The sequence below is a fragment of the Budorcas taxicolor genome, chromosome 18 (genome assembly GCF_023091745.1).
Source record: "Budorcas taxicolor isolate Tak-1 chromosome 18, Takin1.1, whole genome shotgun sequence".
In the NCBI taxonomy this organism is placed as follows: domain Eukaryota; kingdom Metazoa; phylum Chordata; class Mammalia; order Artiodactyla; family Bovidae; genus Budorcas; species Budorcas taxicolor.
In genome coordinates, this window is record NC_068927.1 from 50638829 (window position 1) to 50710112 (window position 71284).

General features: G+C 49.3%; 1 protein-coding gene across 1 annotated transcript; it reads right to left on the bottom strand.

Annotated features, from left to right (window-relative positions):
- Window positions 1-1969: 1969 nt before the first annotated feature.
- On the bottom strand, window positions 1970-46753 carry FCGBP (Fc gamma binding protein). The gene is made up of 21 exons (XM_052656784.1): window positions 46699-46753; window positions 44026-45273; window positions 41570-41916; window positions 38390-38960; window positions 35836-36440; window positions 31640-32207; window positions 30334-30926; window positions 28510-29098; window positions 28206-28405; window positions 26176-26340; window positions 22831-23259; window positions 21155-21728; window positions 20225-20841; window positions 19078-19621; window positions 16710-17281; window positions 15800-16373; window positions 14582-14781; window positions 10536-10919; window positions 6765-7033; window positions 2526-2539; window positions 1970-2193 (listed from the first exon to the last, which is right to left on the bottom strand). Exons 1-21 carry the CDS (start codon window positions 46751-46753, stop codon window positions 1970-1972), a joined length of 9342 nt encoding a protein of 3113 aa, XP_052512744.1.
- Window positions 46754-71284: the final 24531 nt, after the last annotated feature.

Genomic DNA, 71284 nt, shown 5'->3' on the forward strand with positions numbered 1-71284 from the left:
GTACCAGGCACTCTGTTCTAGGCACGGGAATGCAGCAGGGAACAAGACATATGAATTCTGGAGCTCATCTTCCGATGAGGGGAACAGACACCGAACAAGTTACTAAAAACATGCTGAATGGTAGAAGGCCATAGTGCTTTGGAGAATAAGTGCTTTGGAGACTGGTGTTGGGAAGAGAGGTGAAATTTCTTACAGGGTGGTCAAGGAATGTATCCAGTGAGTTTTGAGCAAAGAGCTAAAGGAAGTGAGTGAGGCATGCTCCTGTCTGGGGGAAGAGAGTCCCAAGCAGGTAGGGTCGCATGTGCAAAGGCCCTGAGGCAGGAAGGGTAAGGAGAGTTGCAGAAACACTGAAGAATGTGTTTCATGCAGAGTGAGTAGGGGAGAGTGGGAAGAGATGAGGGCAGGGAGGTTAACAGGTAAATTGTATGGGGCCTTGGGGTGAGAACTTTAACTTTTATCGAGTGAGATGGAGGGTTCTGAACAGAGAAGGGATGTGATCTGACCTGGGTCACTCTGGCTGATTGTGGGAAAGGAGTGAGAGATAGAGGTGGGAGCAGGAAAACCAAGGCGGGGCCTGCTGCAGCGGGTCAGGGAGGAGACAGGAAGGACCAGATCAGGATGCAGGCGGAGGAAGGATTCTGTATTAACACTGAGAATTTTGCACTTTGTAATTTTATAATTTGAATATCCATCCTCATATTGATTCCACAAAACAAAACATGTGCTACTATGAGAAATTAGTAACAACCTCCAGGAGAATCCACTGGTCTGTTCTGTGCATTGTTGTATCACTTTGTATCCAGAACAGATACAGAGTGGGTACCCCCTAAATGTTTGTTGAAGGAATGAATGAACCTGTGCTGTCTTGAGTTCTCTGTGCAGGGTGTTCCAGAAACACTCCTGAAAATTTGTTTACATATTAAGATGGAAATTCTGTGGAGTCTAGGCTGCATTTCCAGGAACTGTGTAATATTTCAAATGGTTCCAATTCAGGGTAGTGTTACCTACTACTCATGGATCTTACTTTGCCTTCTTTGCCTTACTTTGCCTTTTAATTGGAATTTGCCTTCCAATTAAAAATAATTATTTTTTCTAAAGGGTGAAAATCCAGGACATCCCTGGTGGTCCAGTGGTTAAGATTCCATGCTTCCAATGCACGGGGTGTGGGCTCCATCCCAGGTTGGGGAAATAAGATCCCACAGGCCTCGAAGCACAGCCACAAAGGGGAAAGGAGATGACAATCCTCAGAGCACAGTGCAGGCTGTATTCTGGAATCCTGGTACCATCTCCTGGCTCTGAGATACTGCACCTGCCAACTTGCTCTGCAGACCTGAAATGGGTACTACCAGTGAGTAACTGGGCTTCCCTGCTGGCTCAGATGGTTAAAGAATCTGTCTGCAGTGGGTTGGGAAGCCATAGAGAAAGGAATAGCTATCCACTGCAGTATTCTTGCCTGGAGAATCCCATGGACAGAGGAGACTGGTGGGCTACAGTCCATAGGGCCACAAAGAGTTGCACATGACTGAGTGACTGAACACACAGTGAATAATTAGGGGGGGTACCTGCTAGTTTGTGCTGGGGGCACAGTGGTAACTGAAAGAGTCCAGCCTTCCTGGAGCTGCCAGTCCCTGGTCCTCTGACAGTGGCAGTCCAGAGGGGTCAGGGCCAGAATGGGGGGGTGTGGCGCAGTACAGGTCCCCCACATCCCCTGAACCTTCCTTTTACCTTCCTGCTCTGACCAGAACCTAGTTCTCCCATGAAGACACGCCTTTCTGTGCAGCCCTTCTAAGCAGAGGCTATTTCTCTTCCTCAGCCTTCATGCTCACTGGGCCTGTATATGCAATAAGCTCCTCGTGGCTACTTTGAAACCATCCTCTCCCTCCTCTCTAAGACCCTCACTCTGAAGCTTCTGCACAGAACCTGCTCCCATTCTTGTTACCAGCTTTATCGACTCCCAAGTCACTGCAGCTCACTTCATCTTTTTGGCTCTAGGCTCATGGCCACCCAAGCTGCTCCTCTCATAATTCTTGCTGACGTCCAAATTCAGGTGGATGATCCTGTGACTGTTCTGGCCTCTGGATCTCTTGACTTCCTCTCCTCTATCGATCTCATCCTCCACCCAACCCTTTCTTCCCACACCCAGACTTTGTGCAGGGGACACAATGGTGACTGTGGCAGTGCCGAGGTCCCAGGCTGTTGGGAGAGAAAGGCCCACCCCCAGACAGTGACAACCTCAAAATTGCAGCCCCTGCAGAATCTCAGTTCCATGCATCTCACTGTCTGCCCATCACCTCCTGTCTCTCCAGTTCACTCCCTCTGAAACTGTTGCTCCAAGGACCCTTCAGCCCCCATGAAGCTGACCTCCTTCTCCCTGCCCCTCACCTCACCTCCTCATGATCACACCACTCTTACCACCCAGCCCAATCCCCCATCCACTGTTATCTCCTCTCCTTTCCTCATGCCCTCAAACTTCTAACTTTATACCTTTTGCACCCAATTGAGTCCACTCTCCACCTCCTTCACACCTGCACACTGGCAGCTGAATGTGGATGGAGAAAAACCCACACCCACTCTGACACATGACCCCAAGCAGTCCCTAATGTGGCCCAGCCATCCTACCACAGGCCCCTAATTAAATCATTCTCCCATTTCCTTTTCTTTTTTTCTTAGTAGTATCGGTAATGTGCTCATTTTTAAATGCTTAAGGCATAATTTACATATCATAAAATCCACCTCTTTGGGGACTTTCCTTGTGGTCCAGTGGTTAAGAATCCCTCCTCCAATGTAGGGGACTCAGGTTCGATCTCTGGTCAGGAAATTAAGATCCCACAGGTCGAGGGGCAACAAAGCCCGCCCACTACAACTAGAGAGAAAAGCCTGTGTACCACAACAATGAAAGACCCACGTGTGACAACTAAGACCAGACACAGAAACAAACAAATAAATAAATATATTTTTAAAAGATCAATTTGTTTAAAAAAAACCACCTATTTTATGTGTACAGGTCAACACATTATAGAACACATTTGAGTAGATTTATAGTTTATACCCTCATCACCACAATTCAGTTTTAGAACAGCTCAGTCATCCCATTTCATACAGATAAGATTATACAATAGGAAGAATTCTGTGTCTGGTTTTCGTCACTTAGCATCACGTCCCAAACGGTTGCATGTATCACTAGTTGGTTCCTTTTCATTGCTGAATTCACTGTACGGCTAGACCACACTTCGTTCGTCTGTCTACCTGTTGATGAGCTTTCCAGATGTTTCCAGTATGGAGGTTGTTATGAATAATGCTGCTATGAAATATTCACTTACAAGTACTTGTGTGGACAGATAATTTATTTTCTTTTTTTTTTTTTGAGAAGAGTTCCAGGAGTTAAATGGCTGAGTCATGTGATCAGAGTATGTTTACCTACTAACTCACTGTTTCCCAAAGCAGCTAGACCAATTTTCTCTTCTGTTTTTTCGGCTGGGGTGGGTCTTTGTTGCTGTGCATGGGCTCTCTCTAGTTGCGGTGATCAGGGGATACTCTTCATTAAGTTGTGCGGGCTTCTCATTGTGGTGGCTTCTCTTGTTGCAGAGCAGGGGCTCTAGAGTGCAGGCTCAGTAGTTGTGATGCAGGGACTTAGGCGTTCCGTGGCATGAGGAATCTTCCTGGACCAAGGATTGAACCTGTGTGGCCTGCATCAGCAGGCGGATTCTTAACCACTGGTCCACCAGGAAGTCTTGGACCCCTTTTCTTGAAGGATCATTTTACACTCTCTTCTCTCTCATCAGACCTCAAAACTTTTTCTTCCTTGTTCTTAACTGATGACTTTGTTTCCCATTTGAATGAGAACATACAAGGAATCACAAGAGAATTTCAGCATCCTCTGATCCATATCCACCAGTCAGTGGCACCTGTTAACTTCCTTTGCTATAAAAGAAATCTGTTTTTGTGTCCATACACTTCACTGCTGACACCAGATATATTTCCACAACAAGCAATTCTCCAGTTCTCTGCAGACTCCAACTGCTGTCCTACAATTTAATTTTGTTCGGACACTAACTACATGGAGTTGCAGCAGACCCCACAGGTTAAGGACAGAGAGTAACGCAGGAAATCCACTTTAAGTGAGGTGGTTGTGGAAGGGCTCTGTAAGGTAGTAACAGGTAAGTGGACATCTGAAGGATGAGAAGCATCTAGTCAGTGATGAGTGGAGGGAACAGCTCTTTCACAAAGGAATGAAGTAAAAAATTTGGCTTGTTCAATACCCTGAGAGAGAAGGTTCCCAAATCATAATGACAGTGATAGAAGATGAGTCAGAAGAGGTTGGCAGAGGACTTCCCTGGTGGTCCAGTAGCTAAGACTCCATGCCCCCAATGCAGGGGGTTCAGGTTCAACTCCCTGGCGAGGGAACTAGACCCACATGCCACAACTAAAGATCCTGCATGCCACAAGTAAGACCTGGTGCAGCCAAATAAACGTCGTTCAGTCACAAAGTTGTGTCCGACTCTTTGCGACCCCGTAGACTGCAGCACGCCAGGCTTCCCTGGCCTCCACTATCTCCTGGGGTTTGCTCAAACTCATGTCCATTGAGTCGATGATGCCATCCAACTGGCTCATCTTCTGTTGCCCTCTTCTCCTCTTGCCCTCAATCTTTTCCAGCATCAGGGTCTTGGCTTCAGAGTCAGCTCTTCGCAGCAGGTGGCCAAAATATTGGGGCTTCAACTTCAGCATCAATCCTTCCAATGAATATTCAGGGTTCACTTCCTTTAGGATTGACTGGTTTGATCTTGCAGTCCAAGGAACTCTCAAGAGTCTTCTCCACTACCACAGTTCAAATGCATCAGTTCTTTGGTGCTCAGCCTTCTTTGTGGTCCAACTCTCTTTATTTATAAATAAATAAGTACTTTTTTAAAATAAGAGGTTGGCAGGGGCCTTTTAGGTGCTCTTTATAGGTAAGGAAGAGTCCTCTAGTGGTTGTGAGCATGAATTACAGGCAGGGAGGAGCAGATGGCAGGCATGATGATGCCAGCTGAACCAGGTGGTGACAGTGGGCATGATAAGAAAGGCAGGCAGATTTCAGTTATGTTTCGATACAATCCAAAAAGCTGTTTTGTTGAACAGGGTGGAGGGCAAAGATGAGGGAAGAATCAAGAATAATTCCCCATGTTCTGACTGAGGTTTGGCATAGTCACTGAGGTCGGGGAGACCAGTATAGGCAGGGCAGGAGAGAGTTAGGACAGAAGAGAGACTTCAGTTTTTAATGCATAGATTGGATGAACACCTTAAGTCCTCACTCCAACTCTGTGAGGTAGGGACTATCCTTAGCTCTACTTTAAGTATGATGCTTTTGGCAGAACGCTTGTGTCCTTTCAAGATTCCTGTGTCGGAAGCTAACCTCCAATGTGATGGTATTTGGAGACAGAGACTTTGCGGGGGGTGATACGTCATAAGGGTAGAGCCCTCATGCATGAGATTACTGCCTTTATAAAAGAGGCCCAGAGAACTCCCTTGCCCTTCCACCAAGGGAGGACACATGAGAAGATGGTCATCTATGAACCAGAAAGCAGGCTCTCCCCAGATACCAGATCTGTTGACGCCTTGATCTTGGACTTCCCAGGCCCTACTAAAAGTGGAAGTGTTAGTTGCTCGGCTGTGTCTGACTCTTCGCCACCCCGTGGACCTTAGCTCTTCAGGCTCCTCTGTCCATGGAGTTCTCTGGGCACGACTGCAGTGGGTTGCCATTCCCTTCTCCAGGGGACCTTCCCCATCCAGGGATCGAACCCGGGTCTCCCACACTGCAGGTACATTCTTTATCATTTGAGCCACCAGGGATCTCAGGCTCTAGAACTGTGAGAAATTTAAATGTTTGTTGTTTATAAACCACCCACATTTTATCATATTTTGTTATAGCAACCTGAGTGGACTAAAACATATGAAGAAACTGAGTGGCAGAGAAATTACCGTGCCTGGATTATAAATGACAAAGTTAGAAGCTGTTGATATTTTCCTTTTCTACTTCTTCCCTCCGTCCAACTTCATTTTCTCATCCATCCATTCTTCTAATCGTCCAGCTGCCCATTTCCCCATTTCCCCACCTACATCTTTCCCAATCTATCAATCTGTCTCCATCCATCCGTCCCCTCACCTGCCAGGAAATATTCATCATATGCCAGGTTCCCCAGGCATCTGACACCTGTGGGGCAGGAAGAAGGGGCTTCCCAGGTGGCTCCATGGTAAAGAACCCACCTGCTAATGCAGGAGATGTAACAGACTCGGGTCTGATCCCTGAGTCGGGAAGATCCCCTGGAGGAGGGAATGGCAACCCACTCCAGTATTCTTGCCTGGAGAATCCCATGGACAGAGGAGACTGGCAGGCTACAGTCCACAGGGTCGCAAAGAGTAGGACATGACTGAAGCTACTTAGCAAGCACGCATGTTCAGGAAGGAAGGTCATGGATAAGAAGACATGAGACAGACACACTGGTGTGCAACTTAATAGATATTTATTGAATGCTTTTCCGGTTGGCCTCAGTGGCTCAACAAAGCGGTAGAGCGGAGGGGCACAGACAATGACAGAGTGCGCCTCTCAGCCTCCAGAGGCTTCAGGTCCTGCAGCCTTCCTTCCTGGTGGATGACTGATCAGTCCTGGCTGTGAGACACAGACTCTTAGCACACTTTGTAGATGGAGCACCCACCCTGACTTCCCCCTCCCCGTGAGGATGCAGGTGCCTCGGCTCCGAGAAGCCTGGCCTCTGAGCTGTATCCCTTACCATGGGGAGAAGTCCGGTGCTTTCCAATTCTCCAACGTTGTCTCCTGGGAGTTAGGCCAATCGTTGCTCCAGTCCGCATCAAAGTTGCCACAGGCCCCACACAGCTTCCCAGCATGGTCATTGCTGACCACCACAGCCAGCTGCCCATTGGTGCCAAGCTGCACCTGAACCCCCTCCTTCTGCTGGACTAGCACAGAGCCGTCAGGATTCTGACTCACGGACACAGATGTTAACACCTCAGCTGGGAGGTCCACTTGGAGACCATTCACCTGGTGGTTTTGGTGGGGGGAAAGGTGGGTGAAACACAGAGGTGAGGCTGGAACTACAGAGAAGCTGGGGTGTTACTACAAAGGCGACCCCAAGGAAGACAATGAGTCCAAGGAGCAAAAGCAGAGAGGCAGATGCTGAAAGAGATGAAGGCCCGGATGGATGCGCCAAATGGAGAGATGGACACCTAAGGTAATCAGAGATGTGGATGGATGGATAGAAGCACGGAGAGTGGATGGATGAAGAGATGGATCGATGCGTAAGTAGGTGGGCACACAACATCCCAAAGGCACCTGGGGTTGGGGGGAGGCACTGGCACTAGAGAGATAAACGAGTCAAACCCCAGCATCATCCTGTCTAATTCTAGTTTTCAAAATAAAAAGAACCCTTGAGCATGTCCTGTTAAGTTACTGGTTCCCTAACAAGGCAACTTCATCCCTTATTTTTGCCACGCTGATGTCTGAAGACAAGTCATGACCTAGCCAGTGTAATAATCATGTGAGAAAATGACCGTTTGTCCATCACAGGCTGTGGACTCAGTGACCTTGGTAACCTGAGTTTTTTCTTTTAAATAACTGTTGTCTGTCTTCTCTGGTGAGTTAACCCTTGTAAAGTTAGATTCCTTTTTTCAAAATGCTGTTGTATGTGACGCTTTCTCTGTCAGATGACTGGAGAGTCAGGTAGATAAGAAAGATAGGTAGACAGATCTGAAGAGGTGGATGGATGGACGGATGGGTGAATCAATGGAAGGAAGGAATGGAGGGGGAAGGAAGGGAGGCCAAAAGGAAGGACAGGTGGAAGGAGGAGAGGAGGCGGAGGGATGGGGGCAGTAAAGGACAGCTGGAGAGGCGGGCGGGGAGTCTCAGCAGGCTGCAAGCTTCGATGGCGTAAGAAGTGGGACTGAGTTATCTGTGTTCCCCAGCACATGGCCTGGCGCAGAGGGAACGGGGATGAGTGTAGTCACAAAACCAGACTCTTCCTGGGGCCAGGCCCTGATCTGGGTACTGGTGACGAAGTGACAACCAAGGGGAACAGGATCCCTGCCCACCTGAGGATCATATGCCAGTGAGGGAGCATGTCAACAAACACGAAGAAATAATGGATGACTTCAGAGAGTGACTAGCACCGGAAGGGGATAAAACAGAGTAACCGCACAGAGGCTGGGCTGAAGAGGGAGAGCTTCTGTAGGGAGTTGGGAAAGGTCTCTCTGTAGAAGTGGAGAGACTGGAACTGAGATCTGAAGGATGAGAAGGAGCCGAGGCTTAGGAAATCTGGAAGGACAACACTGCGGCAGAAGGGGCAGCAAATGCAGAGGCCTGGCGGTGGGAACAAGCGTGCTCCACTGTGTGAACAGCGTAAAGGCCAGCCTGGCCTATTAGCAGCACAGCCCCTGAGCTCAGGAGGGAATTGGAGGACATGAGGTTGGTGAGGCCAGTGGAGTCTGATTGCATAAAGTCTTGCAGGCCATGGAAGGGAGGTGGCTTGAGTTTGAAATGTTGCTCTGAGACATCGCTGCAGAGTTTTAAGCAGCAGAATGGCCCGATCTGATTCACATTTCTAGAGCATCTGTCTGCTGTGTAGAGAATCGTTTCTGGACAGATGAGCAAAGGAAGGTCATGAGTAGGGGTCTGCAGTAATCTCACTCCTGGGCATATATCCAGAGAAAAAACACAGGTCAAAAAGACACCTGTACCCCAATGTTCATTCACTGAAGCACCACTTACAATAGCCAGGACATGGAAGCAACCTAAATTCCATCAACAGACGAACGGATAAAGAAGATGTGGTGCATATGCACGATGGAATATTACTCAGCCATGAAAAGGAATGACATTGGGTCATTTGTAGAGACATGGATGGACCCAGAGTCTGTCGCACAGAGAGAAGTCAGTCAGAAAAAGAAATACATTAACGCATGGATTTGGAATCTAGAAAAATGGTACAAACGAACCTATTTGCAGGGCAGGAATAGAGACACAGACACAGGGAATGGACATGAAGACATGCAGGAGGGCGGTGGGATGAGCTGGAGGTCGGGATTGACCATATATGCACTGCCACGTGTAAAACCGACAGCTATCGGGAGCTTGCTGTCTAGTGGGTGGAGCTCAGCTAGGTGCCCTGTGATGACCTAGATGGGTGGGAGGGAGGTGAGGGGACACATGTATTATATGCCTGATTCCCTTCGTTGTACAATAGAAACTAACACAACATTATAAAGCAACTACACCCCAATAAAAAAAACATATTCAACATAATAAAAGAGTAGGGGCCTGTTCACCTGAATTATGGATCCAGCAGAGAGTCAAAGAGTGACGGTCTAGACTATGCTCAAGAGAGAACACAAGCTCCCCTGCTGAAAGCAGGGCTGAGTCTTGGACCATCTCCCTGCACTGGGGGAGGGATGCAGACCATCCCCTGGGGGAAGGGTGTGTGGAGCATGGACCTAGAAGACACCAGTGCCTGGCTCTGCAATCCAAGAACAGGCCATGGAAACAGGACACGGGAGCTTTAGAGCAGCCTGACGTCTGTGTTTGGTCATGAGGCTCTATGACACAGGTCATGGCGGAGCAGACTATGAGTCGACATCAGCCCTCAGTTCGGCCAAAGAGACTCTCTCTAGACATTTGGAATCAGGGTGGTGAGAACTGTGGAGTTTGGCAAATGCAAGGCAGTGATAAGTCAATGGAAGTCAAGGGACAGAAGGAGGACCCATCTGGGCTGGAATGGAATCAGGAGACAAACAGTGACAGGCCTGAGGGGACCCTGAGAGCAAGCTGAAAGACAGCTGAGGGCAGAGGCAAGTGGCCTGGAATTGACGGAGTTCAAAGAATGGTCCCGCTGAGCAAGCACTGTGCCTGGAGTCCATCTCGGGGCCCTGTGTCCACACCGTCACCACCAGCACTCCATTGCCAGCAAAGTGGTTCAGGGCATGGGTAGTGCTGGTGGGTTCAAGGCCTGGATCTCCCAGGTACTCTCTGAGTGACCTGAGTAAATGACTTCACCTTTTTGGGCCCTGGTTTCCCCTCTGAATAAACGGAGATAATGATAATCCCTGTTTCATGAGTATGTTGGAGGGAATCACAGAGAATGAAGCTGACTGGTGATCAGCAAGTCTTAAACACAGAGGTACAAATCCAGGGCACCTAGATCCAGCCACTCCTGAGGCTGTGTCCCTGGATCTTCTAGTTACATGGGCTGATAAATTCAGTTTTGCTCAAGGCACTCTGAAATTGGTTTTCTCTCACTTGCAACCATAGAGTCTTGATTAACACTAACATCTAAATGGGTAAGTTACTTGACGGTGCTTTTGCTCCTCAAGAACTCAGCCAGAAGAAAGGGACTAAGTTTGAAGCACTGACACAAATACAAACCCAGAGAAACAAACTGCAGAGATCTGTGAAGAAAACAGACGTTAGGGCAGACAGGCCACAAGGAACGTAGGCACGCTGCAACAGGAAGAACAAAGCCCAGGGGAGACACAGCCCCCGTGTTCTGGCTTACCCATACGCCCTTGTTTTGGGTCACAGTCACCAGCCCATCCTGGAAGAAGATATGAACCAGGGCCACGGCTTCCACTTTGCCTTTGCAGGGCTGGACATCGGCAACCACACGGTACCAAGGGATGCTCTCCTGTGATCCTGGGCAGCGGAAAGAGATCTCGTAGACACCAGGGGAGCTGACGGCGCTGTGGGCCCCATCGAAGGTGGTGAGGTTGGCACCCACAGAGAGGGAACAGAGGCCATGGGGGGCCCAGCAGTCCCGGACCCCAGCCTGGACGTCACATACACGGCCCGGTGGGCAGCTGGCTGCCTGGCACGTCAGGCCAGTGCTTGAGGAACAGGAGCAGCGCTGGCTGCAGTCCGAGGTGAGCAGGGAGGAGTTCACCTGTGCACAGAAAGGGGCAGGTGACAGGGTGCGGTGGACTGCAAACACGGCCACCACCTTCCACCCTCTGCATCCATCCGGGTGACTGCAGTAACTTCCTCTAAGAAATGCAATTTAGGACTTCCCTGGTGGTGCAGTGGGTGAGTCTGCCAACCGATGCAGGGGACACAGGTTTGACCCCTGGTCCGGGAAGATCCCACATGCTGAGGGGCAACTAAGCCCGTGGGTCGCATCTACTGAGCCTGTACTCTAGAATGAGAAGCTGCCGCAGTGAGAAGCTCAGGTACTACGACGAAGAGTAACCCCTGCTCACTGCAACTGGAGAAAGCTCACGTGCAGCAGTGAAGACTCAACCCCAGCACAGCCAAAAATAAATAAAATTTTTAAAAAAGAAAAAGTGCTTTTTTAAAAAAAGAAAGAAATGGAGTTTATTTCCCCTTTCCCATTAATCTGAGCTGGACTTAAGACTATGCCTTGGTTATTGCAATGCAGCAGAAGCACTGCTGTGCCAGGTTCAAGCCTGGACCTCAAGCGACCTGACAGCTTTACTAGTTTCTCGGAACCCTGTCCAGACACCACAGGCTAGCCCACCCGAGGAGGGACCTCATGGAAGAGGGACGGCCAGCCCTCAGCTGACCCACTGGGGGACTACAGAAGTATGAGTGAGCCCAGAGGATGGCAGAAGAACTGCCCTGCTGAGCCCAGGCCAAACAGCAGAGCTGCAGAATTGTGAACAAACAGTTTTTTGTTTTTTTGTTTGGCATCTTCTTTCCAAGAAGTCCTGCACTTCTAGACCCTCCAGCCTACCATTCTGCTATTAATAAAACTAGGATGAGGGACTTCCCTGGTAGTCCAGTGGTTAAGACTCTGCCTTGCAATGCATGGGACACGAGTTCAACCCCTGGTCCAGGAACAAAGATCCCACACATTGTGGGGCAACTGAGTCTGCATGCTGCAACTACAGAACCTGTGTGCCACAACTAGAGAGAAGCCTGCGTGCTGCACTAAAGACCCCATGCAGCAAAAAAGCAAAAAACAAAAAACTGGGATGAGTGGGGAAGGAATGTGGTAATCTAGCTTTCCTTTATTTGACAAACATGCTTCTGAAGAAGCAGGACAGCCTCATGGTTCAGAGGTGAGTGCAGGCTGCTGGGGTATGAACCCCAGACTCCTCCCTTGCTAATGGGTAGCCTTGGGCTGACTTCTCTTTGTCATCTGTAAAATGGGGAACATAACAATAGTCCGTGTCTCGTAGAATTGCTGTGATTATCAAATGACTTAATATCTATAACCAACTTAGTGCATAGTGAGAGCTCCAAAAACATCAATCATGGGCTTCCCTAGGGGTTTAGTGGTAAAGAATCCGTCTGCCAATACAGGAGACACAAACCCGTGTCGAACCCCATCCCAAGTCCAGAAAGATTCCATGTGCCTTGGAGCAACTAAGCGCATGTGCCACAGCTACTGAGCCTGTGCTCTAAAGCCCGGGAGCCACAACTACTGAGCCACATGTTACAGCTACTGAAGCCGTGTGCTCTAGAGCCTGTGCTCTGCGAGAAGAGAAGCCACCAAATGAGAAACCCGTGCAGCACAACTAGAGAGCAGCCCCCACTCGCCACAACTAGAGAAAAGCCCAAGCAGCGACAGACCCAGCACCGCCAAAAAAAAATAATTTTTTAAAAAATCCATCACAAAAATAAATCAACTCTTAACTTTCAATTCCCATCATTAAATGGCCATAGCCGTGCTACCTACTGCTGCTGCTGCTGCTAAGTCACTTCAGCCATGTCCGACTCTGTGCGACCCCATAGACGGCATCCGAGCAGGCTCCCCTGTCCCTGGCATTCTCCAGGCAAGAACACTGGAGTGGGTTGCCGTTTCCCTCTCCAGAGTGCTACCTACTACACTGCTGTAAATTACTGTCATTTTTTCTGGGTGTGATGAATGTGGAGGGTGAGGCCCAGTGCTCAGCGAGTGCCTTTCAATCACCCTTGACTCCTCAGACACCAAGGGTGCAAGGATGATGGTTAACCCCATTTTACAGATAGAGAAAATGAGGCTCACAGAGAGGACTGCAGTAGGTCCAATAACATCCTCTCTACAAAGATATCAGGTCCTAATGCCTAGAGCTACTAAATGTCAGCTTATATGGAGAAAAGGTGTTTGCAGATGTGATTAAGGATTTTGAGATGGAGAGATTAATCCTGGCGGGCTTTAAACACAGTCAAGTGTATTCTTAGAAGCAGGAAGCAGAGGGAGATTTTAGGGCACACAGCAAAGACTTGGGGAACATGCGGCATGGAAACAGAAATTGGAGTGATGTGGCCATAAGCCAAGAGCTTCCCAGGTGGCTCAGTGGTAAAGAATCCACCTGCCAATGCAGAAGATGTGGGTTCGGTCCCTGGGTCAGGAAGACCCCCTGGAGGAGGAAGTGGCAACCCACTCCAGTATTCTTGCCTGCAGAATCCCTTGGACACAGGAGCCTGGCAGCCACAGTCCATGGGGTCGCAAAGAGTCGGACCCCACTCAGCAACTAAAATAGTGAGTGTTAGTCCTTCTGTCCTGTCTGACTCTTTGCGACCCCACGGACTGTAGCCCGCCAGGCTCCTCTGTCCATGGGATTTCCCAGGCAAGAATACTGGAGTGGGCTGCCATTTCCTTCTCCAGGGGATCTTCCCGACCCAGGGACCGAACCTGCATCTCATTCATTGCAAGAAGATTCTTTACCATCTGAGCCACCAGGGTAACCAAAAACAACCAAAGACAAGGCCCTAAGCCAAGGAATGCCTGCAGCCACCAAAAGCCAGGAGAGATAAGGAACAGATTTCCCCCTAGAGCTGTCATCTTGGCCCACCTATCCTGGTTTCTGACTTCTAGCCTCTATAACTAAACAAGAGAATAAACTTCTCTTGTTTTAAGGCATCAAGCTATGGTCAATTGTCACAGCAGCCACAGGAAACTACCACGGAGACTTCACCAGCATTGAGTCACACAGCAGGGAAATGTGGCAGCCTCCCTGTCCCCATCCTCAAGGGGGTCAGCACAGAAATCCTGAGTCTCCACAGACTTAAGAGGATGAACTTATGGTTCCCGAGGGGGAGGAGAGGGGAAAGAGATAGTTAGGGTGTTTGGGATGGACATGTACACACTGCTATGTTTAAAATGGATAACCAGCAAGGACTGATTGTATGGAACTCTGCTCAATGTGATGTGGCAGCCTGGATGGGAGGGGAGTTTGGGGGAGAACGGATACATGGATAGGTATGAATGAGTCCTTTTGCTGTCCACCTGAAACCATCACAACACTGTCAACTGGCTATACCCCAATACAAAATAAAAAGCTTTTTTAAAAAAAGAAAATAAAGAAAATCTGAGTCTCCCTCAAGCTCCTCCATCCTCCTTGTCCACCTCAAGCTCCTTGTTGCTGTTTAGTCACTTCAGCCATGTCTGACTCTTTGCAACACCATGGACTGCAGCCCACCAGGCTCCTCTGTCCATGGGATTCTCCAGGCAAGAATACTGGAGTGGGTTCCCATTTCCTTTTCCAGGGGATCCTCCTGACCCAGGGATCGAACCCGCATTTCCTGCATTGGCAGGTGGGTTCTTTACCTCTGAACCTCAAGCTCCTCCACCCTCCCTGCCCACTTCAAATTCCTCCTTACCGGCAAGTATCGGCCATCGTGGGTGCAGCCGCAGTCTTGCACAGGAATACAGACACCCTGGGACAGCAGGAAGCGGTCGTCACACTCACAGCCCTCAAAGCAGCGGGTGGTGCAGCCTGTGAGGCCGGAGAGAGCCGCACAGGAGCCCTGGCAGGAGCGCGTGCAGACGGAGTAGTGGCTGTTGGCTGGGCACTGGAGCGCTGTAGAGAAAGGAGCGGGGTGGGGTCACGGCTGCTCGCTGAGCAATGAACGGGACCCACTGCACACCTGGATCTGAGCTGCTGGTGCTGGGGACACAGCTCCAGGCCCTGCCCTGTGGGGCTCAAGTCAGTGGGACAGACTGTGATGGCCCAGTGTGATCAGGGGAAACACAGACAGAAAGTCAGGTCCAGGATGGGAGCTGTGAGGACCCAGGGGAAGCATGCATAGTGAGGGCCTGGGCTCTGGCTAAGCAACAGGTGGATGGTGCAGCTGCCTTGAGATGAGGACCAAGACTGAAAAATAAGAAGATTAAGTTTGGGGTGAAATGCTGATGTCACATGGGAACACAGGAGGTGTGTGAGGGGCCCCTAAGGACACCTAGTGGAAAATGTTCAGGAAGTCACTAGACCCATGAGGCTGGCAGTCAGGAGAGAGGTCAGAGAGGGAGACAGACAGTGTCCACTGCCTGCATGTAGGTCCTCCTCTGAGAAAAATGAAGGAGACACAGCTCTGCCCTGGGGTCATGAGTGGCCACTGCTGTGTCCAGGAGAGTCAAAGGAGACACAGCCCTGTCCTGGGGGTTTGAAGGAAACAGATAGGCCCTGACTGGAGGTTAGCTAAGAGGTACAGTCTTGGGCTAGGGGTCTGAGGGGGCTGAAGTCTTGTCCTGAAGGATCTAAGGGGTGATGGTCCCATCCTGGCGGGGGTGGGGCAAGGGCTGGTGGGGGGCAGGGGCCGGGGTGAGACTCGTTTTTCTGTGTGACCTCCTGACCTGCCTGACCCATGCTCCCAGGTCACCACAGAAGATGTCCAGGAAGGGCCCTGAGAACCGTAAGAGAAGGTTTCAGGACAGCAGGCCTCTGAAAGGAGTCTGAGAAGGGCCAGTCAGCCAGGCAGAAGCGAAGCCAGGAGCAGGGTGTGCTAAGGGAGGAACTGGGGCCCTGCCCCTGAGATGCAGACAGGACAGGGGGCACCGAGCCTGAGCTGGAGTCCTCCCAGGGGTCCCCAGACACTCACGGCAGAAGCTGTCTGTCCTCCATGGCTTCACGGCCATGCCAGCCGCCTGGCAGGCCGCTGTATAGGCTGCCAGGCTGCGGCAGAGGTAAGTGACGTTGCCCTTCTGGGCACAGAGGTCATACACGCACTGGCGGAAGTACTCAGAGGGGCTCAGCGCCGCATGGCAGGCTGAGAAGGGGCCGTTGGTGTCCTTGAGCTGCCCGCAGGCCTCAAGGCTCTCGTATGGTGCCGTCTGCTCTGCTGAGCACACAGGGCAGCCTTGGGGTCCACAGCCCTCGCTGCAGCCCTGGGAGGAGCCAGGCGCCTGCCACGCGGCTCCAAAGGCATCCACGCTGGGGGCCGTGGCGCCGCTGGGCAGGACAAAGTCGTCATTCCAGTTGCCATTGAAGTTGCCACAGAGGCCACAGAGCCGGTTGCGGAAGGAGGAAGGGATGGATATGAGGATGTGGGCGTCGCCATCAAAGAGAAGCCGCAGGTCCTTGGTCGTCTGCAGAACCATGTTCCGGCCCTCGGCCGTCACCCGCACATGACCCACAGCCACGGGCAGGGCTACGGCCTCACCATCCACAGTGACCTGGATGGAAGGGCCAGGTGGGTCAGGGACTCAGAGAAGCACAGGTTAGCCTGTCTCCTTGGACTCCCAGGCCACAGACTCTCTCTCTCTCTCAGTTCCACTGGGGTGAGGCCATGTCCCCCAGAGACTTCCCAGGGCAGAGTATGTTTCCTTCAGAAACCCCAGGCTGACAATGTCACCTCAGTCCCCAAGGCTGGGGCCGTGTCTCCTTCAGGCCCCCAGGACAGATCTATGTCCTCCTTAGTCTCCTTGCACTGGGTTCATATATCTCTCAAAATCCCTAGGTTAAGCCCTCTCCTCCTCAGACCCCCCCAGGGCAAGGCCGGGTCCACTTACCTGCGGCCCCCGAGCCAGGCTCACCACCTGGCCGGCCACAGTAACCACCACACGCTGGGGATCTCCAGCTGCATTCTTCTCAAGCACAATTGTAAAGTCCTCGTCCCCAGGCTGTGGGTGGCAGACTTGGGCCAAGATATAGGAGCAGGAGCCGTGCAGGTCGTAGACGCGTCCATCCAGGGTAATGTAGTGGATGCCCCCATTGGCCAGGCAGCGGCCACAGCCGGTGGGGCGACAGGCCTGGACACCGTCTTGTACCCGGCACTCCTCGTAGGGCCTGCAGGTCTCGCCCTCCTGGCAGCTGACTTGGCCGCCGGGTCCACACTGGCAGTGCCGCCCACACTCGGGGCCCGGGTAGAAGGTGTCACCCAGCGGGTAGTAGCGGCCCTCGTGGAGGCAGCCACACTGGCCCACAGGCACGCAGGTGTCTCCACTGAGCACGAAGCCGGCGTCGCAGACGCAGCCCTCACGGCAGGTGGACTCGCAGCCCTCGGGCGCTGAGAGCCTGGGGCAGCTCACAGGGCATGAGTCACCACAGAGCTGGTAGTGGCTGTGGGCAGGGCACTGGAAGGCTGTGGGGACAAGAGGGGAAGAAGGCAGGGCGTGAGGGAGGGGGACGCCGGGGAGGCACAGGGCGAGAGAAGCTGCTGGGGTGACTGTGTTTTGCCTGGGATATCTCATGAGCGAATTTGTCCAGGGATCTGAGTGGGGTGTCTGACCCAGCACGGCCAACGGGGCATTCAGTGTGGGGATCTGGGAAGCACGTCTCTCCAGCCAGGCTGCGTGTCAACCTGCTCAAGTATTTCTAAAGATCAAGTCAGTCTGACTGGGTGACTCCAACCTCATATATCTGACCAAGATATGCAGGATTAGAACCGACCGTGCGTATCTGAGGGTATGAATCTTGCTGGGGCGTGGGGCCAGATGCATCGTGGGGTATGAATCCATCTGAGTATGCCTGCCTGTGGATGTCTGATCTGGAAGCCTCTCACAGTCTCTCTGACAGGGTCTGTCAATGTGTGACTCTAACCATGTGTATATCATTGGGCAAAGTCGACAGCATAAATGTGACCAGGAGATCTGCCTGAGGGGAACTGCCTGGGATTCTCAGACCATGAACCTGTATGTATCTTCATGGGGCTATGTCAGGGTCCTGATTCCACCCTAATTCTACCAGATAGGTATATCTGCCTATGTGTGTCTCTGTGTAAACGTGACCAAGTGTCTCTAACCAGAGGAGGCCCTGTCTGAGGTTATGAGACGAAATCTATCTGACCCTGTGCATCACCCTGTTTAAAAAAATAAAAACAACCAAAACAGTCTAGAGGCATCTGGAGCTTCCCTAGTGGCTCAGCATAAAGAATCTGCCTGCGAATGCAGGATACCTGGGATCCATCCCTGGGTTGGGAAGATCCCTTGGAGAAGGACATGCCAAACCACTCCAGTACTGCCTGGAGAATTCCATGGACAGAGGAGCCTGAAGAGCGATAATCCATGGGGTTGCAAAGAGTCAGACACAACTGAGCAGCTAAACAGCAACAACAGAGGCATCTGACCAGGTGTAGCTCTCTAGGGCTCTCTGACCAGAGATAACTGAGAGAATCTACTGGGGTGATCAGGCACCCCCGTCTATCTGAGTGCATGAATCCTGACAGTGTACTGGACTGGACATGGACATCTCTTTGCTGACAAAGGTCCATCTAGTCAAAGCTTAGGTTTTTCCAGTAGTCACGTACAGATGTGAGAGTTGGACCATAAAGAAGGCTGAGCACCAAAGAATTGATGCTTTCAAACTGTGGTGCAGGAGAAGACTCTTGAGAGTCCCTTGGACAGCAAAGAGATCAAGCCAGTCAACCCTAAAGGAAATCAACCCTGAATATCCATTTGAAGGACTGATGCTGAAGTGGAAGCTCCAAAACTTTGGCCACCTGATGTGAAGAGCCAACTCACTGGAAAAGACCCTGATGCTGGGAAAGATTGAAGGCAGGAGGAGGAGGGGATGACAGAAGACAAGATGGCTGGATGGCATCAGCGACTAAACAGACATGAGTTTGAGCAAATTCTGAGAGATAGTGAAGGACAGGGAAGCCTGGTGCGCTGTAGTCCATGGGGTCACAAAGAATCAGACACAGTTTAGGGACTGAACAACAACTGGACCCAGGGTTTCTAGCCACCTGTATGCATCTCTCCCATTGCAGTATGTCACTGGGTATATTCCAGTGTGTGAATGCCAAGGTATTTCTTTCACAGGTTAAGGGAAGGTGGGATGGTGCCTAAGCCCTAAGAAGAAGGCTCTTGTCTCAGAGCCCAGCGAAGAGGGTAGGAAGAGAGACCCCACTATCTGTCCCACGCATGGATCACTACTCACGACAGAAGTCCGGCCGCCTCCACTCGCCGAGCTGAGCCCCAGCGGCCTGGCAGGCTGCCACATAGGCGGCCACGGCGGGGCAGAGGCCTCCTGGATGGCCCTGAGCCTGGCAGGCGTCCAGCAAGCAGGCCTGGAAGTACTGCTCGGGCGGAATGAGGCTGTGGCAGGGAGCCAGCGGGCCATCGGGGGACGAGATCACGCCGCAGGCGTCGGGGCCGCCGAAGGGCTCCTGCTGCTCTGGCGTGCAGGGTGTGGGGCACGGCCCGGGCACGCACTCTCCGCAGCCCGCGGCGCCGCCCACTTGCCAGCGGTCGGGCTTCCCCTCCACCGCGTTCAGGTCGTCGTTGGGGTTCTTGTTGTAGTTCCCGCACAGGCCACAGAGGGAGCCCGCGTACGCCGCCGGCACGCGCAGGCGCACGTTGCTGTCTCCGTCGAAAGCCAGAGAGATCCCGGAGGCGGTGGTCACCACAACGTCGGCGCCACTCAAGTAGGCGTGCACGCGGGAGTCCAGCTGGAAAGGCAGGGCCACCAGCTTGCCGTCCACCTGCAGGGGCGGGGTGGGAGTGGGGGTTACTGAACGTCGGAGGCACAGGTTAGAATCTTGACTCCACTATCTACTGGGGGTGGGGGCGGAGACACCTTGTGCACGTCACCTTCCCCTCCTTGTAATAGTTAATAGTTGTAGTAGTAATAACGAGGCCTTCCCCGGTGGCTCAGTGGTAAAGAATCCACCTGCATGCAGGAGAACCGGGTTCGATTCCTGAGTGGGGAAGATCCCCTGGAGAAGGGAATGGCAACCCACTCCAGTATTCTTGCCTGGAGAATCCCATGGACAGAGGAGCCTGGTGGGCTACCGTCTGTGGAGTCCCAAAGAGATGGACATGACTGAACTAAAAAAAAATTTTTTTTTATAGACAGGATATCATTGGCTCCTCACACTACCCTCTGAAGCAGATACGTTTCTTAGCCCCGTTTCACAGAGGAGTAAACTAAGGCTTAGACGTGGGGAAGCCGCTGTTTCAAGCCCCCTACTGTGAACCCCTCCATCTGCCCCCTTAGCCTGTGAAAGGCAGTCAGGGAATTGGCAGACCCCTAACTATCCCAGGCAACCCCAGGGCTGGCATGTGCTGGTCCACAGACCACTCACCTGCAGCTGCCGGGGCCAGCCGGCACTGAGGGTGAAGCTGTGGCCGTAGATGTGCAGGGTCACAGTGCGGGTGTAACTGACCGCCTGGCTGCCCCGGTGCTCATTGGCTACCGTGACAGTGAAGTTCTCAGCCCCCTCGGGTGGGTCATGGCAGGGCGCACTCAGCAGGTACTCGCAGGCGCCTTGGAAGTCAAATCGGTGCCCATCCAGGGTGATGTAATGGGGGTCACCCCAGGCCTGACACTCGGCTGTGCTGACAGGTTGGCAGCCGTGCTGGCCTGAGGGCAGCAGGGCACACTCTTCACCTAGTCCACAGCTGGCAGGCTTGCAGACCAGCGAGCCACCTCCGGGCCCGCACTGGCACCTCTGGGAACAGGTGGCATCAGCCCAGAACTCGCTGCCGGCCTCATGGTAGGTGCCGTTGGCCCAGCAGCCGCAGCCACCTTCCAGGGGGACGCAGTGGTCGGCACTCAACACGAAGCCTGAGTCACACTGGCAGCCCTCCACACAGGGGCCCTCGCATATGGCAGGGCTGGTGGGGGGCGTGGGAGATGGGCAGCTGGCTGGGCAGGGTGGGCCACAGAGCTCGTAGTGGCTGTTCTCCGGGCAGGGGAGCTCTGTGGGTGGATGAAGAGAAAGAAAGAACGGTTTCAGGAGGTGGGGTCTGAGGATAGGGTAGGACGAGCCAGAGAGAGACCAAAAGGGACAGAATAAGAGACAACAGAAGACCCAGGGACGGGGAGAGAGAAGAGGAGAAACCGACAACCAAAGGCAGACACAGAGACAAGGGCCATGAGACCGAGAGACAAAAACAAACACAGCAAAACAAAGAGAAACAAACAGACCCCAAAGGACTGGAATGAAATCAAACCAGCTCCAAAGAGGCTGGACCCCGGGCAGCAGCTCCTGCTCTGTCCCCCCAGCGCTCACCACAGCCGGCCTCTGTCCTCCAGTCCTTAATGACGATCCCGGCGGCCTGGCAGGCAGCAGCGTAGGCAGCCAGAGCCTGGCAAAGTATGTCCTTGGCCCCACCGCCCAGGCAGACATCCAGAACGCAGCCCTTGAAGAAGCTATCGGGGGCCACGTGGTCATGGCAGGCGGCGAAGGGGCCTCCAGAGCCAGGGGCCAGGGGTCCGCAGAAGCCGGGGCCCCCGTACTCCTCCAGTCGGTCCTCAGCGCAGGTCGGGCAGGACCCCTGACATTCATCCCAGCACAGTGGGTCCCAGCCTGGAACCCGCCAGCTGCCGCCCCAGATGGGTATGGAGGGAGCCAGGGTGCCGTTGGGGAAGGCTTGGTCATTGCTCGGGTTGCGGTCCATGTTCCCACAGAGCCCACACACGGCGTCGTGGTAGCTGCTGGGCAGCGTCACCTCCACTCGCCAGTCCCAGTCATAGGTGACCTGCAGCCCGAAGTCAGTGGCCAGCACCGCTTTGGATGCACCGTGGGTCACCGAAAGCCGCCCGTCGGCCAGAGAGACAGGCAGTGCCCTCAGCACACCGTTCACCTGGGGGGAGAGGAGGGCGGGAGGCACCAGGTCACTGGAGATGTGGAGGCCCAGAGCTGGCCCCCTGCCTCCCTCGCTCGTCCCGCCGTGGCTGGGAGCTGCCAAGGCCTTCCTTATGATTGCTGCTCACAGAGTCATTTGCCAAACACTGTGCAAACACGTTTGCTCTAGTCCAGGCCCTGGAGAATGAAAGCCCACCCTTGCTTTTTCTGGGTTTCTCTTTTGATCTCCATCTCCCTCCCTTCTTCCCTCTTTCTCTTTCTTCATCTGGACCTATTGCGCTCTCTGGTCTCTCTCTCTGAGTTTCTCTCACTCTGTCTCTCTTTCTCTTTCTCTGGGTCCTCTTCCCTTCTCTGTGTCTCTCTCACTTGTGCATTCTCTCTCTCTGCATGTGTGTGTGTGTGTGTATGTGTGTGTGTGTGTGTTACTTTCTCTCTCTGGGTTCATCTCTCTGGTCTTTCTCTGGGTCTTTCTTACCTAGTCCCTCCCTCTCTCCTTATTTCCTGTGCATCTCTGTGTGTCTGGCCATCTCTGCCACTCACTCACCATCGTTTATTGCCTACTCTGTTCCATAAATCATTTTCTTCCTGTGAGCTGCCATTAATCTGCAGCTCCATTATTCTGGGCAGAAAGGGCAGCCCATCTCGCTCTCTCTGGATCTCCTTGAATTTCTCTCCATGTCTGAGGCTCGGGGCCTCTCATTTGTTTCCTCGCAAACAATCAAAGGTGCTTACCTGGGTCAGACCCTCAGCTGAGCACTTTACGTGCATCACCTCACTGTGGGGCAGTGCCTGCTATGATCCCCATTTCACAGATGAGGAAACTGAGGCCCACCAAGTCAAGTTGTTTGTCCAATATCACACATCTCATAAGGAGAGGGTGGATTCAAACCCGGATGTCTAAAAAGGCAAATTCTGAAGTCCTGCATTAAAGCCCTTAATGAAGGGCTAGACTCATTTAATTCCCAATAGTGGGATGATGTAATTATCATTTCTCTTGCTATTTTGTTTCAGGACTAAGTGAAGAGAGAGAGCCCTGAGCTTCCCATCTATGACCAGCAGGACCCTTCCCACCCTACCTGGGGACTCGGGACCAGCCTTACCCGGACTTTGCCGATCTCGCCTTTGTGGATGGAGATGTTTGTGTTGAGGGTGGTCACGGTGACCAGCCTCACATAGGACACAGAGGGGTTGCCCCGGTTCTCGTTCTTGGTGGTGACAGTGAAGGGTGTCAGGCCCTGGGCATTGCTCCCTGGGCAGTCGGTTGATGCCAGCACATAGTTACAGGTGCCCTGGAAGTCAAAGTTCCAGCCGTCGAAGGAGTGGTAGTGTGGGTCGCCCCACAGCCAGCACGTGGCCTGGTAGTTGGGCACGCACACGCCCTGGCCGTTCTTATTCTGGCACGTCTCCTGTGGCCGACATGTCACACTGTGGCACGGGTCTGGGGGCAGAGGAGAGAGGACCTTGAGGGACTGCCAGGCAGAAAGCCAGTTTCTTCCCAGAGTCAGCCGGGGCACCAGCTCTGAGGGCTTCTGGGGTGCGGGGTCGGGGGGAAGACCAGGTTCCAGGGTCCTTCCATTTGAGAGGCTGGCCCCCAGTCTGCCATTTCTGAGACCAGGCCCAGAGTGCCCCCACTCCCATGTCTGAAACTGTGTCCAAGACCCTGTCAAAGGTCCCACTTCTAAGACTCGGGCCCCAAGGTCTTTGCAGCCAAGACACAGGTTCTAGTCCCTACCTCTGTGACCCAGGCTCTGGGGTCCCCTTGCTTAAGATCTCAGCCCCAGAGGACTGAGGTCTGAGACCACAGGGGTCCCTGGTCCCTGTGCCAGCCCTGCGGGCATCCCTAAGGACACCCACAGCCAAGGGTCCTCTGTGTCCCAGGTTCCTGGCACCCAGGTTCCCTCACACCTGGACTCCCAGCCTCCTGGAGGCCACCACATCTGAGACCCAGGTCCTGGTCTCTGTGCCCAAGACCAATGTACTGCATGAACTTTCTGGTGGGAAGCTAACCTCAGAGTTCCCACCATTTGAGAGCCTGACCCCAGGGCCCCCTTTTCTAAGTCTCATAGCCTGGCGAGCACTCTGTTCCAGACTCCGTCTCCCTGGGATTGCTGTGCCTAACACCCTGGTCTTGGGAGATCTCATTTCTCAGGCCCTGCCTCCGAGGGTCTCTTTGTCCAGAACTCCCTTCCTAGGGCCACTGAATCAGTGAGCCCAGTTTTTGGAATCCCTATGCCCAAGTTGTTATTCTTGTTTAGTCGCTAAGTTGTATCCAACTCTTTTGCTACCCCATGGACTGTAGCCCACCAGGCTCGCCTGTCCATGAGGTTTCCCAGGCAAAAATACTGGAGTGGGTTGCCATTTCCTTCCCCGGGGATCTTCTCAACCCAGGGATAGAACCCACGTCTCCTGCATTGACTGATGGGTTCTTTACCACTGAGCCACTAGGGAAGCCTCTAGGCCCAAGACCCCAGCCTTAAAACCTCTCTCCCTGTGTGCTAGTTTGCAGTTGACTGCTTCTTAGCTCCAAATCCTCCAGTGGAGTTGGGCTTTGTCAGTAGAGGGAGCTAGAGGGTCACAGCAGGAGGAAGGGGTGGCTTCTGCTTCTAGTGGGCTTTGCTCTCTTGGGCTCCTAGTGGCAAGTGGCACCAGCAGCTTGTGGGACGCCTGCTCAGTGAGGCCCCTGCTGATTTCCCTGTGCACCCCAGCAGGTGGCTTCCCAGTGAGTTTGCCAGCACCCCAGTGAGGGTTTTCCAGCCTGCCAGCTCCAGCCTGCATAACCTGTCTGCCACCCTCCAGTAAGATCTGCCTCCCAGCCTTGATGTGGGGGCCGTCCTCCCAATTCCTCCCTTCCTTCAGTGCTCTGCTGTAACCTTTGGGGCAGGGGCTGCTCCCTATTATCGACTCTTCTTGTGTTCATTAGCGTTCTTTTTAATCCCTTAGTAGTCAGTCTCTATTACAAGCAAGGAATTCTGTTAAACTTTCCCTATTTAAGCTCCTGTGTGGCTTCCCAGGTGGTGCTAGTGGTAAAGAATGCCCCTGCCAATGCAGGAGACTTGCACTGGGGCACTGCAACCCACTCCAGTATTCTTGCTGGAAAATCCCATTGAGAGAGGAGCCTGGTCCATAGGGTCGCACAGAGTCGGACACGACTGAAGCAACATAGCATGTGTGGTTTCTGTCTCCTTTTGGACTCAGACTGAGATAACAGGGTCCCTGGGAGTCCCTGTTATCCTGCCCATGAGCCCCGATATCTTAGTCAGTCCTAGAGGTACATCCCTTTATCCTCAGGAATAAGGGAATTTTCTCTGCCCTTCACCCAAGACATCAGTCCTGGGGGGTGGCTTTGTATCTCAGACTTAATCCTGAGAGGTGTCACTGTCTGAGGGTGTATCTCTATAAATCCTGAACCTCCACTTGTGTATTCAAGACCCTGGCCTTCGGGAGGTCTTGGCCTGAGATCTCAGGACTCTGCTTTCTTTCTTTCTTTAAGATATTTTTGATGTGGACCATTTTTTTTTTTAAGTCTTTATTTGTCACTATTGCTTCTGTTTTCCTGTGTTTTTGGTCCAGAGGCATGTGGGATCTTAGTTCCCCTGCCAGGGATCGAGCACATACCCGCTGCCCTGGAAGGCGAAGACTTAACCACGGGACCACTAGGGAAGCACCAGGACTCTGCTTTCTGTCCCTGTGGGTCCCAGTCTCCCCTGCCCCTTGGGGATGGTGACTGAAACCCTGAGCCTAATCCCGCATACCAGTGACCAGCAAACTATGCACTGCCAGCTGCCCATTTCTGCAAATAAAATTTCACTGGAGTCACCCCCCTTCACTTACATGGTCTACAGCTGATTGCGTGCTGCAAAGGGACAGCTGAGTAGTAGGGACAGAGACCATATGGCCTGCAAGTTTAAATATTTACCTGGGGCCCTTTACAGAAGAAGTATTCTGTTCTCTGCCTTACGCAGAGAGTCTCTGCCTTGCGCAGAAAGTCTCTGCCATACGCAGAGAGTCTCTGCCTTACGCAGAGTCTCTGCCTTACGCAGAGAGTCTCTGCCTTACGCAGAGTCTCTGCCATACGCAGAGAGTCTCTGCCTTACGCAGAGTGTCTCTGCCTTACGCAGAGTGTCTCTGCCATACGCAGAGAGTCTCTGCCTTACGCAGAGTCTCTGCCTTACGCAAAGAGTCTCTGCCTTACGCAGAAAGTCTCTGCCTTACGCAGAGTCTCTGCCATCTGCCTGGGGAAACCTGTTCCTGAGGGTTCCCACTGCCTGCTTTCTACCATAAGAGTCCCTGCCTCCCAGCCTGGAGGGCCGCTGCCCCGGCCCCGGAAACCCTAGCCTACGGGTCCCCAGGTCTGAGACTCCAGTTGTTAGTCTTCTGTGCCTGCCACCATGAAGATCCGGGTGACACCACCCTCAGCTCCCTGTCCTCTGTCCCCCTCGCTGCACCCTCCCTGGCCCCAACCCAGCACCTTTGGTGACACAGCTCAGGACACCTCCCGAGGGCTGGCAAACCTGCCCAGCATCGCAGCTGTGGTTCTGGCACACCAGGCCTTTTCCGGGCTGGCACACGCACTGCTGCTGGCAGTTGTTAGTGAGTACCACCTTCTCGGGCTGTGGGGACAGAAGATATGGCTGTCAGGGCTGGGCTGACTCTGGAAACTGCAGTGCTCCAGGCATAGGCGGTCCGGAGGATGTAAAAGGGACATCTTCCGGCTGGGTGGCCCCTTATCTGTGAAACTAAAGCACAGCTTGGCCTCGGGGTCCAATTCATTCATTCATTCTCTTTCATTCATTTACTCATTCATTTATTCTGAAATATCCACTGTCTGCTGTATGAGAGAAACGGTGTAACGTGGAAATTAAGAACATAGGATCTGGAGCTGATTGCCTGGGTCTGAAGCTGGTTTCTGTTATTTCCAAGTTACATCACTCTGCACAAATTGAGCTTTGTCATGCCTGAGTTTTCTCACCTGTAAGTTGCAGATAATAGCACCAACTTATTAAAGTATGTTGTTGTTGTCGTTTAGTCGCTAAGTCATAGCTGACTCTTTTGCAACCCGATGGACTGCAGCCTGCCAGGCCCCTCTGTCTATTGAATTTTCCCCAGGCGAGAATCCTGGAGTTGGTTGGCATTTCCTCCTCCAGGGGATCTTCCCAACCCAGGAATCGAACCCACATCTCCTGCATTGGCAGGCGGGTTCTTTACCTTTGCGCCACCAGGGAAGCCCTATTAAAGCATAACTGAGTTAATAATACATATAAAGTACAGATGAAATGAAAAGGGATTTTCTTTAAATATCCATACTGGAGAGGAAACAGGGGTAGAAATGAAACAAGACTGGGAAAATATTATTTTTAAAACCACGTGATGGATACAGGGAGATTCATTGTACTGATCCCTTGACTTTTGCCTTTATGAAAATTTTCATAGTAAAAGGTTTATATATAACATTGTAATATATATATTATATATGAACAGATAAAATGCACGTAAACTGTGGGCTTCCCAGGTGGCGCTAGTGGTAAAGAACCTGCATGCCAACGCAGGCGATGTGAAAGATGCGAGGTCTGTCCCTGGGTCGGGAAGATCCCCTGGACAAGGAAACGGCAACCCACTCGAACGTTCTTGCCTAGAGAATCCCATGGACAGAGAAGCCTGGTCAGCTACAGTCCATAGGGTCGCAAAGAGTTGGACACGAATGGAGTGACTTAGCACACACGTGTATTGTTTACACAGCACTGAAAGCAGTGACTGGCACGCAGCAAGCGCCATCTACCTGTTTGCTGTAGTACTATTATTATTCGTATGAGGAGGAAAACAGAGAGGGTTCTTGCCCCGACAGAGCTCTCAGACCTTTAAGGGAGACAGACTTTACATAACACACGTTCAAAGGAAAAGCAGTAACTCTGAGCATGGGAGAGGGACACAGACGGAGTCAGCCTCTGGTATAACAAAGTCGAAATCTACACCTGGGTACAAAGCCAAAACTTGACCTGAGGAACCAGGGGAGGGTTTCAAGTTGTGGGTGTATGCATGTCTGCCAAGTCGCTTCAGTCGTGTCCAACTCTTTGTGACCCCATGGACTGTAGCCTGCCAGGCTCCTCTGTCCGTGGGGATTCTCCAGGCAAGAATACTGGAGTGGGTTGCCATGCCCTCCTCCAGGGGATCTTCCCGATCCAGAGATCAAACCTTTGTCTCTTATGTCTCCTGCATTGGCAGGTGGGTTCTTTACCACTGGCGCCAAATGGGAAGACCTCAAGTTGCGGGACCTGTGGTCGTATTTAGAAAGGTCTTACTTGCTACTGTGGGGATGGTAGACCAGAGAGAGCAAAAGTGGACAAACTGGACCACAGTGGGGCCATGGCGAGAGGAAGAGGAACGGATGGGAGAGATGTTCAGGAGGCCAAATGGACAGGCTGTGGGCGGGGGGTCCAGCATGCAGCCCCCGTTCTGCCTGGGACGGCAGGGTCCCTACCTCGTAGTAGATGCCGTTGTGGTAGCAGCCGCACTCCTGGATGGGCACGCAGCCTTGGCCGTCACTGAGGAAGCCGGAGTCACACTGGCAACCCTCGGCGCAGCTCTCTGGGCACTGCGGGGGGGCGCTGAGTGCCGAGCAGCCCAGGGAGCAGGTGTCTGCACAGAGCTCGTAGTGGCTGTTGGCGGGGCATGGCATGGCTGCAAAGAGGGGGTGCGGGTCAGGGCCGTGGGAGTGAGAGGTGGTGGGGCCCAGTGTCTGCCCTTTCTGTGTCTCTGCCTCCCCCTCCCTGCCCCTCACTCACGACAGAAAGACTCGGTCCTCCAGGGTTCCACGTGGCCTCCAGCTGCCTGGCAGGCACTCACATAGGCCTGGATATTGCTGCAGAGAATGCTCTCATTGCCGCCGCCCACGCAGAGGTCAAAGACGCAGTTTTGCAAGGGGCCCTGGGGGTCCAGGAGCTTGTGGCAAGCAGCCAGGGGCCCTGTGGTGCTGGTGAGGAGCCCGCAGAACTCCTGCTGCTCGTATTTGTTCTGCAGCTCAGGTTTACACTCCATGTCACAGCCCTCGTCGCCTGGCTGGCAGGTGGGGGGCGGCTGGCAGGGTGAGTCGGGCACCGCCTCCTCCCAGGAGTTGCCAAACTCATTGGCGCTGCCCGCCTGCGAGCCGTCTGGCTTCTGGAAGTCGTCCTTGGGGTCGCCGTTGTAGTTCCCACACAGGCCACACAGCTGCTGGTAGTAGTTGCCCGGGACAGTGACCCGCACGTTGTACATGAGGTCGTAGGCCACACGCAGGCCAAAGTCAGTCTCGATCACGACGTCTGAGCCATGTTGGAAGACGTGGATCCGGCCCTCGTCCAGCACCACGGGCAGCCTCCTGTCCACGCCGTTCACCTGGGAGGCAGGACAGGCCGGGCTTCAGAGGGTACACTTCGAGATCCTAGATCAGGCCCCTGCCTGACACTGAAGACCCATGGGATCTCACCTCTCTGGGTCTTAGTTTCCATATGTGCAAAATGGGCATAATAATAGGGTTCATAGTGGGTTGATCAGTGGCTCCCCAAAGATAAGTCCTCCAAGAACCTCAGAATACGACTGTATTTGGAGAGGTAATTAGGGTAGAGATCTTGAGATGGGATCGTCCTGGATTAGGGTGGACCCTACATCCAATGACAAATGTCCCTAAAAGAGCAGGAAGAGGAGAAGGTACAGGGAAACCCAGAGGAGAAGGCTGTGTGAAAAACGAAACGGGCTGGAGCGACGGGGGCATAAGCCAGGAACACCTGGAAGCCCCAGAAGTGGTGGGAGGAGGGGGAGCAATCTCCCCCAGAACCCCTGGAGCGGGTAGGTCTCTTGCCCATGCTTTGATTTTGAACTTCTGGCCTCCACAGCTGTGAGAGAATAAATCTCTGTTGTTTTAAGCCACCAAGGGGGTGGTGAGTTGTTATGGCAGTCTCAGGAAATGAATATAGGTCTCAATGGAGTAATGCTCTTAGGACAGCAGAGACCAGGAGGGAGGGGCAGGTGGAGGGGCAGGTGGAGGGGGTTAGGGGGGATGTCCGGAGGGGGTAATCAAGGGCCAGGGAGGGCTTCCACAGCGGTTCAGTGGTAAAGAATCCGCCTCCCAATGCATGGGACATGGGTTCAATCCCTGGTCCGAGAAGATCCCAAGCCTGTGTGCTACAGCTACTGAGCCTGTGCTCTAGAGCCTGGGAGTCACAACGACTGAAGCCCTGCTCTAGGGGGCTGTGCTCTAAAACAAGAGAAGCCACTGCAATGAGAAGCCTGAGCACCACGAGGAAGAGCGGCTCCCACTCGCCGCCACTAGAGAAAGACCGTGGACAGCGACGAAGACTCAGCACAGTTATAAATAAATTAGAAAGAGAAAAGGGCAAGGAGAGGGGACACTGAGCCACATGGGGGAAGGCCCAGGTCCCCAAGGTCTCCGCCCTCCTTGGTTCCCCACTGTAGGCTCTGACTGGCACCCCTCTCCTGGGGGACCCCAGGCCCCCCACATCTACTCAGAGCTCTGTGCCCCCCCCGCCCCTCAGCTGAGAGCTGTGCACGCCCGACCCACAGACCACCCTCTACCGAAGACCCCTCCCCTTCACGTTCTGGGCTGTTCTCACCGTGACTTTCCACTGACTCTGCTCCAGCCGCAGGGTGAAGTTGGCCACCTGGACGGTGATCGCCTTGGTCACACTGACTTTCCCGTTGCCCCAAGCCACGTTCTCCTGCAGGACGGCAAACTGGGGCAGGCCAGGCCGAGTCCCACAGGTCTGAGCCAGCACGTACACACAGGTACCCATGAAGTCGAAGCGTTGGCCGTCGAAGGTGGTGTAATGGGGGTCTCCCGATGCCTGGCAGGTGGTAGAGCCCACAGCCACGCAGCCCAGGATGCCATTGGATGGCTGGCAGGCCTCGTGAGGGCCACAGCTGGATGGCACGCAGGACACCAGCCCGCCCTCCTCGCAGTAGCAAAGGGAATCACACTCGGGGCCCGGGTAGAAGGTCTGTTCGGGCGGGTAGTAGGCGCCCTGGTACACGCAGCCGCAGGAGGCCAGCGGCACGCAGGACTCACCGCTGAGCACGAAGCCCTCGTCACACACGCAGCCCTCTTTGCATTCGAAGCCACAGCCCCCGGACACCGGGAGGTCTCCGCAGGACAGCGGGCAGCCATAGGAACACTCCTCGTAGTGACTGTGGGGTGGGCAGCTCAGCGCTGCAGGGAAAGGGGCCATCAGGACGAAGCAGCCTTGCTCCCCGGCGACACCGAAGACCCCCTGACACACACACGTGCACACACATATGCACACATACACTTACATGTATAAGCAGTCCAGCGGCAAGGAGCCCCTCGGTTCAGTGGGGCCCAGGAAACATTACATCACAGGTAATCTAATCCTGATAATTAAGATTCTATTCCAATTTAACTGTGGTCTGGGGTCATCTGTACTGTCTTGAATGACCTTATTCAAGTTGGTAACAAGTTGTGGATCTGTGATACATATTTTAAACATGCATAGGCATGTGTCCATAATCTATGCAGTGTGTTTGTAAATGCAGTATTTTTAGTAGTAGTAATTTTATAGAAAATTAAAATATTTGCCCAGGGTGGTAAAGAAAACAATGAAAAACTCGCTCCAAACTCACCACCCCAAATTATAAAACAGGGGGTTTCCACAAAAACAAAAAACCCTGAAACGGAACCCAATCAAGTCTCTCTCTGCACCGTCCAATTTGAGAGCCGCACGTGGCCCATTTAAATGTAAGTTAGTGACAATGAAGTAAAAACCTGTTTCCTCGTCTGTTAAATGGGTATAACCACACCCCTACCTCATGGAGCTGTTATAAGAATTAAGTGACTTAATGCTATCTATATATTAATGAATGTACATAAGGCCGAGCCCCCCAGCTGTCACTCTTGGTACTCACGGCAAAGTTCCTCACTCCTCCAGGGGTGCACGGTGACCCCGGCAGCCTGGCACGCATCAGCATAGGCCGCCAGTGCGTCACACAGAGGCCCGGACTGGCCTGGCAGGAGGCAGCGGTCATAGACACAGTCGCGCACAGCACCCTGTGGGTCCAGCGTCTGGTGGCACTCCTGGAAGGGACCACTGGGGTCAGCGAGGATCCCACACTCCTTCTTGCTCTGTAGCTGCTCAGCCACCAGGGAGTCCAGCTTGGGACAGTCGCCTGGCTCGGCTGCTCCGCAGCCTGGCCTCGTTTCCTCCTGCCAGCTATTGCCGAAGGCCAGTGCGTTGGCAGCTTGGCCTCCACCCTTCAGAGCCAAGTCGTCAGCTGGGTCCTCGTTGAAGTTCCCGCAGAGCCCGCACAGGGCCCCAGCGTAGCTGGTGGGCACCTTGACGGTCACATGGGCATCCCAGTTGTAGGTGACTGTCAGGCCAAAGTCCGTGCGGATGACAGCATTTTGGCCCTGGCGGAACACCTGCACCTGCCCATCTGCCGCCTGGAAGGGCAGGTACTGAAGGATATCGTCCACCTGGGGAGGGATGGGAGAGGACCAAGAGGTCAGGGTAGTCGAGGCTCTGCGGCCCTCCCTTCACTCACTCAGCTCTGGCTCTTCTGGGCTCCTTGCTATTCTCCTGATGCCCCTCAGGGCCTCTGCACTTGCTGTTCCCTCTACCTGGCACACCACCCACCTCCCTGTCCATGGGGTTCTCCAGGCAACAATACTGGAGCGGGTTGCCATGCCCTCCTCCAGGGGATCTTCCCAACCCAGGGATCGAACCAGGTCTCTTACGTCTCCTGTACTGACAGGCTGGTTCTTTACTGCTAGCACCACCTGGGAAGCCCTTCATCCTTCAGGTATTTGCTTAAATTTAAATCCCTAAGCCATGGCCTTCAAAGCCTACAGGATCTGTCTCCCTGGTTACCTCCCTGACCTAACCTTTCTCCCACTCTCCGCCTCGCTCTTTCTGCTCCTAACTCACACTGGCTTGCTTTCTTCTTCTTTTTTCTTTTTCCTACTATGTGCATGTGTGCTAAGTCGCTTCAGTCATGTCCGAGTCTTTGTGATATTATGAACTGTAGCCCTCCAGGCTCTTCTATCCATGGGGTTCTCCAGGCAAGAATACCGGAGTGTGTTGCCATTCCCTTCTCCAGGGGATCTTCCGATCCTAGGGACAGAATTCGCATCTCCTGCATTGACAGGCAGATTCTTTACCATGGTGTCACCTGGGAAGCCACCATTTTTCCACTACGTTTATGATTATTGTTTTATTATAAACAGTACAAATGATGAGCCAGATTAACAGGAATATTGGGTCCCAAGCATAAGAGCTTCTAACCCATGGGTCAGGGTGCACCTCCTTCCCATGTATCTACATTGATTGTTCACCAACCAGGAAGTGCTCATTGTTCAGAGTTTTTACGGAGGTTACATGACGTAGGCAGGGTTGATGAAGTCATCTGCCGCTTGCTTAAGCTCAGTCTCCAACTTCTCTCTCCCCACTGGAGGCCCAGGGTGGGGACTGAAAGTTCCAACCCTCAGTCACCTTGGTTTTCCTGACAGGCAACTGAGCCTTCATTCTGAAGCTACCTAGGGACCTGCCCTGATTCGCCTAATTAGCATAAACTCTGGTATGGTTGAAAGAGGCGCTTACTGACGAAGGTGCTGGCTTTTTTGACAGTCGCCCAGCTCTCCTAGTTTAGTCTAACTTTAGGGGTTTTTCACTTTGCCAAGAACACTGCCTACTACTTTTTTCCTGGCTGCTTCCCTTCCATCCTTTAGGATTTGCCTTAAATCTAAGCCCCTTCCCTAGACCATCCTGCTTAACTTTGGCTCCTGTCCCTCTTTGTGCGGGCACCACCTCCCACCTGCCTCACTCAGGCTCCCTGCTGTCTCCCAGAGTGGATCAAGTGCACCCCCACCCCTGGGCTTTTGCACTTGCTGTGACCTCTCCCTGGGATACCTGGGATACCACCCATCACTCTTTATTTAGCCACCTCTACTTCACCTTCTAGGTGTCAGCCTTGATCCAAACTCCTCACAATGCGTGGCCTAAAAGGCCATAGTGTGGTGGCATGCAGGTTCTTAGTTGCGCCATGTGAGATCCAGTTCCCTGCCCAGGGACTGAACCCAGGCGCCCTGCACTGGAAGCATGGCGCCTTAACTACTGGATCAGAAGGGAAGTCCCCATGCAAGCATTTTGACAGTCTCCTGAGTTCACCCAGCTCAGCCCAGCCTCAGGGCCTTTGCACTTACCATACACTCTGCTTGCAGCATGCCTACTCTCTCCCGCATCCTCACTCTTGGTCTGGCTCCCTCCCTGTTATCCTTCACATCTCAGTTTAAAATCAAGTCCTCTACCCACCAGGCCCTGCTCGTCCCCTCTCTTCTGACCTCGTCTTCCACCATCCTCTCTACCCTACCTCTCCAGCCTCACTCTCTCGGTGCAGCCTCTTTGGCTCCATGCTGTTCTTCAGCTCATTCCAGCCTCAGCCTTGGCACCTGTTGTTCCCTCTGCCTGGCAACCACCACTCTTCACCTGGAGGCTTCTTCCTCATCCTTCAGGTTTCAGATTAAATCACAAACCTCCATCATAACCATCCCCGACATCATCCCCTACCTCGCCGTCCCCTCCCTCTCTCCATTCCAGCCCCGCTGGCCTCCATGCTGTCCCTCTACCCTTCATGTTTGTTCCTGCCTCAGAGCCTTTGCAACTGCTGTTCCTTCTCCCTGGAACACTCTTCCATCCGCTTCCCTCCCTGCCTGTTCCATCTCTTTATTCAGGAAAAGCAACAGAATGTAGAGGTTAAGAGTATGGACTCTGGTGCCGGACAGCCGGGCTTCATATCCTGGCTCTGCCACTCATTAGCTATGTGACCTTGAATAGGTGACTTCTCTGAGCCTCAGTTTTCTCCTCTAACAACACTAGCTATTTCACAGTGTTGTTACAGAGGTTAACAAATGAGTTACTATACATCAAGCACACAACACAGAAAAGTAAATTATTCCCAAGTGGCTCCAGTGGTAAAGAATCTGCCTGCCAATGCAAGAGGCTTAAGAGATGCAGGTTAGATCCCTGGGTCGGGAAGATCCCCTGGAGAAGTAGCAACCCATTCCAGTATTCTTGCTTGGGAAATCCTATGGACAGAGGAGCCTGGTGGGCTGTAGTCTACGGGGTCGCAAAGAGTCGGACACGACTGAGTGACTGTAATGCATGTGTATCTCTATCTATCTATTTATACGTATATATAGGCTATTATTGCTCAAGACTCAGCTTAAATGTCATCTCAGATAAATGAGAATATAAATATTAATATTATGCCTTCTGTTGAGCTACAGTTTCTGTATTCCAAACACTAGGCTCTGTGGGCAGAATCTCCTTTACTCTAAGGCTGTTCTGAGGGTTACAGAGGGTTGAGGCCTGTAAAGGGTTTGGTGCAGTGTCTGGCACATGGAACACTCTCTCGGTTTTCCATTTCCAGTTCATTCTCCTCCCTAAGGCAGGGGCTACTGCCTCAAACTGCTCAATAATAATTATCAACTATCACTGTAAATCTTAAGAAATCCTACTTATCAATTTTTATCTTTTTTAAAGAGAAAAATCAATGGTTCTTGACTTCTGCTGGGTGGTTGTCTCTTTAAGAACCCTCTGTCCAGAAACCTATGACCTGTGGGCCCAGTTGTAAGCACCCCCCACACCTTGCAACCCCTCCCTGCCAACACACTTTTTGTTCCGGACCTTTCAGGTCACCTCACTATCTGAATATCAATTGTCCTCCAGAGAATGCCCAAATCTTTACCTTTGGAGGGTTCATAGCAATAAAACATTAAGTCAACATTTACTGAATACTTGTTGGGTGCCAACGCCTCCTTTAAACATTCTGCAAATAACAGCTGGCCAAATCTCCACAACCACCTTATAAAGCGACAGCCATTGGGGAGGCACCATCTTATTATCCCATTTGTCAGAGGACAAAACTGAGGCTCCAAGAGACAAAGACACCCAGCTAGGAAGAGGCAGCACTGCCCAGCTTGGAGCGGGGGGCAGGCCTAGCTACTGAGCACCAGGTCTTCTAACAGACCCCCACCCTCCACCAGACCCATCCTCTTTAAGGGGGATTCCGGCCCCTCTAGCCCGCCTCCGGTGCCCCTCGCTCACCAGCACGCGGCCAGGGTACTTCCGGCGCACTGCCACCTTCACGCCGCGGGCCTCGACCAGCACAGCGCGCGTGTAGCTCACGGTCTGGCTGCCCCGATGCTCGTTTTCCACCAGCACCCGGAAGGTTTGCAGCCCTGAGGCCTGGCCGCACGAGCCGGCCAGCAGGTACGTGCAGGTGCCCATGAAGTCGAAGCGTCGGCCATCGAAGCTCACGTAGTGCGGGTCCCCGGACCCCTCGCAGGTTCCGAAGCGGTCAGGGTAACAACCCCGGAGGCCGTTCTGGACGAGGCAGCGCTCGCCCGTTGGGCAGCCCTGCGTGTCGCTGCAGCGCACCTGGCCGGTGGTGGCGTCGCAGGTGCAGCGCCGCTGGCAAGTGTCGTCGGCCCACACCTCCTGGCCAGGCGCGAGTGGGCGGCCCTCGTAGATGCAGCCGCAGGACGAGGCCGCCACACAGGCGCCGCCGCTCTCCACGAAGCCCTCGAGGCACACGCAGCCCTCCACACACTGGCGCGCTGAGCAGTTGGACGGCGCCGCGTCGGGGTTGCAGGAGGCTTGGCAGGCCGGGGCGCAGAGCTCGTAGCGGCTGTTGGCTGGGCAGGACAGGGCTGCGGGGACAACGGAGAGTGAGTCAGGCCTGTGGGAACGTGCTAGGTCCTCCCTCCCCAAGCCACTGCGTACCCGCAGCTCCCCATCTTAGTTAATGGCACGCCCATCCTTCTGGGTGTGCAGGCCCCAAACCTGAGATGTAGTTGATTCCCTCCCCTTTATCCGCCGAACAACCAAGTTGTCCGCAAACCCTGTGAGCTCCATATTCAGGAGCTATCCGGAATCTGACCTTTCTCCATGTACCACAGTCCCCACCCTGGTGCTGTCAGCTCCAGCAGCCTCCTGCCTGGTCTCCCGGCTGCTCCCATCCTACATCTCATCCTGTTCCTCACCTGCAGCCAGAGGAATCTGTGAACACGTGAGTCCCCTGTCCTGCTCAGAGCCCTCTGGTGGCTCCCTCTTGCTCAGGTTAAAAGCCAGAGTCCTCCCCAGGTTAAACGGTCTGCCCCCCCACCCTCCTTGTCCTCATCTCCTCCTTTCAGTCTGCCTCTGGCTCTCTCCACCCCGCACGGTGGCCTCCTCTCGGGTCCCCACACTCCCCCCTCTCCTTTTCCCCTCTGCCTATACTGTATTAGCCTTTCCTCATTGAAGGCATGCAGTTAAGAGAAGGCTCCTGGAACACAGATGGCCTGGGTTCAAATCCCAGCTCTCCCCTTCTTAGCTGTGTGATTATGAGCAGATACCTTCAACCTCTGTGCCTCAGTTTTCCCATCAGTAGAATGGGATAATAATAGTCTCCTCTATGTAGAGACACCCCGTGCAGAGCATCATTGCTAACTCACTCTGTTGCCTAATCCTGGTCTCTGATCCAAAGGCACCCCCTCACAAAGGTCTTCCCTGAGAACTCTCTTCCTGAGCCTCCCATTTACTCTTATCCCATGAACTCTGTTTCTTTTGCTCTCTGAAGATATTCCACAGTTTATGGCTTACTGTCTGTCTCCCCCGCTAGGACTATAAATTCTGTGAGAGTGGGGACCTGATCTGTCTCAAACATGGTGGAATCTCCAGCACCAAGGACAGGGCCTGGCCCACAAGAGATGCCCAGGAAGTGCTGTGAAAACTAACAGGGAGATAAATGAATGCACTGGTTCCTCTTTTGCACCAGGCATTGGGAAACTCAGTGGTGGTGGTTGTGCTGGTGGTGATGGTGGTGTTTACTGGGCAGTGAGGACACAGCAGTGACCAAGACAAACCACAGTGGCCCCAGTGTCTCCCTCAGACTTACTTCTCCAGAGTCCCTGTCTCAAGTCCTGAACCTGGAAGCCTTCTCCTCCTTCCTGCCCTGGGCTTTCTGTATCCTAAACATTTCTCTGGGAGCCTCACGATGACAGAGACAAGTGTGTGTTGGTCCCCACTATGCCCATCACCAACACAGGAATGGAGCCAGATAGGGGTTTAGGGGATGCATGAATGAATGAATGGATATATAAATGAATGAATGAATCAGTGAATGGATACCTGGCTATGGAGCTTGGACTTTATCCAGAAGATGTCGGGGAGTCATGGAAGGGTAAGTGAAGTGATAGTCACATGTCTGCTTTGGGACACCTCATGCCAAGCCTTTGTACATGTCCTTCTCTCAGCTTGGAGCCCATTTCTTGCCCCTTGCTTTCCCATCTAGTTCTAATCCTTTCTACAGGCTTCAGCTTGGGCATCCCTTTCTCTAGGACAGCCTCCTTCACCCCACAGACTGAGTCAGGAAGCTTCTCTGGTCTCGCATAGCCCCTCTGAACTTCCCTCATCCCAGCCCTGACCACTCTGGACCATCACTGTCTAGTGATATATCTGTTTCAACTTTAGGCTCACTGTGGGCAGAGCCTGGCCATCTGGCCATTGCTGTGTCCCCAGCATCGTCCAGTTCCAGGCTGGACCACAGTCAATGCTCAGATGCAGGGGGCACCCCTGCCTCCTGCCACATGCTCCCAGCCCCGACTAGCGTATCACTCACGGCAGTTGGCTGACGACCTCCAGTTCCCGACAGAGATGCCAAGCTCCAGACAGGCCTGTGTGTAGGCACTGAGGCCACGGCACAGGCTGGCTCGGTCCCCGTTGACCACACACAGGTCATACACACATTCCTGCAGGAAGGGCTGGGGGTCCAGGGCCTCATGACAGACAGCGAAGGGGCCGTTGAGCTGGGTCAGCATGCCACAGAAACGACTGCCCTCATAGAGCTGGGCCTGGTCTGTGGTACAGGCAGGACAGTTTTCTTGGCAGCCATCCTCACAGAGGTAGTCCCCATCATCCAGCTTCCAGCTGCTGGCAAACTCCACAGCATCGGGAGCCTGCTCTGAGTCAGGTGTAAGGAAGTCATCAGTGGGGTCACCATTATAGTTGCCACACAGTCCACGCACCTGGCCCTGAAAGCGTGCAGGCAGGCTGAGTGCCAGCTGGGCATCCCAGTTGTAGCTGACCACCAGCCCAAAATCCAGCTCCACCACGGCCCGTGTCCCGCTCTGGTACACTCGCAGGCGTCCCTCATACAGGGAGGCAGGCAGGCGTGAGCGCTGGTTGTCGATCTGCAGAGGGAATGAGGAGGGGAGGGTCAGATCCCTGTGTGGTCTGGCCTTCAGCCCCTCATCTCCCGCCACGTGTGTCCCTCCTCTAGCCACATGGGGATTCCTCCCTCCTGTTAGTGCCACCCATCAAGCTTCAGGATCTTTGCTCCTGCCCTTTCCTTGGCCCAAAATAAATAAATTTTATAAAAGAGATCTCCATTAAAAACTATAACTTTAAAAAAAGAATATTCAGGGTAGTACTGCTCGCCATCATGAACACAGCATCCAGTCACAGGGGCCTGACCTAAAGGAACCATGATGAATTCAGCCAATGGCAGGCTGTACAGCTATAGAAAGGAAAGAGGAGGCTCCCTCCCAACTGATAAGGAAACAGCTCCAGAATGCACTGTTCAGGGGAAAAAGTCAAGTGCAGAATAGAGCCCACGTACAGTACTGTTTGCTAACAAAGGGGGGAGGTAAGAATGTATGTCTATATTTACTTGTATTGGCATTAAGAAACCCTAGATGAACACTCAAGAAATCAGTAAAAGTCATTACCTGTGGGGAGCAGGGGAAAGCAGGTGGAGATGGGGGTAAAGTAGTCTTGTTTTGAGCTGTGAATGCTTTATCTATTAAAAAATTAATTGCAGCAACAGGGAAGAACCTTGAAACTATAATGCTGAGCTTAAAGAAGCCTTCCACAAAAGGCTTCTTGCACTGGCTGATTCCGTTACTATCAAGGTCTTGAACCAGCCAAAGTAACCTCTGGTGGAGAAAAGTTAGAACTACGATTGCCTGCAAGCATGGGTTGGCCATTGTTTGAGAAGGGACATGAGGGAATTTTTCAGAAGGCTGAGAACATTCTATACCTTGACAGAACTTAGATGTGCACATTTATCAAAACTCAGTGTACCGTCCACTTAAGATGCATGGATTTCATTATGTTTAAATTTTATCTCAAAGGTAAACAAAAATGTAAAAATATTATATTCTAGTTAATGGTATACATGTTGAAATCTCTAGGGATGAAGTGTGTTGATGTCTAGAACTTACTTTCAAGTGCAAAAGAACAAACTTGAGTCAGTTGTAGTGAGAAGGATGAACATGGGCCTGTTATACAGAGTGAAGCAAGTCAAGAAAAACAAATATAATCTATTAAAGCATATATATGGAATCTGGAAAAACAGTACGGATGAACCTAATTGCAGTGAAGGAATGGAGATAACAGACATAGAGAACAGACTTGTGGGCACAGTAGGGGAAGGGAGGGTGGGATCAACTGAGAAAGTATCATTGACCTATATATACTCAGTTCAGTTCAGCCACTCAGTCGTGCCCGAGTCTTTGCGACCCCATGAATCACAGCACGCCAGGCCTCCCTGTCTATCACCAACTCCCGGAGTTCACTCAGACTCACGTCCATCGAGTCAGTGATGCCATCCAGGCATCTCATCCTCTGTCGTCCCCTTCTCCTCCTGCCCCCAATCCCTCCCAGCATCAGAGTCTTTTCCAATGAGGCAACTCATCGCATGTGAAACAGGCAGCTGGTGAGAAGCTGCTGTGTAGCATAGGGAGCCCAGCCTGGCGCTCTGTGATGGCCTAGAGGGGTGGCATTGTGGGGACAGCGGTCAAAGGGGAGGGGGAGGGATTATGTATACAAATGTCTATGTATATATACATAGACATAATTTTGACTGATTTGTCATGTTATACAGCAGAAACCAACACAACATTGTAAAGCAATTATCCTTCAATTAAAAATAATTTAAAAATTAAGTGAATAAAAAGAGGGATTGTTGAGTGGACAGAGGGGTAGGCAGATGACAGATGTGTGATGAACTAAGAGGAGTAAAATGTTTAGAATCTAGGCAACTGGCAAATGAGTGTTCACTGTACAACGATTTCAATCTTTCTGGATGATTAAGCATGTTCATAGCAATACAGTAGGAAAAAAATCACTACTCATTTATTTTCCTATTATTAGATTGCTGTTATTTATATTGGCTGAGGAGCGATCCATTTACCAGAGGCAGAATAGCCTAGAGGTTAAGGTGGAGGCTTGGGAGCCACCCTGCTGGTGTTCCCAGCTCCATCTCTTACTAGCCTGAAGCTCTTGAGTAGTCATTCATTGCCCTGGACCTCAGTTTCCTCATCAAAAAGTCTTAATAGTGCCTACCTCCATAGATTGCTGTTAGCATTAAATCCCTTAATGCAATAGAAAGTGCGAAGAAACAAACCCAGCACATAGTAGGTACTCACTAAAATTTTAGGGTTTGGTCACTTAAGAAATTCCCATTGTTGATATTTGTCTTCTTTCTCTCCCCCACCCTCATTGCCTTTTTGATATAATAATATAAACACATTGGTATAAACCTGTTTTTCTAACCATATCTCTGAGCATTCTTAAAACTTTTAGAAATCAAATTGCTGAACAAAAGGAGTTAAGCTTCTGCCACTGATTTTCAAATCCCCCTTCCCCAGCCCCCACACCCTTGGCCCACTTCTCTGTACCCTCCACCCCATGGCAAAGAGCTTGGGTCTGGGTGTCTGTCAACCAGACATTGCCTTCTCCATCTGACTGGCAGGCGGCTCCTGGGTATTAAACTCTGATGCCTCCTCTGGATCCTTACCCGGGCGAAGCCAACTTCCCCACGGGCCAGTGACACTGCATGGCCGTAGGCGCGCACGGTCACCAAGCCCACGTAAGAGACACGGCGGCTGCCTCGGTGCTCGTTCTTGGCGTCGACGCTGAAGGCAGGCAGGCTGTCATCGTCACTCTGCAGCTCCACCAGTGAGTACAAGCATGTGCCCATCATGTCATAGTAGCGGCCGTCGAAGGTGGTGTAATGGGGGTCACCCTGGGCACGGCAGGTAGCCACGGAGGCCATGCACCTGGCCTGCCCATTTACCACCTTGCAGAGCTGCCTGGCAGCGCACTGCTTGCCTTCACAGGGGGTCTTCTCCAGCGTCCGCTGGGCTGGGGAGGGAAGGGGGATGGCCACAGAGAAAGAATCAGGAGTGTCCACCCCAGTGGGAATCCTGGAGTTCTCCCGCCCTGGGGAGTTTGGGTGGTTGACTCCCAGCCGCCCATTCAAGAAGTGGGGAGACTGAAGTCTGGAATCTCACAGGGAGAGAGCAGCTCAGGCTTGATTGTTCCTAGGTTTGGTGGTTCCCCAGTTTAATATGGCTCAGCCCCAAGGAACTGGAAGGTGGTGAAGAGCCAGGGGCAGGGACAATCACGGAAAGGCCTTCATTTTTGCTTTTTCTCTCTTTCCCCCCACCCCCCCTCTACCTTCCCACTCAGGGTAAAAGACTAAGGGATCCTTTTTTAAAGATAGAAAGTGGGGACTTCCCTGGTGGTCCAGTGGTTAAGGCTCCTTTCTTCCAAAGCAGGGGATTCAGGTTTGATCCCTGGTCGGGGAACTAAAGTCCCACATGCTGTGAGGTGTGGCCAAAAAATAAAAATAAAATAAAGATAGAAAATGGAAAACAGAAACTGTTCAACAGAATGGAAATGGCAGAGTTAGTTTGCCTATGTTCGAATCTCGGCACAACTAATTACCTGTGTGACACTAGAAAGTAATTTAAAATTCTCTGTGCCTCAGTTTCCTCACTTGTGACATGGGGGTGATAGTAATACCTTCTTCACGGGGACAGTTGGGGAGGGGAGAGTGGCCAGGTTTAAATAAGCTAAAACATAAGTTAGGATTTGGAACTGATCCCAGGTGTTAATGAGGTTATTATCTGTTATAAACATTCACCTATCTTTTCCCTGTTACTAGTCAAGCCCAAGGTGGCCCTTTGCAGCTGAGTGGCTTCCAGGCCCTGGAGGGTGGACAGGAGTGCTAGGAACCCGTGTCTAGGATCCTTGCTTCAGGTTGGGGGCCTACACAGGAAGAAGCAGCTCTTCCAACCCTGCCCCCTGGTCTTCAAAAGCTCTTGCCTTCTGACTGCTCACAATAATGGCTCACCCTTACATGGCCCTGCTCACTAGCCCAATACCCCCTAAAGGCTCCACCAGTGTTAACTTCTTGAACTGTCACTTCACAATCCCGTGAGGGGTGCAGGCATTCTTCCCACTTTGCAGATGTGGAAACAGGTCCACAGAAGTGAAGTCACAAGCCCCAGGTCACACAGGCAGAGGTGGGATCTGAACCTGGGAAGTCTGGCTTCAGCATCCATGCCCTCAAACGTTGCACTGCCTGGTGGCCACTCCTCGACAGGCTGGGCCCCCAAGCACACACAGGGCCGGGTCCTAGAAATGAACTATGTTAACACATACAAGGCCCCTAGAGTGGTCCCCAGTATTTTGAGAAATACTCCCCCCATGGTATCCATCATTATTATATTAATACTTTTAGACCTCCTGAGTTTGGCATTCATATATGAGGTGTGTGTGTGAGGGAGGGAGTTAGTAACTGGTATAGTTGTAGCTTCCCAGAGGGGCTCAGAGGTGAAGAATCCACCTGCCAATGCAAGAGATGCCGGAGATGAGGGTTCAGTCCCTGGGTCAGGAAGATCCCCTGGAGAAGGATCTCCAGTATTCCTGTCAGGAAAATCCATGGGGTTGCAAAGAGTCAGGCATGACTGAGTGACTGAACACATACATAGTTGTCTATCAGTTGCTAGAATAACAAAATATTTTCAAGCTGGTTGGTAAGAAACTGCTGACCTGATCCCAGCCCCTAAAGATCCCTTCCTCTTTGCACCCTGGCTCTCCCCAGACCCCCTCTCTCCACAAAAGCAATAGACAAAGGGCTGATGCCAGACACCCTGTGGGCTTCTAGAACCCTGCTGCAGAGCTGTGTCTGGTATCTCTGCAGACTGGTTGGGACCCTGGCTTGTGCCAGTTGCTAAACATTTAGAGAATTGCTTCTGTGGTAGGGTGGTGGGAAGAGGACAGGGAGGGCCCGGGAAGGCTTAAGGAAAGGAAGGATGGCAGGGAGGATTCAGGTAAGTGGGAGGCAGCCCAGCTGACCCAGAAACCACAGATGAGCACAGAGAGGATGGGAAAGGGGAAAAGGCAGGAGAGTTGGCCAAGGGGTTACCATATGGACAGGGTCAGAGGTCGTTTTTTGTCACTCACTCCGGCCACAGGCAGCTGCTGTCCCGAAGCTCACGTCTTGGTCTAGCCCGAAGATGAGCAGCCCAAAGCTGGTAGAGGCCTCGGCCACATGGACACTGTCAGTTGTGCCAAAGTCCAATTCGGCATATGAGAACTCACTGCCTGGCACAGCGGCCCAGGAGAGTTTGGCCCCTAGCCTCTGCCCATCCATGGTCAGCTCGTCAGCAGCCTTGGTTGGTGCCACCACCAGGGCCACACCCTTAGAGCCTGGCACGCTCCTCACCACGTAGGCAGGGCAGTAGGCCGCCACGTCTGGGATCAGGACCAGGTGGGGGTCATAGGTCTCTCCGTCTTTGGTGGTACCCGCACCAAACATCAGGACTTGGATGCCCATGTCTGCAGACAGGTAGAGTGGCCGGGACTGCTGGATCTCAAACTTTGCCACCTTGCCTGCCTGGAGCCGCTGGGAGCGAGTGGTGCCCCCCAGGTGGTAGGTCAGCTTTGTGGCCTGGCTGGCCATGACGTAGACCACATCGTGCTGGCTGTGGAAGGACAGAGGGGGCACCACGTAGCGGGTGCCCCAGGCAGATGTGGGTAGCAGCTGCTCTACCACATGGTTGCAGTTCGAGTTTTTCTGGGCACAGCTGTGGCCGGAGAGGACAGCCACGGGGCTGCTGGCAGTGACCTTTGACCCCGAGAGGTTAGCTGTGCTCTGTACCTGGGCCACCTGGTAGGGGTCCAGGGTCACACTCAGGACATGACCCGCTGCATAGGACTTGCCCTTGAATGTCACCGACCCCTTCAGCTGTATACTGACAGAGGCACCAGCCGCACCCGCCACCACAGCAAACTCCTTGAGGTTCCTGGATGAAGGGCTGGAGGGCGTGAGCACAAAGTACTCAGTGCCCAGAGAGTGGACAGGCCTCAGCAGTGTCACATCCGCCGTGTAGGGCTTAGCGTTTACCGCCTGCACTGAGATGGCACGGTCAGCGCGGACCACCACCGCATGCTGGAAGGTATTGCTGCCGACCATCTCAGCCTTGGCGCTGATGTTGACCAAGACTGACTGCCCTGGCCTGACAGTGACCTTCTGTGTGGTGCCATCTGCCCGGCTGAGGATGGAGACTGAGGTGAGGCTGTCCGACAGACTGGAGAGGAGCAGGCAGAGATAGGCCTTGCTGTACTTCTGATTATAGTTCTGCAGGAAGGCCGTGAGGAATTCCTCACCCCCGCTGCTCTGGGGGTCCACTGAGGCCTCCTGGGTCAACCCTGAGGTGAGAAAATGCAGTCGTGGGTCTTGCTTTATCCAATCCCCCCTACCCCTGTCAGAGAAGCAGCCTCCTGCCCTGTGCCTGGCTCGCAGGTTGAAATACTAACATGAGTTTCTGTTTTCTCTTCTTCTCTCTCCTTTCCCCTTAGTCATGCAGTGGTCACCTACCACATTTTTGGCTTTTGCCTTCCAGAAGCCTGAACACTTCAGACAGGGCTCTCAGGCTCAAATGCTGATGGGCCCAACAAGAGACATAAATGTGTGAAACAGAAGGGGCAGACTGTGTGGCTAGAGCATTCATATGCCATACGCATTGCTACTGGCTTGAATCTGTTGTGATTATGATGTCTTATAGGTTCTCCCTTAAAAATGTCAGATCTTACCATTTTTCAAGAGAAATTGGAGAGTTGAATTTCCGTGTGAAATTTCCAATCCAAAATTGTTTTAAGCAAGCAGCCTGGGGATGTCCCTGGTGGCTAAGACTCCGAGCTTTCAGTTCACGGAGCCTGGGTTCAGTCCCTAGTCAGGGAACTAGATTCCATATGCTGGAACTAAAAGTTCAGGTGCTGCAACTAGAGATCCCACTTGCTGCAACGAAGACCCAGTGTAGCCAAACAAATAAATAAAACAAATATTGCACTGTGGGGCCCAACCTCAGGTGCCAGTTTGTGATTTTTGTCTTCACAGGATGAAGCATGTGTGTGAAGGGTAAAAGGGGATTATGAGAGTACGGACAAAATGTCTCCTAGCAACAGAGAGGAGTGGGCACTTTTCAACACCTCCATCAAGGAAGAGATCCTCCAGGGCTGAGAGGAGAGGGGGAGAGGAAGAGAGAGACCACTCTGTGGGGTCTTAGAGAGTATTGTGGGGGGTTACAGAGGGACAGTCTGCTGAATAAGGGGAGCCTTGAAGAACATCCCAGTGTCCTGCAGGGCCAGGGGATCAGGGGGATGAATGTAACTAGAGTAACCTAAATAGATATTGACTGGTAACTAGAGGCCCCAGATGTCCCATCTGTCCCCCAAACTTTGGCTTTATGTAAGACTCTAGTCCTGGCAAAGCCCTAGAGAATTAGGCACCAAGACCCCCAAAAATGATGTTAGTGAAATTTTCCATCACCTCAGTGGAATGAGGCTCTAAGTCAAAACTTGAGTTGAGCTGCAGAAAACCAAGAAAGTAGCAGTTCTTACCTACTTGAATTCAGGGACTAAAGTTTTTACCTGCTTCCCTCCAGAACTGAGGATGGGTGAATTTCACCACATTTCTCTGCCCGACTTAACGGGCCTCTCTCCCAATCTCAGCTAGCCTGAGGTCACACTGGGAGATGGGTTTGCAGAGGTGGCTCCAGTGGAGGGTGCTGACCCAGGCAGGCAGAGTTCTTCAGTCTGGAACCAGGACATAGATGGGATTTCGGTCTAACTTACCCCACAGGAGGGTTGCTCCGGCCCAAAGCATCCACCAGCTCCGCAGGGAACCCATGTCTGCAGTGGGAGAAGAGAGGGGGTCATGGGAGGCAGATCTGTCCCCCTGTCAGAGGACAAAAGTGCCTTGTCTCTGGACAAGGGCTACCTGGGCACCAGGAAGGCTGAGGTGGGCTGGGTCAAGGGCCAACATATGTATAAGGGGACTTGGACATCTGGTGGGTCTGGGGGTTGGGCAGGGAGGGCAAGACAGGAGTTGGATGTCCTGTGGGTCTGGTAGCAAGTGGGATGGGGAGGCCTGGAGCCAGAAGCAAGGGTAGGGGACCTGATGTCCCACTTCTAAAGGTGGGACAGCCTCTCTCACCTGCAGGTTCCTGGAGCTGTGGTAATGGCTCCTGGGCTGGCCTATATAGTGGAGTCTCTTAATTCCTCAGACCACACCCTGGGCCACCTGCCACGCAGATGGTGCCAACTTCATGGAGGAGGCTGCTGACCCCAGGGTCAGCTGGAATGGGTACCCTGGAGGCCTGTGAAGGATGAGGGCAAGCCTGCATGCCTGATTACTGAGAGGGGTGTGAGAACAGGGTGTGTGTAGGGAGTGAGAACAGTGGCTGTGTCTAGGGAGTCTGCTAGAGACTTCAGTCCTGGAAGGGTGGTGTCCTCAAGAGAAACAGCTGGGGAGCAGGGTGCTGAAGGCCTGGACCTGGGATCCGAGAGGTCAGGGAGCAGGAGCTGAAAGTGGTATTTGGTCCTGTTTGCTGGTCGATGGCTAGATTTCTTTTTCTTTTTTTTCCTTTTGGCTCCTGCCACGAACAATAGTGAAGGATTCACATCCGGGTCCCCAGCGCCACCACCCACCCCACCCCCGCACCAAGCTCTTCTCTGGCCCCCAGCTACCCATATCCTCTTTCCAGTCACTCGAGGCGGGGGCAGGGGAGGTCAGGCATCGGGTGGGCCGGAATCTGAGCACTTGACCCAGGGCTGTGGAGTGGGACACAATACCTCCACCCCCAAACCCACAGGGTCTCCTGGGTACCTAATCTGCAAAATGGGAACATCAGAACATAGCCTCACTGGGCTTATTTGTCTCCCAGAGGACACTCTGTAAACTCTCAAGGACTGTGCGGGGGAGGCAGGCTCGTCTGGTGTGGCCCCAGGTGGGGAGCAGGTGGGATGCAGGGGCTCGAGCTGTGTGCAAAGAATGCAGGCCACTGTTTCCTGGTTCCATGTAGACACTGGGCTCTGCTTTCTGGAGAATTTGTTTTCTGGGAGGTGTTTTGTTTTAGTTTCCTGAGAAGGGTCTAGCTGAACGAGTTTTGGGTGATGTGGTGCCCCCATCAACCCAAAATCTGCCTGGGATGGGAGATAGGCTTCTAGGTCACATCTAGGGGAGCAGAAGCAGAGACAGATGAGAGGAGGTGTGGGTGTTCAGAGATGGAGTCTCTTCCTCCTGAGGGGCTGGCCTGACCCACACCCTGCTCTCCTCCTCCCAGCCTCAGCACTCATAGTTTGCTGGCGAGTCTCCCCTGGGAACAGCAGCTGCAAAGTCTGGCTGTCCTCTCAGACAACACCCCAGCAGCTGCTGTTCCCAGAACTTCTCCTCCCTTATCACAAGGCCTGGGCCTCCAGGCGGCCAGGGTGGGTGGGAGCTGTCAGAGCCCCCACCCAGGGCAGGTTCCCAGATGGAGAGATAAAGACTCAGAGTTGACTGGAACCCAAAGTCAACCGGGAAAATAAGGTGAGCAAACAAGAGACTGCATGAAAGCCAAAGGTATCAGGAAACAGGCAGGGGTGAGGGAATGCACAGGGAATGAGAGCTTTGTGTGGTGGCCTTCCTGGGTCCTGAGGGAAAGGATTGGGAGGAGGGGCTGCTGCGAGTCCTGAGGAGGAAACAGCTATTTGCAAACAAAGATGTCAAATAGCCTGAGACATCCAGAGAAATAAGGGCTGAGGGGCAGAGAATTAGGCTAAGACCCAAGGTGATTCTTCACATCAATCTCTAAGCCTTGAGGTCTCCCCTGGTTAACCCAGAGAGGAGCCTTCCCCCATCCAAGTCCATGGCTGCATTCTGCAAGTGGCGCCCGAACAGCACATGCTTTGTTAATTTCAAAAACTAAAAGAAGGGGAGTTTAAGTATAGCTCTCCCCATCAAATCTTGCAACATGCTCTTTTCGTAATAAATATTTTAAATGCTGATTCAGCCAGAACTACTGCAGTGCTTCGCCATTGGTGCCCGGAGCAATTAAATGCAAAGCCATTAGTAAAACGGAAGGACATCCTCTCCGGACAATGGAAAGGTCCCGACCCATTATTAACTAGTGGTCGAGGCTGTGCTTGTATTTTTCCACAGGACGCAGATTCGCCAATTTGGATCCCGGACAGACTGATCCCCCATTGCATCGAAGGGCACTCCTCTGCCCCTGCCATCGCTGCCGCAGGGAACAGCTGCGTGCAGGGAACAGCCAAGTGCCGGGAGCCGTGGGCGGGGCCAGCCTGGCTGCTGGGGCCCAGTGTGCCGTGCTCACAGCCGGTAAGCCCCGCCAGAGTCTGCGCTCGCTTGGCCGCTGCTGGTTCAGCGGGGGGCGCAGCGAGGGCCGCCGCTTCCGCCAGCAGAAGAGGCAAGATAAACATCGAGATCCCAGCGGGACTGACAGCTGCTGCAGTGCCAACTCTGACCAGAAAATGATTCTATTTACTCTATTTTAGCTTGTCTACCCTCTCTTTATGGTTTTTTTCTTTGCTAATGATTCCGGAAAACTCAATATACAAATGAATTATACAGGTGGACTTAATGAAAAATGTATGCTTTCATCTTGCTTAACTCTTCAGTACAATGTTTGTTCTTTGGTGGCGTTCACATCCACCCTCCGAAGGTGACAACGGTTTGTGAGCTTACTAATTTTAGGGAATTCAGCTTTAATAACAACAACTATTACTGTTACTGTTACTTTGGCAGCAATATCATAGACTCAACAAGTGCAAATGCCCAATATGTTGAAAAATCACATTTTAGGTGTTTGGAATAGCTCAGATATTAGTTTAGACTTTGGGAAACTTCACAATCAGATACAGACCTTGGAACACTCAATTGGATTTTACTGCCGCTGGGGCCGCTAATGACTTTTTCCACACCTTCTCTAACCTTATTTCTGGAAAAAACATAATGTCTAATATCTTCAGTTATGCTGCTGTTGGTGCTCTAATTTTACTTCTTATAATCATTCTTCCTTGTATTGTCAGGATTCTTCAGCAGAGAATTTCTGGCTGTTTTAAGAATTTAAAAAGGGGGAGATGCTGGGAGCCAGCGTGAGGAACTTCGCCCATGGCAAAGGTCATGAGGAAGGAGGCTTTGGCATACACAAAGGCGAGATTGAGCCTCAGGAAATCCCCTATTCCCAAGCATCTACCCCCAAAACCAGAGTCCACCTACTTTACTGTTTCATGCTCTCACCTACACCTCTGACTTCATGGGGGGCTGTTCCCCACCGGTTCTCTTGTAGAAGTAAACTTGCAGCTCCAGTCAATAAAAATTCCTGGGCATGACAAGGGTCTCTCAGGTCAAACCTCTCTGCTGGCAGACTAGCTTGTGTGACAGGATTATCCACACTCCTGCCACTACGCACATGATTGTTTACTACCTCTCAGCCATAAACAGCACAGAGAGTTTGGAGTATTTTGAAAATCTTAATTGGCATAGGGCTTTTCTCATTGTTGAGTCAATGATGGCCGCCAGGCCTCCATATCCTTAGGCACCTGGGGATATGTTAATGTATTTGAAATGTAGAAAAGGAAATATAGTAGTTTTTGATGTTAGCAATACTAGACTTTTTGAGTTAATGAATTTTCTCTTTTGTTATAGATCACTATACTTTGTTATAAATCACTGTGTCCTTGCTATGTAAAAATGTAACTTTATCAAGACTAAATAGATCTTAAGGGGAACATTGGTGAAGGGTTTTCATTTGTTGGGCTGATGTTTGCTGCTAAGTCTCCATATTCCCTGCCCTTATAATGAATATAACTAGCATATAGGAGAAATAAGTATTTAAGATTAATCATGTTAACCTTAGGTTAAATAAATTCCTTTCTTAGTTGTAACTCACTACACCCTCACCCTATAGGAATGCAACTTTATCTGGTACCTTCAGAGGGTGGCGCCTGGTTTAAGAAAAAACACCCTTGGAAAAAATAAGTTTTCTGGTTAACTGACCGTTATCAGAAAGAAAGGGTCGTAAAATGTCAGCAGACCTCATGGCCAGAAGATGATGTAAAACCCCTAAGACCTTTTTCTTATACATTTATGTGAAGCACCTGATTTTGATAAAGGTTAGGACTGCTGACCCCCGCGTGACTTTAAAATTTCCATTTGTCTCTATGTGTAACAAAAGGTATATAAGCAAACCTGAAAATAAAGAAAACAGATCAGTTTCTGGAAAGACTGATTCCCCCGTGTCGTTCTTTCTTTCCCCTCTGGCTGAATTCCCATCTGGAACGTGGGTACTCGCCAAGCCTGCTAATTTTGCCTGGGCTTCTAAGATCGGACTGGGGAGTGCCTCCTCTCCTTCGGGAGAACAGAAAGACGCCTGTGGCCTACGTAGGTGGTGCAAATTCCTTGTCTTGAGTTTCATTGGTATTCCACGTAAACCAAGTTATTCAGCCTCTTTTTCTCCACTAATTTTCCTACTACACTATTCCTTTCTAATCTCTCTTTCCTAGGACGCAGCTTCCATCTCCCCTTCGAATTACCCTGGATCCACCGGGGCTGGGCCCTGGCACTGGAGGAGGCTGCTGACCCTAGGGTCAGCTGGAATGGGCACCCTGGAGGCCTGTGAAGGGTGAGGGCAAGCCTATATGCCTGATTCCTGAGAGGGGTGTGAGAACAGCTGGCGGCTGTGACTAGGGAGTCTGCTAGAGACCGCAGTCCTGGAAGGGTGGTGTCCTCAAGAGAAACAGCTGGGGAGCAGGGTGCTGAGGGCCTGGACCTGGGATCCGAGAGGTCAGGGAGCAGGAGCTGAAAGTGGTATTTGGTCCTGTTTGCTGGTTCGATGGCTAGATTTCTTTTTTTTTCCTTTTGGCTCCTGCCACGAACAATAGTGAAGGATTCACATCCGGGTCCCCAGCGCCACCACCCACCCCCACCCCCGCACCAAGCTCTTCTCTGGCCCCCAGCTACCCATATCCTCTTTCCAGTCACTCGAGGCGGGGGCAGGGGAGGTCAGGCATCGGGTGGGCCGGAATCTGAGCACTTGACCCAGGGCTGTGGAGTGGGACACAATACCTCCACCCCCAAACCCACAGGGTCTCCTGGGTACCTAATCTGCAAAATGGGAACATCAGAACATAGCCTCACTGGGCTTATTTGTCTCCCAGAGGACACTCTGTAAACTCTCAAGGACTGTGCGGGGGAGGCAGGCTCGTCTGGTGTGGCCCCAGGTGGGGAGCAGGTGGGATGCAGGGGCTCGAGCTGTGTGCAAAGAAGAATGCAGGCCACTGTTTCCTGGTTCCATGTAGACACTGGGCTCTGCTTTCTGGAGAATTTGTTTTCTGGGAGGTGTTTTGTTTTAGTTTCCTGAGAAGGGTCTAGCTGAACGAGTTTTGGGTGATGTGGTGCCCCCATCAACCCAAAATCTGCCTGGGATGGGAGATAGGCTTCTAGGTCACATCTAGGGGAGCAGAAGCAGAGACAGATGAGAGGAGGTGTGGGTGTTCAGAGATGGAGTCTCTTCCTCCTGAGGGGCTGGCCTGACCCACACCCTGCTCTCCTCCTCCCAGCCTCAGCACTCATAGTTTGCTGGCGAGTCTCCCCTGGGAACAGCAGCTGCAAAGCCTGGCTGTCCTCTCAGACAACACCCCAGCAGCTGCTGCCCCCAGGACTTCTCCCTTATCACAAGGCCTGGGCCTCCAGGCGGCCAGGGTGGGTGGGAGCTGTCAGAGCCCCCACCCAGGGCAGGTTCCCAGATGGAGAGATAAAGACTCAGAGTTGACTGGAACCCAAAGTCAACCGGGAAAATAAGGTGAGCAAACAAGAGACTGCATGAAAGCCAAAGGTATCAGGAAACAGGCAGGGGTGAGGGAATGCACAGGGAATGAGAGCTTTGTGTGGTGGCCTTCCTGGGTCCTGAGGGAAAGGATTGGGAGGAGGGGCTGCTGCGAGTCCTGAGGAGGAAACAGCTATTTGCAAACAAAGATGTCAAATAGCCTGAGACATCCAGAGAAATAAGGGCTGAGGGGCAGAGAATTAGGCTAAGACCCAAGGTGATTCTTCACATCAATCTCTAAGCCTTGAGGTCTCCCCTGGTTAACCCAGAGAGGAGCCTTCCACCCTCCAAATCCATGGCTGCGTTCTGCAGAGTCCCCAGAAGTGAGGTGGTGGTGGAAAGTCCCCACAATTTAGGATGTGACACCCCTGGGACCTTCTCCCTCCTCTCAGAGTCCAAGGGGTATGAGGGTGGTAGGTGTGTATGGAGGGGGGTATGCTATGACGCACCTTATGCCCTACTCCATGTCATATCAAATTCTCAGAAACCCCACCGGTGAGCCCCGAGATAACCTGTGGGGGCAGTTCCTTGTGGTCAGTGAAATCACATCCGTCCTGCAGCAGCAGTCCTGGGCTGAGCCCAGACAAGGGGGTGTTTGTGTGTCTGAGCCTCTGGCCTCTCCCTGCTGACAGGCTCTGTTGGGGGCAGATCTGTGTCGGTCATACCATTGGCGATCCCTGGGTCCCTCTGGCTTGTCCAGGTTTTGGAGATCTGGAGAACAGGTGGAGAGAATTTATTCTGCAGCTCAATTCAGAGTACATTCAGATCAAGGAGGTCAAAATTGCTGGAAATGTTGAACTTCGTTCTTTCATGCTCTGGATCCCACAAGGGGTCTTTACACCTCCTTGGGGATTCCTCCATCTTGCCAGTAAGCTCCCTGAGATTCAAACTTGACCTTCTTTTTCCTTTGCTCAAGAACATTCCATGCCTCTCTGTCCCTGTGAATGCAAGTCCACACTCTTGGCAGGGCTGTCTGAAGCCCTAATGCCCCACTTCTGGCAACTTTCATCTTGCCGGTGCAGTTCCTTCCACTCTTTATCATATCCTACCTGCTAGCTCCAGGCCTGGAATCTAGATATCCTTTTCTGCATGTGTCATTTCCCGAGAACCCGAGGTAAGGCTAACCTCTTTTATTCCTCCTACGTGGCACTGGCCATCTGCTTCCTTGCTTTACAGGAACTCCCTTTATTTGGTTTACCTTCTTGAAACTTCAGACCTGCTACATCTATGGTCCTGTTCTGCACCTCCCCACCCATGTCTCTCCCACCCACCACAATCTGACTTCTATGTGCGTTGAAATCTTTCTGCTAAACCCTCCTATGTAGCTCCTCTGTAACACAAACACTTTCTCCTTAAAAATTTCGAATGCCTTGGTTTCCATATCACTTTCTTCTGGATCTTGTGTTACTTTGGTCTGTTTCCTACAATAACTCTTTTAACATTGGTGTTCCTCAGATTCTCTCTCTGCTTATTTCTCTAACTGCCTCTTTTTTTCCAGGAGATCTTTTTGTTGTTGTTCAGTCACTAAGTCGTGTCCAACTCTTTGCAACCCCATGGACTACAGCACGCCAGGCTTCTCTGTCCTTCACTGTCTCTCGGAGTTTGCTCAAACTCATGTCCATTGAGTCAGTGATACTATCCAATGATCTCATCCTCTGTCACTCCCTTCTCCTCCTGCCTTCAATCTTTCTCAACATCAAGGTCTTTTCCAGTGAGTCAGCTCTTCCTATCAGGTGAACAAAGTATTAGAACTTCAGCTTCAATGTCAATCCTTCCAATGAATATTCAGGGTTGATTCCCTTTAGGATTGACTGGCTTAATCTCCTGCTGTCTAAGGGACTCCCAGGAGTCTTCTCCAGCACCTCAATTCGAAAGCATCAATTTGTCAGCTCTCAGCCCTCTTTATGGTCCAATTCCTACATCTGTACATGACTACTGGAAAAACCATAGCTTTGACTATGTGGACATTTGTTGGGAAAGTGATGTCTTTGCTTTTAAATATATATATATATTTACGGCTATATTTGGGTCTTCACTGCTATGTGGGTTTTTTGGTTTTTTTTTTCTAGTTTCAGGGAGTCATGGCTGCTCTCTAGTTGCCATGCACAGGCTTCTCATTGCAGTGGCTTTTCTTGTTGCAAAGCACAGGCTCTGTAGTTGTGGCTCACAGGCTTAGTTCCTCCGTAGCATGTGGGATTTTCCAAGACCTGGGATGGAACTCGCCTCTGCTGCATTGGCAGGTAGATTCTTTACCACTGAGCTACCAGGGAAGACCTCTCCAGGAGATCTTATCTGTGTCCACTTATACTATTTTTGTGATGATGAAACTTCTGTGTTTTGGGCTGTCCAGTGTGGTAGGCAATAGCTCCATGTATATATTGAGCTCTTTTCAACATTTTTCCTTTCGTTTATTTGTTTGGCTGTGTTGGGTCTTAGCTGCTGCACGCATGATCTTCTATCCTTGCTGTGGCATGAGGGATCTTTAGTTGTAGCAATGCAAACTCTCAGTAGTGGCAGGCGTGTCTAGTTCTCTGACCAGGGATTGAACCTGGGCCCCCTGCATTGGGAGCTCGAAGTCTTAGCCACTGGGTCACCAGGGAAGTTCCTCTATTGAGCTCTTGAAATGTGACTAATGTAATGGAGGAAATGAATTTTTAATTTAAGTAATCCATTTAAAATTAAATTTAAATAACCACCTGTAACTATGTCTATGTTAGACAGGATAAAACTCTAGAAAACTCTATCTGCCACCCATACCTACCTACCTATCTATTCTCTTTTATACCCATTTTCTATTCCTGGTCCCCTTGTAGAAACCATTCTAATTTGATTCATGGGAATATTTTTAATGTCCTCTTGAAATAGAATACACATACGGTAAATGCACAAATCATAAATGTATGCAGCTCATTGAATTATTTTAAAATGAATACATCCCTGTAACCCACAACCAGGTCAAGAAAGAATATTTTCAGTAGTCCAGAGCCTTCTGAATTTTCCTTTCTAATCACTACCCACTCCCTACTTGCCATGCTTGCATGCAGTCGCTCAGTTGTGTCTGACTCTGTACGACCCTATGGACTGTAGCCTGCCAGGCTCCTCTGCTCCTGGGATTCTCCAGGCAAGAATACTGGAGTGGGTAGTCATCCCCTTCTCCAGGGGATCTTCCTGACCCAGGGATCATAAGGAGTCACTGTTATGACTTCAAACACCACAGATTGTTTAGCTTGCTGGGTTTTTTTTTTTTCCTTTTCTTTTTTGGCCAAGCCATAAGGCATGCGGTATCTTAGTTCCCCAACCAGGGATGGAACCCGAAACCCCTGCATTGGGAGCTCAGAGTCTTCACCAGTGGACTCTGTTTTTGAACTTTACACAAATGAAATTTCCATATTGTTTTGTGTCTGGATTCCTGCATTCAGTATTATCCTATGTACATAACTGTAGTTCATTTTCATTGCCATATGATACTTGCTTGTTTAAAAATCACTACATGTTTCCCCATTCTACTGTTTCCACTTTGGGCTAATGAATTCTATCTTTTGACACCCGTGCAGTTTCTGTTGGGATGTGCTGTGGAGTTCCCAATGGTCATTGCTAGGTCACTGGGCTCGGCTTTAGTAGATGCTACCAAACGTGTTTCAGTTTCAACTCCCATAAATGACTGGTCTGGTTGCTCCTTAGCTTCACCAATATTTGGCCTTGTTAGACTTTATAATTTTAGCCATTCTAGAGGTGTAGTGATGTTGGGTTGTGGTTTTAATGTGCATTTCTTTGTTCTTTTAATGAGGTTGAGAACTTTTCACATAGTTATTGGCAATTAGAATCTCTTTGCAATTGGTGATTTTAGTGATGTGCTTGTTCAAGTCTGCCCATTTTTTAAAATTAGGTGTCTTTTTTCTTACTGATCTGTATGAATTATTTATATGTTCTGGGTACAAGTCAATTATTGGTTATATAATTTGCTTTTTTTCTCCCACTCTGTGATTTACCTTTTCAAAATTTATCTTTTTCTTCTTTTTGGCTCAAACCACATGGCTTGGGGGATCTTAGTTCCCTGACCAGGGATTGAACCCACAGCAGTGAAACCACCAGGTCCCAACCACTGGACTGCCAAGGAATTCTCTCTTATCACTTTCACTTTTTTAATAATGAAAAATTCTTAATTTTAATGTGGTTCATCAATCTATAACATTTTGTGACTGGCCTTTTTTTTTTTTTTTTCCTGTGTTGAATTCATCTAATCCAAAAACATTTTTGGGCTTCCCAGGTGGTGCTAGTGGTAAAGAACCTGCCTGCCAATGCAGTGAGACATAAGAGATGTGGGTTCACTCCCTGGGTTGAGAAGGTCCCCTGGAGGAGGGCATGGCACTCCACTCCAATATTCTTGCCTGGAGAATTCCATGGACAGAAGAGCCTGGTGGGCTAATAAGACAAAGATTTAAAAAGCAGCAACATAAACATTCTTTTTCCCATTTATATAGATTTTCTTGGATTTATTTCACCAGTATTAAATTTTTTTTCAGAAATATTCTGGGGATGGGAAATAAGAATTCTGAGGGGACTTAGGGAAAACAGAAGAGTGATGTGAGCCCTGTCACTTTGGCATGTACTGTGTCTGAAGAAACTAATAATCATGTGCTCTGAAAAAATCCCATGGACAGAGGAGCCTGGTGGGCTACAGTCCATGGCGTTGCAAAGAGTCAGACATGACTTAACGACTCAACCACCAACAGCACTGAAGACTTTCAAAGGGACACTTTGTGTTCGACAGTGAGAGTCGGAGCTATGGCAGCTATTGACTGTGATGAGGAATGAATGAATATTCCTTGCTACTCTCAGAAACTGTGATCCAATGTTGAAACTCTTTAACACCTGGACTCTGTAGAGCGGGTTCTCCTACCTGAGGTGGAAACATGACACAATCCAGGAAGTTAAAAGAATGCCTCCCAGCCAAAGATAATACCCTTTTTCTCTTCTTTGAATAGGTGAACTACAGGCACATGGCAACTTCCTGCCCGAGCCTTGCCCTTCTCCCTCAGCCATAGATGGTTCTGAAAGGCAAAGGAAAGGCAGCGGCTACTAGGCAAAAATATCTAACAGTATTTCAAAGCTGAACTGATGTAATCCCTGTGAAGAGACGCTTTTGGAAAACCTTTAAGAATGAGAACTCAGAGAGCTGAGTTCCCTCCCAGAACCCTGTAATTCCTTTACCAAAACACATTCACATCATCTTGTAATTTTTTTGACCTCCTGGATCTGAATAGGGATGTGTTTATTTTGCTGATTAGTGAATCCCCAGGGCCTGGTATAGTCCTGGCTCACGGTGAGTACTTAACAATTATTTCCTGATTGAATGGAATGGAGAAATAAGCGAAGATCTGGAGGAGTGAAAGAGATTTGTGGAGTTCAGTTCTATCTGTTATATTGGCCTGTGATGGAAGTTGTCCTTTCCATAGCGTTAATGGAGAGTGGTATATATATACTTTAATATTTATTTATTTTATTTTTATCGGTTATTTGGCTGCACTAGGTCTTAGTTGCAGCATGTGGGATCTTTGATTTTTGTAGCTGCAGGTGGAATCTAGTTCTCTGACAAGGGATTGAACCCAGGACCCCTGGATTGGGAGTGTGGACTCTTAACCACTGGACCACCAGAGAAGTCCCTGGAGGTTAGTATAGACACTTTGCAGAGGCAGAGTGGGAGACTCAGGCTGCCTGGTCATTTAAAATGGATATGCTTGTTATACTTCAAGTATACAGCTCAGATCAATGGTCTCTGTGCTCATCAGACCTTTTCTAGAAGTAACAGTTGAATATTTTTAGGTTCAGTCAAATTTTGTTATGATACACAACATATGTGTATTAGCCAGATATGAATAAATATAGACCATGAGAACTACATATCTGAAATTTACATAAATATTTCAAGATTTTTAAAAATGCAAATACCCTGGTGGTTAAGAACCTAAGGTCGCTTGGCCCCTCTGTTTCTCATTTGTTTTTTTTCTTATATTCTTATGGGTTAACATGAGCATTTCTTATAATTCCATCTTGATCTGTAGTTTTTCTTTTTTTGGCTGTGTTGGGTCTTCCTTGCAGCATGCAGACTTCTCTAGGTGCAGTGCACTGGCTTCTCTAGTTGTGGCTCGTGGGCTTAGTTGCCCCTTGGCATGTAGAATCTTACGTGACTGATGTAGGATCGAATCTGTGTCCCCCTGCATTAGAAGGTGGATTCCTAACCACTGGACCCCTAGGGAATCCCCTATATTCTTTTTGGGTACACTTTTTGTTGTTGTTCCATCACTCAGTCGTGTCCGACTCTTTGGGACACCATGAACTGCAGCACCCCAGGCTTCCCTGTCCTTCACTATCTCCTGGAGATTGCTCAAACTCATGTCCTTTGAGTTGGTGATGCCATCCAACCATCTTGTCCTCTGTCGTCCCCTCCTCCTGTCTTCAGTCTTTCCCAACATCAGGATCTTTTCTAATGAGTCAGCTCTTCGCATCAGTATTGGAGCTTCAGCTTCAGCATCAGTCCTTCTAATAACTATTCAGGATTCATTTCCTTTAGGATTGACCTCCTTGCCATTCAAGAGACTTTCAAGGGTCTTGTCCATTACTTTGGATAAAATTTCTTACCACTTGCTTCAGGTATTACAAATGAATATGTAACTTATTGCTCAATATTTTACCACTTTGATTGAAGTGCTGAAACTTTACTTCCACGTAGGTTCTTTCACCTTCTTCACTTTAAAAAATATAATTGTTTCAAGTATCACCTCCATCTACAGTAAGCACCACATCAAATGATATAATTTTTTCTTCAGCCATAATTGATTTTAAGAACTCATGAGCAAGGTAATATATTTAGTCCTGAGAAAGATAATATATCTACCCATTCTGTTATTCTTTCTTTCTGATGTTCTGAGACTTCTGGTATCATTTGGAGCTTGGAGAACTTCCTTTACCCATTCTTTAACAGCTGTTCTACTGAAAAGACACTAGCTTTTCACCTAAAACTTATTTCCCTTTAATTTCTGAAGGGTAGTTTTGCTGGCTATAGGATTCACAGTTGACAAGTTGACAATTCTTTTCTCTTGGCACTTGAAAAATATGATGTCATGCTTTCTTCTCAATGGTATTAGATGAAAAACCCACTGTAATTTGATCAGTGTTTCCCTGTAGGTAATGTATCATTTGTCTCTAGTGCTTTCAAGATTTTTCTTGCCTTAGTTTTCATAAAGTAAGTAGGTAAGTGTTAGTTGCTCAGTCGTGCCCAACTCTTTGCGACCCCATGGACTGCAGCCCACCAGGCTCCTCTCTCTATGAGATTTTCCAGGCAAGAATATTGGAGTGGATTGCCATTTCCTTCTCCATGGGGCCTTCCCAACCCAGGGATCGAACCCGGGTCCCCTGCACTGCAGGCAGATTCTTTACCGACTGAGCTACAAGGGAATCCCTTTCATAAGGTGATTGGTGTGTATTTATTTGGATTTACTCTGTTTAGCTTCTTGAATCTGTAGGTTTATATCTTCTGCCAAATTTGGTAAGGGTTAGTCATTATTCCTTCAAATACCTTTTCAGCCCTGCTCTTTCTTTTTCTCCTTCTGTGATACAAATGTTAGATTTTGCATAATTGTCCTGCAGGTTCTCTAAGGGATTTGGTAGTTCTTTTTTCCCATCGATTTTTTTTTTCTGATTTTATCTTTTGTTTTTAATAAATAAACCACATTTTAATCACTTGGCTTTGTTTAATCCATAAGATCAAGTTCACAGCTTTTTATAGTCTGTTTTCCCAAACCACGTGACCTAATGTGTTCTCTGAAACCTTTCATATTTTAAGAAAAACTTGTTCCACCTTTCATTTTGCAACCCCAGAGCTGACTTTCCTTACACTCCCCATCAATGGCCAATGCAGTCACCTCAAAGAAACAGTGCTGGAATGGTGGTGACTACAGTCTCAAAGACCCTCAGAATAGTTAAAGAAAAAGAAAAAAGTTATCAAGGAAGACAGCCTCCAATGTTCCCTGGAATGGCTCCCCTGAATATCCCACTCACTGAATCCTTTCATCCTGTGGCCACTCTGGCCAGGACCCTGGAGCATTCTGTTCCTTCTGCCATCTGTAGCAGGTTCTGCAGTGCTGAAAAGGTATTGCACAGACAGGTCTGAAATTTGTTTCTGCTGGTGACCTACGCGGTTCACAGCCACACCAGGCCAGCAGCAGTTCTCAGCCCGTGTGCCCTGAGCCAGCTGAGAGCCATGGCAGACTGAAGGCTCATGACATGCATTACGTAGTCCCTATACAAACAGAAATAAGGGTTTCATTTGCTCTATTTCCCACTCTTATGGAAACTTTCCCCCTTGGAGATCAGTTTCCCTGGAGCCGAACTCCTCAGCCCTGGAAGTAACACAGGTACTGAGGGATTCATTGCCTAGCATTTTGCGTGCCTTCCCACCAAGTCCCACTTAAGTGTTACTATTTTGGCAGTGATCTCTGGCGATCAGAGAGAGAAGAGGAAACCCCCCTTGTTCTGAGGGTATCAACTGTGACAACACATCCTTGCCATCTCAAGTAGCAAACTCTAAGAAAGAAAAGTTTCTACATGGTAATACTAATGCAAAAATCTCAGGCTAGGATCATACTAATTCAATGGCCTATACAGGGAATTCCTTATATTTCTCTTACCCATGCCCCACCCCAACTCCTGCCCACAACTTGGTAGAGAAGGGTTTATTTTTATCCCCACCAGAGTAGAAAACCTTTGCATCATTTATTATAGTCTAAAAATTCACACTGGTTTCTCAACACTTTCTACCAAGAGGTCAGATACTATATTTCAGATGAAATGCCTAGATGCTTTTTTTTTTTTTAAGCTAGAGACCAACCCGAGGGCCAGTGGCTGACCCATAATCTGTACAGCTCCTTTAGTAAGCATTCTCTTTACGACAAAACTGCTTAGCTACGCCCCCCTTTTTGAGATATGGATTGTCTCCTGAACTTGTGACCATTATCATCCCTTGTTCCCTTGGTAACGGTTACTGTACATTTGGTTTTCTGATCTTTATCATTGTTGAAAGAAATTTCTTGTACTACAGCCTACATATATACTCACAGAAAAATCATTAAAGCACCTTTGCTCCATCAAAGCTTGGGTTCCCGTGTCTTTCTTTCTTTCTTTCTCTCCCCCTCCCTCCAGCTCTCTCTTTCACTTTCTTATGGTCGACTCTGGATCGCCAGGTCCCAGTCCATTAAAGGACTCCAACAAGTGGCGCCCAGAACACGGACACTGGTATACGTGGCATTTCGGACGGAGTGACTCCAGGAGGTCAGGGCCTATTGAGGTTGGTAAGTACTAAGACACGGGTCAAATGGCTAGAAACCCCCATTATTTCTCTACTTTACTTCACCATTTGTTTAAAGCTCAGGGACTTTTGGTTTCACGCCAATGAATAGAGGCTTACTTTCGAACAGTGATTAAATATAATCCTTGGTTCCCTGATAAATGCAGTTTTGATTTAGAAATTTGGCACCAGGTCAAAGAAAATGTTGAAAGAGCCGCCAAGCAAGGAAAAAATATTCCAATTGATTTCTGGCCGTTTCAAGGTAAAATCTAGCCCTCCTAATATTCGACAACAGAACACTTATTGCATGAATATGAAATAGATGATGAAACTTTACAAAAGGCCCAATTAGAACAACATAAAAATATTTCATAATTTTCTTACTAGCCCTACCCCAGCTGCTCCAAATGCTCTTCCTCTTCCAACAGGCACAACTCCAAAAGCCTTTAGTGAAGAAGAGCTAAAAGGCCTCTTGATGAAAGTGAAAGAGGACAGCGAAAAAGTTGGCCTAAAGCTCAACATTCAGAAAACGAAGATCATGGCATCTGGTCCCATCACTTTATGGGAAATAGGTGGGGAAACAGTGGAAACAGTGTCAGACTTTATTTTTTTCGGCTCCAGAATCACTGCAGATGGTGACTGCAGCCATGAAACTAAAAGACGCTTACTCCTTGGAAGAAAGAAAATTAGCATAACTTTCATTCAGTTCAGTTCAGTTCAGTTGCTCAGTCATGTCCAACTCTTTGCGACCCCATGAATCGCAGCACGCCAGGACTCCCTGTCCATCACCAACTCCCGGAGTTCACTCAGACTCCTGTCCATTGAGTCAGTGATGCCATCCAGCCATCTCATCCTCTGTCGTCCCCTTCTCCTCCTGCCCCTAATCCCTCCCAGCATCAGAGTCTTTTCCAATGAGTCAACTCTTCTCATGAGGTGGCCAAAGTACTGGAGTTTCAGCTTTAGCATCATTCCTTCCAAAGAAATCCCAGGGCTGATCTCCTTCAGAATGGACTGGTTGGATCTCCTTGCAGTCCAAGGGACTCTCAAGAGTCTTCTCCAACACCACAGTTCAAAAGCATCAATTCTTCGGCGCTCAGCCTTCTTCACAGTCCAACTCTCACATCCATACATGACCACAGGAAAAACCATAGCCTTGACTAGACGGACCTTAGTCGGCAAAGTAATGTCTCTGCTTTTGAATATGCTATCTAGGTTGGTCATGACTTTTCTTCCAAGGAGTAAGTGTCTTTTAATTTCATGGCTGCAATCACCATCTGCAGTGATTTTGGAGCCCCCCAAAATAAAGTCTGACACTGTTTCCACTGTTTCCTCATCTATTTCCCATGAAGTGATGGGACCGGATTAGCTAGATTAGAAAGTGCTATTTCCTGTACTGTAATCGGAGAAGAAACCAAGAAACAGCTAGAGAAAATTACTTGCTTATGAGAATGCAAATCAGGAATGTCAAAGAGCTATCACTCCAATTTGTGAGACTGGGACTATTATTGATTATTTGAAGGCTTATCGCAATCTAGGATATGAAACTCAAAAGATGCAAATGCTAACCTAGACATTGGCTGCTACCTTTAGAAAGGGAAATAATGGATGCTTTACATATAGAGATAAAAACCATTTAAAAAGGGTATGCCCTAAGAAAGCTAATAAAAAACCTCCAAGAATTTGCCCTTGCTGCTGTAGAGGAATACATTGGGCCAAATATTGTAAATCTAAACTTGATATTGAAGGAAAACTTATTCCAGGAAACTCCAAACAGGGGACCCCCCCAGGTCCCCTACAACAAAAACCAGGGGCAAATTCTATCTTTTCCCTCAAACCCTCAACATTCAGCAATACTACCATCAATATACCAGCCCTAAATGATTTTTTCCTTTACCCTCAAGCAGTCCCTTCTAGAGTACCTACCAGACTTTTTGGACCCCTGCCCCCACAAACCTTCAGTCTTTTATTTGGCTGATCTAGTTTGGCTTCTAAAGGAATTACTGTTCACCCTGGAATGATTGATTCAAATTATAAAGGAGAGATGACATCAAATTATGATATCACCTCAGATTCTATGGCAATTCAAAAAGGGGGACAAAATTGCTCAATTACTTCTTTTGCCTTACATTTCTATTAACTCCTCTAATAATGTACGAACAGGTGGATTCAGCAGTACAGATCAAAAACAATCCTTATGGACATCATTGGTGTCTGAATACGCCCAACCAAATATAAATATCAAAATTAATGGTAAAAGATTTTCTAGCCTCTTTGGCACTGGATCTAATATTACTATTATTTCCAAACACTTATGGCCCAAATCCTGGTCTATACAAAAGGTCTCTTACCAAATTGCAGGAATTTCTCAAACCAAAGTACAAGAAATTTATCAAAATGTTCACATCTACCCATATGAAGGACCAAAAGGCCAGCCTGCAACATTAAGACCTTATATGATAAATGCACCCCTTAATTTAATAGAAAAAGACTTACTTATGCAATGGCAAACTCAGATATACATTCCACATTTTTCCTCATTTAACAAACAAAGCAATTATTAAAATAACTGAGAAGAATGACAAGCCTATTTGGACAGAGCAATGGCCCCTTACAAAAGAATAATAGAAAATCCCATGGATGGAGGAGCCTGGTAGGCTGCATTCCATGGGGTCACTGAGAGTTGGACACGACTGAGCGACTTCACTTTCACTTTCCACTTTCATGCATTGGAGAAGGAAATGGCAACCTACTCCAGTGTTCTTGCCTGGAGAATCTCAGGGACGGGGGAGCCTGATGGGCTGCCGTCTATGGGGTCGCACAGAGTCGGACACAACTGAAGCGACTTAGCAGCAGCAGCAGCAGCGGCAAAGCACTTATAGACACACATAAAACTAGAATTAAAACATATTGAGGAATCTTACTCTCCTTAGAACTTTCCTATTTTTATTATAAAAAAGAAATCTAACAAATGGCATCTCTTAACAGACCTTAGAAAAGTTAATGCATTTATGAAACTTATGGATACATTACAACCAGGGATCCCATCACCTACTACTATTCCTCAAAATTGGCACATTATTATTACTGATTTACAAGATTGCTTTTTTAATATACTGTTAGGTAGGTAGAATAGGGAAAAGGAGTCCAAAATGGCAGTGGCTAAAACACAAGGAAGGTCAAAGGAAGATCCGAGGACCAGAGTGAAGACTTCAGGAAGAACAAACAGCACTCCTGGCTAAGCCCAATTTGCATAGGGCAGGCCCAGGTGGAGGAAAAACATATAAAAGGAGCCAAAGCGCTTTCTCTCTCTTTTTCTCTCCCACGTGCGTGCACTCTTTCTCTCTCTCTCCCTCTCTCTCCCCCTCCCCCATGCGCTCCTCCACTCTCTTCCCTTCAAGTCTTTGGGTTGGCATGCCCTCACACTTCGAGGATGGATTCTCCTGCTATTCTCTAAATAAAATGGAGCTATAACACTGATTTGCCTAAGAGCTATAACACGGTTTGTCCAAGACCCGAGAGCTGTGATGCGCCAAGGGCTTTAATGTCCGTCACTCCAAATCTTTGTTGTGACGAGACAAAGAACCAAGGAAAATACACTCGCGTGACAATACCTTTACACCTTTAGACCAGGAGAGATTCACTTTCTCTCTCCCTTATCCTAATCATATCGAGCCTCATAAAAGATTTCAACAGACTATGTTACCTCAAAGTATGCTCAACAGTCCTACTATTTGTCAAAAATTTTGTAGCCAAGGCTTTACATCCAATGTGACAGCAATTCCTTCATGCATATATCATTAATAACATACTATAACTACAAAAAGGAGAAATTATATTTTTGACACTGAATAGCCATGATAGTCTTTAGCCTCCAGAGAAAACTGATTAAAATAAAATCTTTTTTGAAACTACAAAACTGGTTCTTCTTACATGTGCAGTTAAGAAAAGGTTAACTTTCTTAAAATACTTTTGTGGAGCTCCAGTTCTACCTGGGAAACAAAAACAGGCCTAAGAAAAAACCTAAAGTTAACTCTTATCATGTCCTTGGGATACACAACCCACTCTATCTGGGACTCCAGCCATAAACAAATTGGTTGGGGGGGGCGGAATATATACATATATATATATATATATATATATATATATCAAAAAAATATTTTAAAGCAGAAAAGATATTTCAAACAGAAAACTATCTCTGTCTATCTAAAATTATCTATGTCTCAATATATGTCTTTGTTTTTGGATAATATGAAGTCAGTGAGCTCTATTTAAATTCACTTGTTTGCTAATCTAATTAAGACATGTCTTAAGTCATCAACATTATATAATACTTTTATTATGCCTAAGTTTAAGGTAAACTAAATTTGTCAACAAAAAGGTAACTCTTTATATATATATGAGATGAAAACTTTTAGATAAACTCTATTTAAAATAATTATATTTTTAATAGAAAAATCTATTATTATAATCTAAAATAACCTCTTAGGATTGGGGTAACTTAAGTTTCTGGATTTATACTAAACTAAATAATAAAAGTTTATTAAATAGCTAGATCATTTCCAAATGAAGTAAGATTTTAAAACATTAATTACTGAACATTAACTTCCTCTTATAAAAAGTTTTTTCTTACAGAAAAACTAAAGAGATTTTAAACTATTAATAAGTATAAATATAAATATATATTTATATAATAAATAAATATTATAATATATAATGTGATATAATAAGTATATTCACCAATCTATAAAATGCTAATATGCAAGACACTTCATAGTTGCCACAGAAAAATAAGATGTATACTTTTAATAAAAAGATATAAGAAATGGCAAGTAAAATGATGAATACATAAATATAAAAAACGTTTACAACAAAGGAAAGAAAATTTTATGACAAATGGATGTAACTCATTGCCCTGAACTTTCTCCTGTTCCTTCTTACATGTCTCGATCAGTACAAATTCTTCTTTTATAGGGGCCACACCTCTCCGAGGTGAAACTACACAACATGTTATAACCCACCCATTAGCTTACTTTACAATAATGAGAACATTTAATTCTATAAAAACAGACAATGGCCCTGCCTATATTTCTAAACAATTCAAACAATTTTTACATTCATTCTCTATTAAACAGATTACAAACATTCCTTATAGTCTACAAACACAAGACATAATTAAACAAACACATTACACACTGAAGCTACAAATAAAAAATTAAATAAAGAAAAATACACAGGAACACTTTTATCTTCCTTATCCAGAGCAGACTTTACTAGATTCTAATGCAATATATTCTTTAAGCCTATCAGTTCAGTTCAGTTCAGTTCATTTCAGTCACTCAGTCGTGTCTGACTCTTTGCGACCCCATGAATTGCAGCACGCCAGGCCTCCCTGCCCATCACCAACTCCCGGAGTTCACTCAAACTCACGTCCATCGAGTCAGTGATGCCATTAAGCCATCTCCTCCTCTATCGTCCCCTTCTCCTCCTGCCCCTAATCCCTCCCAGCGTCAGAGTCTTTTCCAATGAGTCAACTCTTCTCATGAGGTGGCCAAAGTACTGGAGTTTCAGCTTTAGTATCATTCCTTCCAAAGAAATCCCAGGGCTGACCTCCTTTAGAACGGACTGACTGGATCTCCTTGCAGTCCAAGGGACTCTCAAGAGTCTTCTCCAACACCACAGTTCAAAAGCATCAATTCTTCAGCGCTCAGCTTTCTTCACGGTCCAACTCTCACATCCATACATGACCACTGGAAAAAATCACTGGCTATGGTTTTGGACCTTTGTTGGCAAAGTAATGTCTCTGCTTTTCAATATGCTATCTAGGTTGGTCATAACTTTCCTTCCAAGGAGTAAGCGTCTTTTAATTTCATGGCTGCAGTCACCATCTGCAGTGATTTTGGAGCCCCCCAAAATAAAGTCTGACACTGTTTCCACGGTTTCCCCATCTATTTCTCATGAAGTGATGGGACCAGATGCCATGATCTTCGTTTTCTGAATGTTGAGCTTTAAGCCAACTTTTTCACTCTCCTCTTTCACTTTCATCAAGAGGCTTTTTAGTTCCTCTTCACTTTTTGCCATAAGGGTGGTGTCATCTGCATATCTGAGGTTATTGATATTTCTCCCGGCAATCTTGATTCCAGCTTGTGCTTCCTCCAGCCCAGTGTTTCTCATGATGTACTCTGCATAGAAGTTAAATAAGCAGGGTGACAATATACAGCCTTGACATACTCCTTTTCCTATTTGGAACCAGTCTGTTGTTCCATGTCCAGTTCTAACTGTTGCTTCCTGGCCTGCATATAGGTTTCTCAAGAGGCAGGTCAGGTGGTCTGGTATTCCCATCTCTTGAAGAATTGTCCACAGTTTATTGTGATCCACACAGTCAAAGGCTTTGGCATAGTCAATAAAGCAGAAATAGATGTTTGTCTGGAACTCTCTTGCTTTTTCGATGATCCAGCGGATGTTGGCAATTTGATCTCTGGTTCCTCTGTCTTTTCTAAAACCAGCTTGAACATCTGGAAGTTCACGGTTCACGTATTGGTGAAGCCTGGCTTGGAGAATTTTGAGCATTACTTTACTAGCATGCGAGATGAGTGCAATTGTGCAGTAGTTTGAGCATTCTTTGGCATTGCCTTTAACTACTGTTCAGTTCAGTTCAGTCGCTCATATAGCTTTATTTCTGTTTCCAGTCTGTAAGATTCTTAAAACAAAATAACATCAACTTCAATGCCTATTTCACAATACAAAACAAAAACAACATAAAAAAAGACACCGTTTGCCAAATAAGTTATTTGTTCCTAAGAATATCAAAAGTGCAAAATATTCACCTTCTTTTCAAGCCTGTCTTGTAAGTATAATCATCTTCCTTGACACACTGAACAGAGAGATTCAACAGGTGCCAAGCTGCATTTCTTTTCCAAGGACAAGGTCAAATATATTTGGATATGAGCAACATTTCATTTATCAAATTGTTCTGCATCAGCTTTTCAATAATTTCACTTAGAAAAAAATATTTGAATGTTTACTCCTAATCCTTTGCCCCAAATAACACAAACCACTTAAAACACAGTCAGAGCCCATTTCTGTTTATATCAGAAAAGATGTATGTACTGAATGAGAAAGAAATCAACCCACTATTTCAAAACCATAGCCAAATTTCCATAGTTAGTCAGTGATGACAACAAGACTATAGTACCTCATGGGAATTAAGACAAACTTGCTTACTAACACGTTGCTTGATTGGAACTGATAAACTCTACATTAGACAGACTATGCCTCCGACACCTGGAACTAATGAAAAAATATTTTTTAAATGGGTACATATATCTACAAAGGCTTGCTTTGGGCCACTGACTGTTCCATCTGTTAAACATGAGGCATAAACTGTATCAACCAGAAAAACCTACCTCTAACAACATCAATGTTGTCAACAAAGACCAAGAAGTTAACTTAAAGTCAAAATTGGATCTATTTGATTTACATATATGAAAAGGAGGAACAATAGCATTGGCTGAGCAAGATGATGGCTCATACATTTGACACAGAAATAAATTCATGGAAACAACATTCAAGAGGAAAGGTTTAAATAGTCAAGAGTTAAGGTCAACTTAAAATAAAAACTTCTCAGTGTCCTCTTGGGGGATATTATCTACCAGTCCCCAAACAGATCTCTAGATGTTTATTTTTGGACTGAAATATTTCCTAGGAATGTTTTTATCATTATCACTTTCCTTTCTTTCTATAACTATTGTTAATAATAGCTTTATTTATTTTAAATTTTTTAAACTTACCACAGGGAGATATTTTGACAAAAACAGAAAAACATTTTGAAACATTAAAGGACACCTCCCTTCCTTTGCCCATTTGATATCAAGATGGGTTAACTAATCAATGGAAATCTAAGAAACTAATCTTACAGGGAAAGGGATATGCTTTTATTTCTCTAGATGGATCCAACGAACACACATGGCTTCCTCTTCAGAAGATTCAACCTAAGGGGGCCCCCAGCATTCAAATTAGAGACGAAACAACAAAAACCCAGGAGGAAGAAATTCCAAAACAAGCCATGGTGGTTTTAAAAGTTTCCAAAAAACGCCGCACTCAATGTCACTGACCTTATGATCTCCCTACTTGGGGACAGATAAAAACCCTTACTAATCAAGCTGAAAATCTGATTTCTCAACAGGGAATGCCTCAGAATCCTGAAAATATTTTTCTTTGCTATGCTTGCTTTGGGTGTTAGTTCTAAAAGGTCTTGTAGGTCTTCATAGAACCGTTCAACTTCAGCTTCTTCAGCATTACTGGTTGGGGCATAGGCTTGGATTACCGTGATATTGAAAGGTTTGCTGCCGGGGGCCAGCGTGAGGAACTCCGCCCATGGCAAAGGTCATGAGGAAGGAGGCTTGGCATACAAAGGTGTGATCAAGCCTCAAGAAACCCCGGTTCCCGAGCATCTAACCCCCAAACCAGAGTCTGTTTTATGCTCTCACCCACACCTCTGACTTTACGGGGGGCTCTCCCCCATAACCGTTTCTCTCAGAGAAGGAGTAAACGTGCAGCTCCAAGGCAATAAAAATTCCTGGGTGTGACAAGAGTATTTCAGCTTACGGACTCCTCTGAAGGTTATCTAGCCCGCCTGTATAGGTTCGTCTGGCCACATGTGATTGTTTACAGCCTCCCAACCTGAGAGGCACGAGATGTTTTAGACTTACAAAAGGCAAATTCTTTTGGGGAGTTAGAAATTATTAGTATAACGGGTTGGTTAGGAATTATATTGGTGAAGGGTTTTTTCATTTGTTGTGTCAATAATTGCTGCTAATTCCCTGCCCTGGGTGGGACAAGGGTGTTTCAGGTCAAACCTCTCTGCTGACAGACTAGCTTGTGTGACAGGATTATCCATACTCCTGCCACTACACACATGATTGTTTACTACCTCTCAACCATAAACAGCCCAGAGAGTTTTGGAGTATTTTGAGAGTCTTAATTAGCATAGGGCTTTTCTCATTGTTGAGTCAGTGATTGCCGCCAGGCCTCCATATCCTTAGGCACCTGGGAATATATTAATCAATGTATTTGGAATATAGAAAAGGAAATATAGTAGTTTTTAAGGTTAGCAATACTAGACTTTTTGAGTTAATGAATTTTCTCTTTTGTAATAGATCACTGTACTTTGTTATAAATCACTGTGTCCTTGCTATGTAAAAATGTAACT

What these genes read in the sequence shown, in the direction of transcription:
- FCGBP (XM_052656784.1), bottom strand. Translation starts at nt 46,753, where the DNA reads ATGGGTTCCCTGCGGAGCTGGTGGATGCTTTGGGCCGGAGCAACCCTC. An exon ending in AGCAGCTGCCTGTGGCCGGA is followed by an intron (nt 41,917 to 44,025) that starts GTGAGTGACAAA and finishes TTCCCTCCCCAG; the next exon opens with CCCAGCGGACGCTGGAGAAG. An exon ending in ACAACGGCATCTACTACGAG is followed by an intron (nt 26,341 to 28,205) that starts GTAGGGACCCTG and finishes CTGTCCCCACAG; the next exon opens with CCCGAGAAGGTGGTACTCAC.